Consider the following 71,527-nt stretch of genomic DNA (forward strand, 5'->3'; position numbering starts at 1 on the left):
TTGTCCTCAGGCGCTGACATGTCCTGTGAGGAGCTGGGCTGAATCTAAAATGCAATCAGCTATTTTGATACTACTCATGAGCTTTACCAGTTGCAATGTAATTTTTTTTCTTAAATGTGGACTGGGAGGCTTTATATGTCTGGGTGTCTTCCTAGACTTTGAGTGAATTATTTTTTAGAGTTGGATCAATATGACAAAAGAAAGGAAATTGTAGTTCAACCAATTCAGCTTATGAAAAAGAATGTTAGTTCCTTTTCTCTCCAAACTTTAATTAAGTTTAAATTATATATATAAAAAAAAGTCACTGTAGTAGATTTCTATTGGGCAGTCTTTCCAGCACCCTTTTCCTTTAAAAAAAAACTTATTAAATGTGAAACACGAGGTGATATATGATTACTGTGACCATTCAAATCATAAACTGATTAAGTAAAATTAATAGTTTATTTTTCTTTTATATTGTTTCTCTACTGTTAACAATTTGCCATCTAGCTTTTCATATTTTCCTTTGAATAACAGAAATATCCATATCTACATACACTTACAGTCTGTCAACATGGAATCACACATTGCAGATTAATCTGTCCCTGGCTCCTTTCCACTTCATTACATATTACTTGCAGCAGTTTTTTAGGAATTGTACTCTCCTCTGAGATGGTATGTACCTAACAGAAGCAGAAGATATTAAGAAGAGGTGGCAAGAATACACAGAAGAACTGTACAAAAAAGATCTTCACGACCCAGATAATCACAATGGTGTGATCACTGACCTAGAGCCAGACATCCTGGAATGTGAAGTCAAGTGGGCCTTAGAAAGCATCACTATGAACAAAGCTAGTGGAGGTGATGGAATTCCAGTGCAGCTATTTCAAATCCTGAAAGATGATGCTGTGAAAGTGCTGCACTCAATCTGCCAGCAAATTTGGAAAACTCAGCAGTGGCCACAGGACTGGAAAAGGTCAGTTTTCATTCCAATCCCAAAGAAAGGCAATGCCAAAGAATGCTCAAACTACCACACAATTGCACTCATCTCACATGCTAGTAAAGTAATGCTCAAAATTCTCCAAGCCAGGCTTCAGCAATATGTGAACCGTGAACTTCCTGATGTTCAAGCTGGTTTTAGAAAAGTCAGAAGAACCAGAGATCAAATTGCCAACATCCACTGGATCATTTAAAAAGCTAGAGAGTTCCAGAAAAACATCTATTTCTGCTTTATTGACTATGCCAAAGCCTTTGTGTGGATCACAATAAACTGTGGGAAATTCTGAAAGAGATGGGAATACCAGACCACCTGATCTGCCTCTTGAGAAATCTGTATGCAGGTCAGGAAGCAACAGAACTGGACATGGAACAACAGACTGGTTCCAAATAGGAAAAGGAGTACATCAAGGCTGTATATTGTCACCCTGCTTATTTAACTTCTATGCAGAGTACATCATGAGAAACGCTGGACTGGAAGAAACACAAGCTAGAATCAAGATTGCCAGGAGAAATATCAATAACCTCAGATATGCAGATGACACTACCCGTATGGCAGAAAGTGAAGAGGAACTAAAAAGCCTCTTGATGAAAGGGAAAGTGGAGAGTGAAAAAGGTGGCTTAAAGCTCAGCATTCAGAAAACAAAGATCATGGCATCCAGTCCCATCACTTCATGGGAAATAGATGGGGAAACAGTGGAAACAGTGTCAGACTTTATTTTTGGGGGCTCCCAAATCACTGCAGATGGTGACTGCAGCCATGAAATTAAAAGACGCTTACTCCTTGGAAGGAAAGTTATGTCCAACCTAGATAGCATATTCAAAAGCAGAGACATTACTTTGCCAACAAAGGTCCGTCTAGTCAAGGCTATGGTTTTTCCTGTGGTCATGTATGGATGTGAGAGTTGGACTGTGAAGAAAGCTGAGCACCGAAGAATTGATGCTTTTGAACTGTGGTGTTGGAGAAGACTCTTGAGAGTCCCTTGGACTGCAAGGAGATCCAACCAGTCCATTCTGAAGATCAGTCCTGGGTGTTCACTGGAAGGACTGATGTTGAAGCTGAAACTCCAATACTTTGGCCACCTCATGCGAAGAGTTGACTCATTGGAAAGACTCTGATGCTGGGAGGGATTAGGGGCAGGGGGAGAAGGGGACCACAGAGGATGAGGTGGCTGGATGGCATCACTGACTGGATGGATGTGAGTCTGAGTGAACTCCAGGAGTTGGTGATGGACAGGGAGGCCTGGTGTGCTGCGATTCATGGGGTCGCAAAGAGTCGGACACGACTGAGGGACTGAACTGAACTGAACTGAACTGGATCCTGCTCCAGATTTCCATGTACCTAGTTATGGGAATCATTCTGTGTGCACTACAAGGGGAGGACATGTGATCCCAGGGAGGGGTGGGCAGGGAATCAGTCTGTTCCCTGAGATTTGGGGGTACCCTCTGGGTGGATGGATCTGTTATGTGTACAATTTGGGAGTATCAGTTGCCATTGTCTATTATGTAAGCTTCAGAAAAAGCTGGATTGCAGTGAGCAAAAAATGGTGAAGTTGTGCCAAAGAGAGAGAGATGGAGATATAGATAGATGATAGATCTAGATATTTAATAGGAGATGATAGATAAATGGATAGATGATAGATAGACAGAGGAAAGGCAACATTCCGGGTCACCTGCAAGGCTTCACTACATTCCCGAGGTTCGCTTTTGCCCTTAGACTTGTGACGTAGAGTCTTTCCAGTAAATCCTCTTTGCCTCATTGGCCTCCCTTTCTTGGACCTAAGCATGGATCAAAATTTTCAAGATCCCTCTTAAAAAAAAACAACCCAATCAAAAGATGGGCAGAAGACTTAAATAGACATTTTTGCAAACAAGATAAGCAGATTCAGTTCAGTTGCTCAGTCGTGTCTGACTCTTTGCCACCCCACGAACCGCAGCATGCCAGGCCTCCCTGTCCATCACCAACTCCCAGAATTTACCCAAACTCATGTCCATTGAGTCAGTGATGCCATCCAGCCATCTCATCCTCTGTGGTCCCCTTTTCCTCCTGCCCCCAATCCTTCCCAGCATCAGAGTCTTTTCCAATGAGTCAACTCTTCGCATGAGGTGGCCAAAGTACTGGAGTTTCAGCTTTAGCATCATTCTTTCCATTGAACACCCAGGGCTGATCTCCTTCAGAATGGACTGGTTGGATCTCCTTGCAGTCCAAGGGACTCTCAAGAGTCTTCTCCAACACCACAGTTCAAAAGCATCAATTCTTCAGCGCTCAGCCTTCTTCACAGTCCAACTCTCACATCCATACATGACCACAGGAAAAACCATAGCCTTGACTAGACGGACCTTGGTTGGCATAGAAATGTCTCTGCTTTTGAATATGCTATCTAGGTTGGACATAACTTTCCTTCCAAGGAGTAAGCGTCTTTTAATTTCATGGCTGCAGTCACCATCTGCAGTGATTTTGGAGCCCAGAAAAATAAAGTCGGACACTGTTTCCACATTTTCCCCATCTATTTCCCGTGAAATGATGGGACCAGATGCCATGATCTTCATTTTCTGAATGTTGAACTTTAAGCCACCTTTTTCACTCTCCTCTTTCACTTTCATCAAGAGGCTCTTTAGTTCCTCTTCACTTTCTGCCATATGAGTGGTGTCATCTGCATATCTGAGGTTATTGATATTTCTCCCCGCAATCTTGATTCCAGCTTGTGCTTCCTCCAGCCCAGCATTTCTCATTATGTACTCTGCGTATAAGTTAAATCAGCAGGTTGACAATATACAGCCTTGACGTACTCCTTTCCCTATTTGGAACCAGTCTGTTGTTCCATGTCCAGTTCTAACTGTTGCTTCCTGACGTGCATACATGTTTCTCAAGAGGCAGGTCAAGTGGTTTGGTATTCCCATCTCTTTCAGAATTTTCCACAGTTTATTGTGATCCACACAGTCAAAGGCTTTGGCATAGTCAATAAAGCAGAAATAGATGTTTTTCTGGAACGCTCTTGCTTTTTCGATGATCCAGCGGATGTTGGCAATTTGATCTCTGGTTCCTCTGCCTTTTCTAAAACCAGCTTGAACAAAGATGTTGAACATCACTAATTATTAAAAGAAATAAAGTGATAGTCATTCAATTGTGTACAACTCTTTGAGACCCCGTGGACTGTGGCCCCCAGGCTCCTCTGTCCATGGAATTCTCCAGGCAAGAATACTGTGGTGGGTTGCCATGCCTTTCTCCAGGGGACCTTCCTGACCCAGGGATCGAACCAGGGTCTCCTGCATTGCAGGCAGACACTTTATTAGAGTGGATTTGATCCTGATAATTTATCGCTAATTATTAGAGAAATGCAAATCAAACTAAAATGAGGTATTACCTCACACCAGTCAGAATGGCCATCATCAAAACGTCTACAAATAATAAATGCTGGAAAGGGTGTGGAGAAAAAAAGGAACCCTCCTACACTGTTGCTGGGAAGGTAAAGTGGTGTAGCCACTATGGAGGATAGTATGGAGGCGACTTAAAAAACTAAAAACAGAGCTACCATATGACCCAGCAATCCTACTCCTGGATATATACCCAGAAAGTGGAAAACTCTAATTTGGAAAGATACCAGTATTTGGAAAGCACCCCAGTATTCAGAGTGGCACTATTCACACTAGCCAAGACATTGAAAGCAACCAGAATGTCCGTGAATAGATGGATGAACGGATAAAGAAGATGAGGTACATAAATATAATGGAATGTTACTGACCACAGGAGTATTACTCTCCTATGCAAGAATAGTTCAGGTTTTAATTTACTTCTAATAATTTACTTTACGATGTGCACAGATGCAGAGAAGTGAAATTGCTAAAGGTCTAGCAACAGAATTCTTAGCATCAAATGCAACCTGGGAATCTCAGAAAAGTGACACATTTGGATCAAAATCATAACTAAGATTTTTAATACTACATCTGCAACAAGAAAGAAAGAGAAATGAGGTAGGTAGAGAGGGAAGGAAGAAGGAAGGAAGGAAGAAGCAGATGTGTGTTGTGGCTGGAATGAAACTTGGGCTTGATCCTGTTTCTTTCCTCCTGGGGATGCTGGGGCTGGAGAAGGCTTGGGGAGCAGGTGATGCTTCTGTTCCCCAAATGTTAGGAAAACATGTCCCATAGGCAGGGGATTGGATTTGGTAATGTCTTTTGGCAGGAGTTGCATGGGCTTGTGTGGTATGATTTCTGGGATATAGTTCTACTGAGGATCCTGAATGCCGAGGAACAGTAGTAGGTTACTACAACCAGCTCAAGTGAAATGCATTTTATTACAAGGATGCAGGAGCCTCTCAAAAAACTCAAGGTTGCTGGACATCTTGTGAATAGGAGTTAAGAAACTGGAGATGGTTCACTCCCTCTCTCCTTCTATTTCTCAGCAGTGTGGAGAGTTGGCCTCTGTCCACCAGTGTGGTCACCCCTGTTTCTTCCAGCATACACACACACAGAAGTCGCTCAGTTGTATCCGACTCTTTGCGACCCCATGGATTGTAGCCCACCAGGCTCCTCGGTCCATGAGATTTTCCAGGCATGAATACTGGAGTGGGTTGCCGTTTCCTTCTCCATCTTCCAGCATAGTCGTCTGCTTAAACCCGTTGACGGCCAGTTCAGGAGACGACAGGCCTCTCCTCTGCACGACCCAGCGCTTACTAGAGACCATCTGTGTCCCACTCAGATCCCAGAGAAAAGCACCAGCCCCACTTTATCTGGTGGAATCAGGACACAGAAGCATAGGCTTCTGGTACCAAATGGGCTGACTTCCCTAGAACCCAGGGCCTCCCCTTGTTCAATCACCTGTGGTGGGAACGGGAGACAAGGCCCTGTGATTTACAATGCCAGATTGCTTCTCCAGTAGGAGCCAAAGGAAAATGCAGTGTCCGCATCTTTAGAACCCCCTCAATAGGGGACGCCTGTTAGTAAGGAACCAAGACTTTCATCTCCAATTACCTGGGAGGCATTGCATAAATCTTACTGAGAGAGATTCATTTAAGCCAGTTTATATCATAAAATGAATGACTGATACCGACCTTCTCTCTGGAGGAGTCAGTCATTTCACAATCAATTTCTGAGTCCCTAATATGGTCATCATGCTGGATTTGGGGGCTACAAAATGAGTACTTTGTAGAGAGGAAAAGAGGGAGGGAAGAAGTTTCTTTAAACCTGTGTTCTTGCAGGAAGAAAGATACCCAGGGAAGAAAAGGATGCTGGGAGAATATATTGGGGTTGGAGGGAAGACAACTTATCGACTATTTAACAATTTTGTAGTCAACAGAGCTTTTTTTCCTCCAAGTTCTTCCAGCCTGAAATTGAACAGCCCAGGCCTTAGTTACTGAAGAGCTGTTTTGGACCAGAAAGGCAGAGTGCTGCTACAGGAGGAAAGGGGCCAAATTAGGTCCAGTCCCTGCGCCCCAGAGGCAGCATCAAAGGAAAAGAAGCTGCAGCTGCTCTCCCAGCAGACTGTGCTGAAAACCAGGAGAGAGGTACAAAGTGCAGCCAGGGTTCAGGCGAAAAGCTCTGCTAGGCTTGGGGTGGATTAGTGACTCAACAGTTTTACAAATAGCACAGCACGTGGACCCACAATCAGAGCTGATACTGGCCTCACTGGAGCACACTCTGCAGGCCCCTTTGGCTCCAGGAACCTTAGTCGCAAGATTATATGGAGGTAGGGGTTGGGGAAATACCAACTGGAAGAAGCATTTCTGATTTTAACAATTGGAGCTGCAGTGCGATGCTTGTGGCTCAGCACACAGCCCTCTGGGAGGACCTGATGAGGGGACAAGCCTGGAGACGCAGGTCTGACTTCTGTCTGGAGCAGCTTGAATTCAGGCTCAGGAGGGTGGTGTTCTTTCAGGAAGGAGTAGGAAGCCATCCACCTGGGAGACATTGCTCAATAAACACCTTCTGTTTGATTAAAGACTTAGGGCCTGTCCTCTGGGACAGCTGGGCAGCTGGGAGTCTGAAAGGAATTTGGGAGGGGAGTGGTGACCCCAAAGCATCACAGAAGTGCAGGGCCCATGAGGCCTTGATTAGTGGAGCCCCTCCGTCTCAGAAAGGTGAGTAACTTGGTCAAGTTCACGCAGCGGGTCACCAGACAAGCCTTTCCCTCCCACCGGAGGCTGCAGAGGAGGCCGCTAAACCGTGCCAATCAGAGCCCAAGATGGCACTGAGCAGGCACAGGTCGAGGGCAGCACGGGGCGGGGAGTGCAGTGTTCTCCGGAGGGGTTGGCTGCTGGAGGGCTAAGGCTCCGGAGGACTGATTGTCGTTAACTCCCTTTCTCTCCTGGCCTTGCCTGGGGTGGACTGGCGGTGTGGGGGGAAGGCGCACCCAGAGGCGTGTGAGGCTCCCCTTCCCAGAGCAGGAGGCCTTGGGCGCCTGCTCCCAGCGGCTCCGGCTCACCCCAAGGCTCTCCGGAGGTCTCCGGGCCCTCGGGCTTGCCGACGCCCGCGCTGCGCTGGGCGCGGTCAGGCCCGTGGCGCGGGCCCCTGGGTCCCCAGCCGCGCGCCGCGCGAGGCCGCTGCCGCCCTTCGCTCCGCGGGCGGGGCTGGTAGCGCCGCGCTCCTCTGGGCGGCGGAGTCCCGGGCCGCCTCGGCCCCCTCTGCCAGCCCGCACCGAGCACGGGGCGAGCCGGCGCGGAAGCCGGGCCGGCGCGGGGCGCTGGGCGCCCGCCCCTCGCAGTCTGGGTGCCGCGCGCCCCCGGGGCTGGGGGGCCTCAGACCTCGGCGGCCAGCAGAGCCGTGCGCCTCGCGTGCCGGAGGTCTGTTCCAGGCCAGGCGGGAGCTGCTCAGCGAGGGTCCCGGGCCGCCTTTCCCTTCCCGGGGGGTCGGCGGGCTGAGCAGCGAGCCAAGCCCAGCCGGCGTGCGCTCCTATAAATAGCGCGCGTGTGCCCGCCACGCGCCCCCCGGCTGCGCGAGGACACGGAAAGTTGTGCGCGGGGGCTCGCGGCGCGCGGCGGCGGCGGGCTAGGGCTCCGGGGCCAGCTGCCCGGCGCCGTGCGGCGGATCCCGCGGATTTTTGCCTCCGTGCTGGGGACCCGGCTAGCCGCTGCCGCCCTGCCGCCTTCCGAGAGACGCCAAGCTCTGGGGAATTTTTGACCAAGCGAAATCGAGAGTCGCTAGAGACCTGGCCATGAACACAGCCGCGCGTTCTTCCCGCTCCGGGAAACACCTTCGGCTTCTGTAATCCGTCCCCGCCGCCAGCTGGAGACGAGCCGGGACGACCCTGGCCCCGACCGGCCCCCAGCATCCCGGGGCTTCTCCGAGCCCCCTGGGTTTTTCCTGCTGCTCGCTTCTCCTGGGGAAGCTTGGTTTGGGGTGAGGATTTCTGATCATTTTCCTCTTTGAGGGGTGAACGGGAGGGTTCGGCGACTTAGATGTCTAGGAACAAGGGTGGGTGCGGGGGTCCCAGGCAGGGCTGATCTCAGGCGGAGGAGGGCGGGGGAGGGGGTTCTGCATGAGCTCCTTAAAGGACGAAGGTAGCAGAGCCAGCGAGACAGCGCGAGGGGGAACTCTGACTTCAAACCACGGAGCTGCCGGAGGTGTGCGCGCCGCCGCCGGCCCCGCCGCGTGGTGCATCTAGCCACCCGCACCGTCCCCAGCACCGGGGTCCCGGGGAGGAGACCACGCGGGCACGCGGGAGCGCCGGCCAGCTGCGGCGGCCCCCAGCCTCGCTCGCCATGGGCCCCCGGCGCCGGGCGCCGGCCGCGCTGCCGGCCCTGCTGCTAGCCCTCGCCCTGCCGGGGCTGCGCGTCTGGGCGCAGAATGACACAGAGCCCATCGTGCTGGAGGGCAAGTGCCTCGTGGTGTGCGACTCGAACCCGGCCACGGACTCCAAGGGCTCCTCCTCCTCGCCCCTGGGGATCTCGGTCCGGGCAGCCAACTCCAAGGTCGCCTTCTCGGCTGTGCGCAGCACCAACCACGAGCCGTCCGAGATGAGCAACAAGACGCGCATCATTTACTTCGACCAGGTCAGAGCCCCGGGGGACGCGGGAGGCCAAGGCTCGGGCGGCGGGAGGGGCGACGTGCAGGCGGCTGAGCCCCGGGTCGTCTGCTCGGGCTGAGCCGCTCTGATTGCGGTGCAGGGAGCCGGGTCAGCACCGGGTTGGCGCTGGCGTCTCCGCGCGTCGGGATCTGAAACTTCTGAGGTCTCCCCCGCCCCAGCCCGCCCCCACTCCCTCCTGGCCTCCGGAGAGCTGCTGGGGCGATGGGAGAGGGGCTGGCAGCTCAGAGCCTCAGGGAGAACTCGAGACACGTTGAATAGCAACAGGTCTGCTGGAACCGGCGGGTCCTGGTCCCTGCACCTCGCCGTCTCTCTGCTCGAGCCTGGCGCCCGGCCTCCACTCTTCTGCCGGGGCCGCGGAGGCCGTCCTCCGGCAAGCAGGGGACTCTTTCCAGGGCAGAACAGATGATGTGTTCCTCCCGGATGGAGAAGCTTCTCCCTAGAGGGAGCCCTGGGCGGGGTGGGCTGGGAGGGGTCCACACTCTGCACAGACCCCGCAGGAGGCTGCGGAGGCGGCAGCGGGGGCCCCGGTCGGATCTCGCTCCCTGTTCGGTGCCAAGCGCGGCTGCAGCAGAAAGCCCTCCTCCGCTACTTGGAAAAGTTGAGAGGAGGAGAGAAGCAATGGGTAGAGGCGCTGAGCTCCTGTAGGGAAGCGCTGGGAAGCCTTTCTCCGTCCCTAGCTCCTGCCCTTTTCAGAGACCCGCGAAGCAGTGGGGAGAGAGGGCTGGGGGCTGAGGACAGGGGACTGGGAGCGACTGATGGCCACTGGAGCTTCATCTTAGCGATCGGAGCTCGTGGGTCTAGCGCTGAGAAACTCCAGGATATCAGCTGAGGAAGGAGTCTTAAAACTGAAAACAGACTCCAGGCTGATCATTTCAACCTCTGCTGCACCCGGAGTCTTTTAAATTCCAAAGTCGTGTGTGTGGTTCACAGTGGCATGCCACATGGGCACGAACACGGGTTAAGTGGTGCTGTGGGATGTGCCCGGGGAGCGATGAGGTGACATTTCTCTTCCTTACTTAATTGTTACTAAGTAATGTACTCTCCAGCTGGTCAAAGACAGAGAATGCCTCTCTGGGGCTTCCTATCGAATAGCCATCATTTTAAAAGAATTAAGCAACCCCTTTGGGTTTTAGTGCATATTTTTCATCTTGATGGAAATAAAGTCTAGCACGACCCCTGGTCTGTGTTTCAGTGCATTAATTAAATACTGTGGACACTGCACTGTCCTCTGTACAGTGCATTGTGTTCAGTGACCTTTCTGTCATTTAGAAGAGGAGAAGAGTTTGCTCTCCTGTTCTGGGTGCTCCTGCATCTTAGAGACAATAAGACACATTTGGTAATAAATCTCGAGGTGTCTGGGTGCTCTAATTACAATGTACAGTCAACATTCAGCCTTATGTGTAGTCAACACTAATCAGCTAGCTCCATTATTGCTAATGAATTATGCTACTTGTGTCTGATTCAGGGAGTCCCTGCTAAGTACCTCAAATTATTTTAAATGTGCTTAAACAAATCTTTGTAAAACCTCTGTTGGGAAGTATTGCATAGCTGGTGATTTGTTGCTGAAAGACCATCGATCATAGGGTCAGAGGAAGAAATCTGATGTTTACTTGGAAAAAGGAGTAATCTCAGAATAAAATGATACACACAGACGCATTTTAAGTTGGGGGTTGAGCCTGGTACATCTACCTGACCGGCACTATATTCCGATGCGTTGCTCACAGGTAATAGTATGTCTAGGGAATTATGCAAAGGGCTTATATTAGCCTGAATGTAGTGTTTAAAAGAAATAGTAGCAGATTGCCATTGATATGGGGGAAATGTACTTTTGTAAGGACATCTGGTTTTTCTGAATGCCGCTTCTAGATTTATTTCTTGGAGAGAAATGGAAGAAACCTTAGTTATATCCTGCCTGCTATCCCCATCCTCAATATGCACACACACACACACACACATTCTCTCTCTCTTTGTCACATGTGGCATTTAGTTTAAGAGGTCATCTATTGAAATGCAGAGCTAATTTCATAATCAGTAGAACTAAGCTGAACATCTCGGAATACAGAATGCACTGTTGTTTTCTTGGGAACGAGCACTTTGTTTCTCTTCCTTTTTGTCCCTTGAACTTTTAAACAAACGGCAGCAACTGTTGAGGGGACGGACACTGACTAACACCGGTGGGGGGGGGGGGGCGGGGGCAGAGATGCCACCTGTTTCACAGTCTCTATTCCTTGGCAGCCTGCAAAGGCTGAGTCATGGCCAAAATATTTATAGTTAAGACCTGGGTGGCATAGGAAGGGAACGCATGGCTGTGGATCTGAGCTGAGGCTTGGCGGGGGCTCAGAGGAGGGCCAGGCGTTCGCCTTACTCGGGCACCAACTGTTCGGTGTCATGGATCATGCTGCCCAGTGGAGGGAGCGTCCATACCTCTGTCCAGGAGGGCCTGCAGAGAGCCACGGACGCGATTGGCTGGCCCGGAACGCCACCTCTGGGCATGCAAGGCTCCAGAGGGTGGGTGTGTAGACGTGGGGCTGATGCCTTTTTCTGACTCTGAAGGTAGAGCCAGTGTTTATAAGCCCCACATGTTCAGAGCCAGCCGGCCTTGCTGGAAATCGAGGCATGAATACAAAGCTCTGACTTTATTTTTTTAGTCTAACATTAAAAAGATGAAGAACCTTCCAACATACAAATCCGTTTTTCAAGTCACTAAAGAAAAAGGGAATAGAACTCCATGTTTTATTTTCTGTGGTTTTTTAAAGCTAGGTTTCTTTGTTAAGAAAGAACATAGGAAGGAAAAGAAAAGGGAAGGAAGAACACTGACTTTACTTCCAGAGAGTATTGTAATAGTTGACTGTGTTTATCCTTTTTATTTGTAGATTCTAGTAAACGTGGGTAATTTTTTCACCCTGGAGTCTGTCTTTGTAGCACCCAGAAAAGGAATTTACAGTTTCAGCTTTCACGTAATTAAAGTGTACCAGAGCCAAACGATACAGGTATGTCTTCTGACCTGCTCTCTCTACCCCGGAATGACAGTGTTTATCTGTGGTGGGCCATGTATTTAAGTGTTTATGTGTTTTCATTGTAAAAATAGCCATCTTCATAGTAGTTTATTTTTAAAACATGTCATCTCCAATAACGCTTTCTATGAAGCATAGAAGCATATAGAAAAATATGTGACAAGCATATAGAAAAATACACAATTAAACTTATTACCTTAATAACAACCAGTCACTTAAAAAGCATAGTTTTTAAAGCTACTTTTTTCTGTTAAGAAAGAAAATAGGAAGGAAGGAAGGAAATAGTAAAAATTCAGTGGCACAAATCTCTTTATAAGACCTTGGCTGCTTTTAATGCATGTGCAAAAATTACCCGAATTTTTAACAACAACAACAACAAATAGTAAGACTATCAGAGTTTTACAAGTACCTACTAAATAAATAAAACAAATTTGCTGTCATTGTTAAAAATTATGAACTGCAGTTAACAACTAAGACCAAGAATAAATTGCTGAAGGAACAATTATTCAATATACTTTTAAAGAAAGGATATGCTACGCTTATCTTCTAAGTAGTTTATCCTTAGTTACTCTGAAATTAGTGAATTCTTACCAAATGCAGTTCCACAGTTAATATATTTTGTGCTGTGCTTTCTAAGGAACAGGCTTAAACTCACACTCAAGGACAATGATGGAGCTAATTCCTATAATATTCAAATATGCGGACACTCAGTAATACCAGTGCATGCCTATGGAATTCTAGGATACTTTTTTCATCATCTGTTCACTGTATGTATTGTATATTGGTGGTGGTGGTTTAGTTGCTAAGTTATGTATGAACTCTTGTGACCCCATGGACTTTAGTCCACCAGGCTCCTCTGTCCATGGGATTCTCCAGGCAAGAATACTGGAGCGGGTTGCCATTTCCTTCTCCAGGGGATCTTCCTGACCCAGGGATCGAACCCAAGTCTCCTGCATTGCAGGCAGATTCTTTACCACTGAGTCACATTGTGTCCAGATGAATGTTAGATTACACATCTACCACTTTTACATATCTTAGTGAATGGATAAATTGATCAGCCTCATACTTAATTTATTCAGTATTAATTTTTGACATAAAAGGAATGAATATCTAGTAAACAAATTTAGTCCCATGGAAAAGCTTTTCCCAAACGCCAATATTTAGAAACTTAGGTAATATTTGACACAGTATAATCAAAATTTTACTGTGGAGGGAAGGTAATAAATTTGTTGCTAATTATCCATCATTAAAACATTTAGTGGTAGTAGTGATAATTATTTTTAATGCACATTTCTTATCAGGGAAAACACTAGAAGAAATCACAGTGGACAGTCATATTCTACAATTTCAGCTGATGTTTATTTAGCATATGCATGTCTCAGCTGTACAGTAAACCTGCAGAGATATTAGTAGAGCCTTGCGGTCCCTGAGTTTCTCTGAGCAAAGGGCATGGGGTTATTTTTACTAATGTATTGGGAAGCCACAGGCATGTGGCCTAACTGAAAACGTGCTGTTGCATATGGGAGATAAATAAAGTAGTAGGCCTAACTTATGTCCTGAAGGGGAGTCAGACTTCACATGGCTGGATTTTTCTCCATGGATGGTGATCTTCTGTGAGTATTTAAGGAAATTTTTGTGGGAGAAATTAATTTTTTTTTCAAGTTAAAAAGATCAGCTCAGTAAGATCATACTAAGCCTAGCCACCCCAGTTAGCTAATTTGAAAGGAAAGGGATGTATTTACTGGACATCAGATACTTTACCAGGATGATCATATTAGACATTATTCCCGCCCCCCAACCCTTGACCCTTGTAGATGTTTTGTAGAAAGATGCTTTCTTTCTTCCTTCCTTCTCTCCCACTCCCCCCTCCCTTCTTTTCCTTGTTTCTTTCTTTGTATTGCAGAATAGTTGATTCGCAATATTGTTAGTTTCAGGTGAACAACATAGCAATTCAATATTTTTGTAGATTACAGTCCATTTAAAGTGATTATAAAATAATGGCTGTGTCTCCCTGTGCTGTACACATATATCCTTGGAGCCTATTCATTTGCTACGTGGTCAGTGTTACCTCCTAATCCCCTCCCCCTGTCTTCCCTTCCCCTTCCCTCCCCTCATTGGTAACCCCAGTTGGTTCTCTATAATCGTGAATCTGTTTCTGTTTCATTCATTCATTTGACTTTAGAGAGAGCTCTTCGGTGTCTTGTTTTGTTTTGTTCCTTATAGGTTAACCTGATGTTAAACGGAAAACCAGTCATATCTGCCTTCGCTGGGGATAAAGACGTGACACGCGAGGCCGCCACGAACGGGGTCCTGCTCTACCTGGATAAGGAGGATAAGGTTTACCTAAAACTGGAGAAAGGTAACTTGGTCGGAGGCTGGCAGTACTCCACGTTCTCTGGCTTCCTGGTGTTCCCCCTATAGGATCCGAGGTCTCCGTGATGCTCGTCTGGGGAGGGGCGGCCCGCCCTGACTTCCTGAGGATCACTTCCGCTTCACCGGATTGATGTCTTCACGGGTTTCTTGTGGGCGAATATGTGTTCTCTGTAAGGATGCTAAGCTGTCTGAACCAGCATCGAACTCCACAGATGATTTTTGTGTGCATTTCAGTGTACTCGGATTGGGACTCAACAGTTGATACCCATCTATGCTTAAGTGTAACAATTCAAAGCTGTCTGCAAGGTTTATTCTGAATTTAATTTCCTGAAATCACTGAATTTGTTGCAGATGTGGCATTTTATTTATTTAGTTTTCAAAGACCGACAACCGGGTCTGAGAATTAGAGAACTCTATATGTAAAGTTCTGACTTCAATCAACGATTCGTGTGATCCTGCCAAAGAATTGTGTGCTGTGTCCATATACCGGTTACACTTGTTTTTATTCCTTTGGGATTAGTTTGTTCAGTTCTCTTAAGGTAATTTCTGACTTTGTGTCTTCTCAACAAATAGGGTAATGGCTTGCCCGCAAATTTACTCTATGAGATCACCCACACGACTTCCCTTAAAAAAAGAAAGAATGCTTCATAGTTGTATTTTAATTATATATGTGAAAGAGTCATATTTTCCAAATTATATTTTCTAATAGGAAGAATAGATCATAAATCTAACACAGAAAAAGTTGCATATCCGAATTCTTCAGTGCTCAATCCTCAAACCTGCGCAAAACAGCTCTCCTCCATGGGAAATCTTATACTTTATTGCTCATTTTAATTAACATGATTGATAATAGCCACTTTATTAGAAACCTAAGGGATTTTTTTTTCCTTAGACATGACTACTTTATTAACTGGAGATGGGATGCCCTCGTTTTTAATTATACCTATTTTTCAAACCTTCTGTTGTGTTTGAAGTAGCATCTGGTTTTGCCTTAACTCCTAAAATTGTTTAGATTTCTCTGTTCAGCTAATAGTAAATCCAAATATTCCATATCTGAACTTAGTACAATATCTTATTTTGTCTTTTGTACAGGTCATAGGAATTCATAAAATTATTTATGTCTCTGTTACAGAATAAAGATTAATATATGTTAGCTGAATCGTTTGGTCCTTTCAGTTTTGGAAATATGGATCTTACATGATTTATTCCCTTTCTCTTACCAACCCTCTCTCCCTCCCTCCCTCACCCCTGTCCTTTCTTCCTTTCTCTCATTTCTTGGTCTTGGAGCTGAAGAAAAGCTTTCTGGATTTCTAGAGAATGTCCCTCAACTGGCATAGGAAATCTTTACCATGTTTAATTTGTCCAGATTCAGGAGTTGTGAGCTTGGCAAAAGAGGATCAATGAACTTAGTAAAGTCTCCTTTCAGAATAACTTACTGTTAGGAAGTTAAGTTTTAAAAGATCCACTGAAGCATCGTGAAGGGCTCAGTGAATGAATGAGTGGTGATGCAAATAAAGATCAATATTTTCAAACAAAAGACTTGAGGAAGAGTTCTGCCCTTTACTCAGCACTAACGGGCAAGCACAAGCCCCATTTCTTTTCAGGAGGAACTATAATGACAGATGTCTCCTCTGGAGATTTGGCTCAATTTCCTGGTCGGTTGTCAATTAAAACAAATCTGGGTGCCCCCTTTTGTAGTCTGTGGCATTGGGGGGCTCTTGTAGGATTCTGTGGGAGGAAACATGCAGGCAGCCCCCCAGTATAATTGTGATTAATTATCACGTCAAAATATCCGTTCATCACAGGAAGATTCTCTTCCCAAGAAGAACTATCTGGAGATGCTGGCAGTGGACCTGCAATGTTTTGCTTGGCAACTTATCCCCCGGCTGGCACCCTGTCAGAGATCTTCCCTCCTCTGTGACTGTGTAACGTGGGAAACAGCCTTGCACACGGGGCTTTCATCTAAACTGCATCCTCTGCGAATGTGCCTGGTCTCACGTGACCTTCCCCACAGCTCTCTGTGTGCAGGGTTTGTGTCTGTACATTGCAAAAGAGTGAACTGTACTTGAATAAATATGCTATTAGTCATTGTTTTGGCAAAATGGCTTAAGAGTATTGCGAATTTCCAAGAGATAAGACAGAGAAAGTTTGGTGCTTAACAAAGTAGACTGATGTAGAGTATCTATTATAAACAGACTTATGGCCAAGCTTTGGGGCTTGCCCTTATTTTTCTGAACATAGAAGAACACTGGCAAAGAGCTTGACTTTAATTCCTAAGGGCTTCAGGTGGCTCAGATGGTTAAGAATCCACCTGCAATGCAGGAGACCCGGGTTTGATCCCTGGGTTGGGAAGATCCCCTGGAGGAGGGCATGGCAACCCACTCCAGTATTCTTGCCTGGAGAATCCCATGAACAGAGGAGCCTGGCAGGCTACAGTCCATGGGGTCGCAAAGAGTCCGACACACTGCAGTGACTTAGCTTGCAGCAGGCACACAGGCCAAGCAGGGCAGTAGGGAGGGTATTAAGATTGGAAGAGTAAAAGGAAGAGGATTGAGTCTGAGTGGGCCAGGTGAAAATCAGGAGGCAGTGGCGTCAGAGTATTTCCATAAATGGAGCCAGATAGATGCTCCTTACATGTTCTATGGCTTGAAAATACTTTTCAGAAATTGCTCAGTCCACAGAAATGGTAATTGAGCACAGTGTTCACATTGGCCTGTCTGTATTCATTAATGCCAGTGCACTCCCTTCCTAGATGTTCCTTATCTCATTTGACTGTTCCTTGATCTATTGATCAGCAAAAGCAAGCAGTTTTCTGTAGCAAGCATTTTCCCAAGATAGAATCCCAAGAAAATGAAACTGAAGGAAAGAAGGAGCTTGTGCATAGGATCTCCTTGATTCCACATGCTTTTGGGGTCTCCTTGTGGTCTTGGATTCTGTTAGAGCCTGGTTATCTTGTTAAATTTTTGTTTTAATTCTTTCTTGTTTTCCATTTTTGGATTTACAGCTGTTTTCCCCATTCTTTTTGGTTTCTAGATACCTGGATAGCTGAGTGTCTTTTTTTTCTTTAGCAAGTTACTGCTTTTATTCTTGGAATAAATATCTTCCACCAACATTGTTTAAACTATCCTTACAATGTGTTACATGCTTTGCTAGGTACTGAGTTTATAGAAGTGGTGACAGCTGCTCTTTTTAGAGCTCCTTAGACAGTAAACGCAGCTAGAAACCTCACCAGGAGCAAGAGAGGTCTAAAAGTGTGGTTTCTACCTTGTCTTCTGACTGAGGGTCGTAGGCTTTACCAGGCCGCCTTCACTGCTTAAACCCTCTGTCTTCAGACTGCAGGGAATGCTGCTCAGTGTTATGCAGCAGCCTGGAGGGAGAGCAGTTTGGAGGAGAAGGGATACATGTATATGCATGGCTGAGTCCCTTCTCTGTTCACGTGAAACTATCACAATACTGATAATCAGCTATATCCCAGTACAAAATAAAAAGCTAAAAAACAAGTGTATTTCTATGGACCAACAGTGCCCTTACCAAGGAGGCGTCTTAGAAACCCAGGGAGGCTTTAGGCTCCCCAGATGTGCTGAATCAGCATCTGCATCTTTAACAAGGTCTTCTGCCCCTCCCACCGCATGGTTCACGGACACAGTAGAGTTTACGAGGTTGTATCTTCACAGAAAACCCAAAGACCACCTGCCGCAGAACAGCGTCCGGGCTTCAGACAGTTGAACCAGATCCCCAGGTGATGCTTACAGCGTCAGCCCATCAGGTGCGGGTGTTTTCTTTGCAGTGACCCTCGAGTCCAGGCACTTTTACGATCCTCCCTGTTCTAACGCGAGGAGCCCGGGACAGTGAGCACGAGGCCTGCGCGCAGTCAGCCCGAGGCTCCGCACTGTGCCGAGAAGGCCGGAGCCGGAGCGCCGCGGGCTGGGCCGTGCGGACTCCGCGCTGTGCCGAGAAGGCCGTGGAAGCGCTGCCGGAGGACCACACCTCGAGGAGCGGGGGGAGACCCGGCCTGAGACGGAGGTGAGTCACCACGAAGGCGGCGCCTTGTGGGAAAGAAAAGCCTCGGTGACAGGCCTCATTTCGTCAGCGTTCCTCCTGAAATAAAGGTGTAGGCACAGCTTGCTTTTCTTTATGGCTGAAGCGACCCTTCTCCTGTGACTGTAGGCCCTGTGTCTAAGGGTACTTGGCATTTGGCTTCAGAAGACATTGTTCAGCTTAATAAAGTGTGTGTGTGTGTGTGTGTGAGAGAGAGAGAGAGAGAGAGAGAATGGGGGAATATATTCAGAAGGATCCAAGATGTGAGCAATTTCCAGGAGGCTGGAAAGTACGTTTAAAATTCATCCAAGGGCAGAAGGCTTTCTCAACAATTTTTGGGTCCAATTGTTGATATGTATTTAATGGAGGAAATGTATCATCATAGGCACTGAGCTAAGGAAGTCTTCATTTCCCACGGGGTTACCTTGAGACCACAGATTTTGACCCTCTGACTTTCCAGGGGCTGGGGTTTTTGCGGAAACCTCCGAGGGTTTCGGTCTGCTAGTCCTGGGGGGACGAGGGACTCTGACAAGCAACTGTCGTGCCTGAGAGCTGAGGGCGGTGTCTCTCTGCTTAGCACTAGTTGTTGTTTTTTCCTGCTTTCGTGTGTTGTGTCTCATGTTTCAGCTTGGATGTCACAGTACGATCAATAGGGGAAGAAAATGCAGGGTGATGAATGCCGGTGGTCGCTATTTTTGCATTCCTTCTTTTCCTTCGGGACAAGAGGAAAACATGGCTTGAAATGATCTGTTGAGTGGGTTTCTTTCCTAGCCTTCCAGAGGGAAGGGAATGATGCAAGCAAGAGCAGGCCTGCCGCCATTTCTGGAAGTCGGGGGAGTCCACTGACCTGTGCGTTCAGCAAGGCTGCTGCTCATCAAACTGGAAACGGGTTCTGGTGTCTGTGTGTGGAAATGGCCATCCCCTGGCAAAGATATGGCTTTATCATCCAGGATAGGGTGTTCAAATCAGATCAGTTGCTCAGTCATGTCTGACTGTTTGTGACTCCATGAATCGCAGCACGCCAGGCCTCCCTGTCCATCACCAGCTCCCGGAATTCACTCAGACTCACGTCCATCGAGTCAGTGATACCATCCAGCCATCTCATCCTATGTCGTCCCCTTCTCCTCCTGCCCTCAATCCCTCCCAGCATCAGAGTCTTTTCCAATGAGTCAACTCTTTGCATAAGGTGGCCAAAGTACTGGAGTTTCAGCTTTAGCATCATTCCTTCCAAAGAAATCCCAGGGCTGATCTCCTTCAGAATGGACTGGTTGGATCTCCTTGCAGTCCAAGGGACTCTCAAGAGTCTTCTCCAACACCACAGTTCAAAAGCATCAATTCTTCAGCGCTCAGCCTTCTTCACAGTCCAACTCTCACATCCATACATGACCACAGGAAAAACCATAGCCTTGACTAGACGAACCTTTGTTGCTAAAGTAATGTCTCTGCTTTTGAACATGCTATCTAGGTTGGTCATAACTTTCCTTCCAAGGAGTAAGCATCTTTTAATTTCATGGCCGTAGTCACCATCTGTAGTGATTTTGGAGCCCAGAAAAATAAAGTCTGACACTGTTTCCACTGTTTCCCCATCTATTTCCCATGAAGTGATAGGACCAGATGCCATGATCTTCTTTTTCTGAATATTGAGCTTTAAGCCAACTTCTTCACTCTCCACTTTCACTTTCATCAAGAGGCTTTTTAGTTCCTCTTCACTTTCTGCCATAAGGGTGGTGTCATCTGCATATCTGACGTTATTGATATTTCTCCTGGCAATCTTGATTGCAGTTTGTGTTTCTTCCAGTCCAGCATTTCTCATGATGTATTCTGCATATAAGTTAAATAAACAGGGCAACAATATACAGCCTTGACGAACTCCTTTTCCTATTTGGAACCAGTCTGTTCTTCCATGTCCAGTTCTAACTGTTGCTTCCTGACCTGCATACAGGTTTCTCAAGAGGCAGATCAGGTGGTCTGGTATTCCCATCTCTTTCAGAATTTTCCACAGTTTTTTGTGATCCACACAGTCAAATGTTTTGGCATAGTCAATAAAGCAGAAATAGATGTTTTTCTAGAATGCTCTTGCTTTTTCTATGATCCAGTGGATGTTGGCAATTTGATCTCCTGTTCCTCTGCCTTTTCTAAAACCAGCTTGAACATCAGGAAGTTCACGGTTCACGTATTGCTGAATCCTGGCTTGGAGAATTTTGAGCATTACTTTACCAGTGTGTGAGATGAGTGCAATTGTGCAGTAGTTTGACCATTCTTTGGCATTGCCTTTCTTTGGGACTGGAATGAAAACTGACCTTTTCCAGTCCTGTGGCCACTGCTGAGTTTTCCAAATTTGCGGGCATATTGAGTGCAGCACTTTCACAGCATCATCTTTCAGGATTTGGAATAGCTCAACTGGAAATCTATCACCTCCACTAGCTTTGCTCGTAGTGATGCTTTCTAAGGCCCACTTGACTTCACATTCCAGGATGTCTGGCTCTAGGTCAGTGATCACACCATCGTGATTATCTGGGTCGTGAAGATCTTTTTTGTACAGTTCTGTGTATTCTTGCCATCTCTTCTTAATATCTTCTGTTTCTGTTAGGTCCATACCATTTCTGTCCTTTATCGAGCTCATCTTTGCATGAAATGTTCCTTTGGTATCTCTGATTTTCTTGAAGAGATCCCTAGTCTTTCCCATTCTGTTGTTTTCCTCTATTTCTTTGCATTGATCGCTGAAGAAGGCTTTCTTATCTCTTCTTGCTATTCTTTGGAACTCTGCATTCAGATGTTTATATCTTTCCTTTTCTCCTTTGCTTTTCGCTTCTTTTTTCACAGCTATTTGTAAGGCCTCCCCAGACAGCCATTTTGCTTTTTTGCATTTCTTTTCCATGGGGATGGTCTTGATCCCTGTCTCCTGTACAATGTTATGAACTTCATTCCATAGTTCATCAGGCACTCTATCAGATCTAGGCCCTTAAATCTATTTCTCACTTCCACTGTATAATCATAAGGGATTCGATTTAGGTCATACCTGAATGGCCTAGTGGTTTTCCCTCCTTTCTTCAATTTAAGTCTGAATTTGGCAATAAGGAGTTCATGGTCTGAGCCACAGTCAGCTCCTGGTCTTGTTTTTGCTGACTGTATAGAGCTTCTCCATCTTTGGCTGCAAAGAATATAATCAATCTGATTTCGGTGTTGACCATCTGGTGATGTCCACGTGTAGAGTCTTCTCTTGTGTTGTTGGAAGAGAGTGTTTGCTATGACCAGTGCATTTTCTTGGCAAAACTCTATTAGTCTTTGCCCTGCTTCATTCTGTATTCCAAGGCCAAATTTGCCTGTTACTCCAGGTGTTTCTTGACTTCCTACTTTTGCATTCCAGTCCCCTATAATGAAAAGGACATCTTTTTGGGGTGTTAGTTCTAAAAGGTCTTGTAGGTCTTCATAGAACCGTTCAACTTCAGCTTCTTCAGCGTTACTGGTTGGGGCATAGACTTGGATTACTGTGATATTGAATGGTTTGCCTTGGAAACAAACAGAGATCATTCTGTGGTTTTTGAGATTGCGTCCAAGTACTGCATTTCGGACTCTTTTGTTGACCATGATGGCCACTCCATTTCTTCTAAGGGATTCCTGCCCACAGTAGTAGATATAATGGTCATCTGAGTTAAATTCACCCATTCCAGTCCATTTCAGTTCGCTGATTCCTAGAATGTCGACATTCACTCTTGCCATCCCTTGTTTGACCACTTCCAATTTGCCTTGATTCATGGACCTGACATTCCAGGTTCCTATGCAATATTGCTCTTCACAGCATCGGACCTTGCTTCTATCACCAGTCACATCCACAGCTGGGTATTGTTTTTGCTTTGGCTCCATCCCTTCATTCTTTCTGGAGTTATTTCTCCACTGATCTCCAGTAGCATATTGGGCACCTACTGACCTGGGGAGTTTTTCTTTCAGTATCCTATCATTTTGCCTGTTCATACTGTTCATGGGGTTCTCAAGGCAAGAATACTGAAGTGGTTTGCCATTCCCTTCTCCAGTGGACCACATTCTGTCAAATCTCTCCACCATGACCCGCCCACCTTGGGTTGCCCCACGGGCATGGCTTAGTTTCTTTGAGTTAGACAAGGCTGTGGTCCTAGTGTGATTAGATTGACTAGTTTTCTGTGAGTATGGTTTCAGTGTGTTTGCCCTCTGATGCCCTCTTGCAACACCTACCATCTTACTTGGGTTTCTCTTACCTTGGGCGTGGGGTATCTCTTCACGGCTGCTCCAGCAAAGCGCAGCCATTGCTCCTTACCTTGGACGAGGGGTATCTCCTCACCGCCGCCCTTCCTGACCTTCAATGTGGGATAGCTCCTTTAGGCCCTCCTGCGCCCATGCAGCCACGGCTCCTTGGACGTGGGGTTGGTCCTCTCGTCCACTGCCCCTGGCCTCGGTCGTGTGGTTGCTCCTCCCCGCTGCCGCCCTTGGGCTTAGGGGCGTGGGGTATCTCCTCCCGACCGCCGCCCCTGACCTTGGACGCGGGGTAACTCCTCTCATCGCTGCCCCTGGCCTCGGGTGTGGGTTGCTCCTCCCGGCCACCGCCCCTGGCCTCGGTGTGGGGGTGTGGGGTAGCTCCTCCCGGCCACCGATCGTGACCTCGGATACTGGGTATCTCCTCTCCCTGTTCCTGCGCCATCGCAGTCAGGTACTCTCGGCTGCTGCCCCTGCCTTGGACATGGGGTAACTCCTCTTGGCCGCCGCCCTCTTTCCTGTGTTGGGCTGTTTCCTTTGGCCACGGAATTTAAGGACTGCATCTCCACTAAGTCCTCAGGTCAGGAGGTACCTTTAGGCGCCGAGTGATACGACAAAGTTTCCCTCATTTTGTACTCAGCAGCCCGTGGTTCTGACTGGACGGTTATCCTGTTTCCAACAGCGATAGCCAGCCTGCTTGATTCTGCGCTCGGGCTGGGGTCAGGGGGCTTTGATCCTGTTCTAAGTTTACGCGAATGGACCCAGCTTCCTTTGTGAGTTGTGTACGGCTCTTTTCTTCTCAGTGCCTTCGCTATTTAGAAACACATGCGGTCATGAGTGTTTCATTTAAAAATAGCTTGGCTTTCACTTTGAGTGTGAGCATTTTTTTTTAACACTGCAGTGAAAAGGTATCATGTTTTTTCTCTCACCCAACCCCAGCCACGGTAAAAAAAAAAAAAAAAAAAAAACATCAACTCCAGGCATAAGAAGCGTTTGGTCAAAGAAGTAATGCACAAGGATAAAAACAAATTCAACCCAAACCCAAGAAAAAGCAAATGGTAGAATCTCTTTGCTATCTGACATGACAAGTAGGAAGGAGGGAAATCCATCCTGGTTTCTGTTCAAGTGTTGTGTTTTTTCTCCTCTCTCTCTGGTGTCGAGGCCAGTTCTCTGCAAGTCAAAGGATTCTGTTGTGAAGATCCCAGCCCCTTTACATCAGCGTGACTTTCTGAACCACGGGCGGCGTCAGAACGTGCACTGAGTTCTGCCCTTCTGTTTCTCCGTTAGCTTGATTGGGAGAGAAATGCTGCTGGAATAGTCTGGTGCCCTCTCTCTGGGGAGAGGAGAAGCCCGCATTTCGGTAACTCACGGGCACTGTGTCCAGACTTAGAAGGAAGTCACATCCAGCTCCCTCTGCCCAAGGAGTCAGCCTCAGAACCGGAGGCCCTGGGGGGCTTTGGCCTTTAGGAGCAACTTCAGAAGCACTGGGGCTCATCTCTGGCGAGCTGGGACTTTGTCCTTTTACCCACTTGTGAGAAGATGAGACAGTATTTTATGAGCATCCGTAAAGGGAACTATGGGATCCGTTTGCTGTTCAGTCACTCTGTCATGTCTGACTCTTTGCGAACCCATGAACTGCAGCACACCAGGCCTCCCTGTCCTTCACCATCTCCTGGAGCTTGCTCAAACTCATGTCCATTGAGTTGGTGATGCCATCCAAACATCTCATCCTCTGTCGCCCCCTTCTCCTCCTGCCCTCAATCTTTCCCAGTACCAGGGTCTTTTCCAGTGAGTTGACTCTTCGTGTCAGGTGGCGAAAGTATTAGAGCTTCAGGTTATGGAATCTGTTCAGTTCAGTTCAATTGCTCAGTCATGTCCAACTCTTAGTGACCCCATGAATCACAGCACATCAGGCCTCCCTGTCCATCACCAGCTCCCGGAGTTCACTCAGACTCACGTCCATCCAGTCAGTGATGCCATCCAGCCATCTCATCCTCTGTCATCCCCTTCACCTCCTGCCCCCAATCCCTCCCAGCATCAGAGTCTTTTCCAATGAGTCAACTCTTCCCATGAGGTGGCCAAAGTACTGGAGTTTCAGCTTTAGCATCATTCCTTCCAAAGAAATCCCAGGGCTGATCTCCTTCAAAATGGACTGGTTGGATCTCCTTGCAGTCCAAGGGACTCTCAAGAGTCTTCTCCAACACCACAGTTCAAAAGCATCAATTCTTTGGTGCTCAGCTTTCTTCACAGTCCAACTCGCACATCCACACATGACCACTGGAATCTGTTAGAGCCATTAAAAAGTCCTAGTTTGCAAAATTGCCTTTTCTTTGATTGAACTGGTTTTTAAAAATGAAAAAATACCAGATCCTCCCTTACTACTAGAAATTGGCACAATGCCACGTGTTGACGTTGGGGAGAATCACAAAAGTCATCCATGATTTTCTGAGAAAGGCCACGTTTGTTAGAAAATAAGGCAGGAGCCTTCTCTTGGGGTTTGGGCACATCCATTTTCTACTGAATAAACAGTCACACCTTCTTGTACACCTGCTGCATGACCTGTATACTGTAAATTCTGAATCTGCCTTTCATCATTGCTACAAGTTGCAGACCTCTTTGTGAATGCTGCTTCACTTTCCGGGTGGAAATCCTGCAGTCTGAAGAGCAGAGTGTGGGCTTAGTGTCTGCTGAGCCCAACAATCTAAGAGCTTTGAAACAGCAACCTGCTGTACGTGACCTCCTCGTTGCTTTCACTACAGTATCCTTTCGAGGTCAAGTGCCGTTAAAATCATGAAGAATGATACAGGGCTGCCCATGTACAGTTGTGGGGGTTGTACACTGCACTATTCCAGGAGTGTGCCACATCTGTCATAGACATCATAGAATTACTTTGTATTTCCATAATTTTCTAGCAGAAGACAGTAAACTGTCATATTCTAACAAGTGTATTATGACAACCTTCTGATGGAAGTATCTTTGGTTAAAAAAGAATCCCCTTTCCTTTAAAAATAGATATGGGCAGAAATAAATTAGGAGCTTGGAATTAACATAATACAATGCTATGTATAAAACAGAAAACCAACAAGGGCAGAATGTATAGCACAAGGAACTATATTCAGAATTTTGTGTTAGCTTATAAGGGTTAGGGTTAAGAATCTGAAAAAGAATGGGTTCAGGTATGTGTACAGCGGAATCACTTGGCTGCATACCTGAACCTAACAACACTGTAAATCAACTATAGTACAATTTAACATTTTTGTTTGATTTTTTTAAAAAATGAGAATAAAAATAGATATCAACAACAAAAAAGCGAGATTTAAAAACAAAATTCCTTTGCCTACTTTGCAGAAAAGTGCCTCACAGGTTAGTGGTAGAAGAGAGAGACTTCCTTTCCTAAATCCTCTCTGTCATTTCTTATTTCTAAAGAATGTCTTGTCCCAATTCTGGGAAAGACTGAAGGCAAAAGAAGCGGGTGGCAGAGGATGGGATGGCTAGATAGCATCACCAACTCCATGGACAGAATTTGAGCAAACTCTGGGAGACAGCAAAGGACGGAAGCCTGGTGTGCTGCAGTCCATAGGATGGCAAAGAGCTGGACACAGCTGAACAACAACAAAGTCATCACAAAGAGGAGACATTCCTAAACTTTCTTTTTGCCGGAAAAGTAAATATTTTAAGCTGTTTGTTTTAAGGAACAACATAGAAAAGATTTGTATTTCTTTTGGAACTTTATTTTGGTTAAAATAAGCAGGTCATCTGTTGAGGCTTAGATATCTTGTTATAAAGAGATTTAAGTGTTTAATGATAAACTGATTATTGTAATTATGTATTACAGTAGCAGCAATTCCTCCAAACTCTATTTTTCCTCAAAATGTGAATTTAACTGCTGTATTTAAAATGGATAGCCAACAAGGCCCTACTGTATAGCACAGGAAACTCTTCTCTGAGTTATGTGGTGGCCTGAGTAGGGGATTTGGGGGCGGATGGATACATGTATATCACTCTGCTGTGTACCTGAAACCGTCACAACATTGTTATTGTTATACTCCATCCAATATAAAATAAGTTTTTAAAATAAATGTCCCCTCAAAATAAAGAATGTCTGCTTATGGGAAGTTGGGGCCTGAGGCCTGTGTGCCCGTGGGTCAGTGTCAGATGATTCAGCGCCCTTCAGAGCTCACCTGTTCGGAGCTCAGGTGTCTGGTCCGATCCAGTTTGTGAAAAGTCCCCAGTGACCCTAGAGTTGGAAGGTGAAGCAAACGTTCTCCACGAGCGCCAGCCCGCTTCTTGTGAACTAGCGCACAGCTTCCTGAAAAGCTTAGCAGGTTAGCTATGAATTTATACATGTAGGTTTTCGAGGACAACTCTTCTTCAAAAACCTATAGCTCCACTATGTTTCTGCCTCTAAGACCCACACCCACCCCCAATTTGGGCTGGCTGGTGGAAAATGTCTCCCTCCGCGGGTCAGGACAGTAGTTCTGAGGTCTGATAAACTGGGTGGGGAGAGCCGCCTCGGTCACAGCTTCAAGTCGGTGGTGGCTGAGGTCCTGCAAGTTGACAGGTGATTTCTTTTCTTTGTATTTATTTTTAATTGGAGTGTAATTGGGGGAGGGAAGCTGGAGCATTGTATTTTGTTCGAATATTCATCCGCTGCCCTGGCTCTTGAGCACCTGGGCAGCCGCGAGCCTGGTGCAGGCGGTCCCGGCCGCGGTTCAGGTGACTAAGCGCCTGTGTTCCTGCTCGCCTGCCCCATTCCTAAGCTTTGAGACTTGCCACCATGCTTCCTGCCACGTGCATGCACATCTCATCTTCCTGTTGAGTCTGAACTCCCGTAACTGACCTCATGAGGGGTTTAGTCACCATGGAGAACCCACGTCCAGAAAACATTCCCCATGGTACATCTGAAAAGACTTCCTCATAGTCCAAGGCGAGTGCAATTTCTGGAAGAATCTGGCTCATGCTGTGTTGGGGGGAAAGAGCTTCCTGATCGTTTGTCTTCCTCATCAGATGCTTAGCCTCTGTCACTTGGAAGAAGCTTCTGGGTGAGCTCGGGAAACTTTACAGGACATGATTCCAGCAAACTCCTGGGCAGTTGTGCCACCCTGTCGTTTTGCAGGTTCTTGGAAAGTGGGGAAGGGTGAAGGATCTTCCGGTTCACCCCATGTGACCTTGGGCAAGTCAGTGGTCCTATTTGCCTTGCCTGCGAAGGGTCAGTATGCTCTCCAGTTGTTCTTGAATTTCCTTCTGCACAAGAATCTCTTGGGATGCACGTTAAAAATGTTCTAATATTGCCCCCATCCCCAGAATTTCTGGTTCCATAAGCCTGGAGGCGGGGCCCAGGAAATCTGGATTTTTGATCAGTATCACTGGGAATTCTGATGCTAGTTGTTTCTGTACTACCTGTTGAGCATTATTATTTAAATAAAAATGCACCATTCATCACATGCTTAGTCATGTCTGAATCTTTGTGATCCCATGGACTGTAGCCCATCAGGCTCCTCTGTCCCTGGGATTTCCCAGGCAAGAATACTGCAGTGGGTTGCCATTTCCTCCTCCAGGGGATCTTCTCTACCCAGGGATGGAACTTGTATCTCCTATGTCTCCTGCGTTGCAGGCAGATTCCTTACCACTTGAGCCATTGTAAACAATAAAGTGCCTTGCTCATGTGAAGATTGTTCCTGATACTAAAATTAGGAATTACTAACCTTGCATTGTCCACTGTCTTTTCAAGGCAGCCAAATAGATGAGTTTCAGAGTGTGAGATTGCTCTTTAAATTCCCCACCTGAATAGGCAAATCTGTTGGAATAATTTTCATGATGGTTTATTTTTTCTTCCTTGTGTTTTCTGAATTACCAAGTGAATGCATGTTTGCTTAAAAAAATTGCAAAAGATGCTGCCGTGTGTAGGGTGAAAAAAGAAGGGTCATTTCACTCTCCCTGCCAATGCCTGTAGCATCTCTGACTTACTGGGTGATGGGCCCAATAAGGCCCATGAGATGGGCTTTAGAGCTGAGAAATCTGTCTTCTTTTTCAGGTTCCCCAGGTGACTGCAATAATCAGCTAGATATTAGAGATGCTCTGAAGTGACTTTTCAAATATTGTCATCATTCAGTCCCAAACAAGAAGTTGACTTTAACCCATCTTTCTATTTAAAATTCATGAAAATATCTGCCCCAGATTCGATAGGACTCATTAAATCTCGTCACAGTGCTGTCAGTGGAGGCCGCATGGTGCTGACTGTGGAGGGAAGCTTCATTCTGCAGCTTTGGGGGAGCAGCCGGACGCCTCTCTCCCCAGCGCCCCTCCAGGTGTGAGTGAGGGGGGAGAGGGCAGCTTGTTAACAGTCCTGGCTTCAGCCCTGGGGAACAGAATGAACAGAGGGAGGGAGCACCCCTCCTGACTTCCCATGCACTGGAGACCCGAGTTGAATACGTGCAGGTCTTAAATTGCTCTGAGAGTCACCAAGAGGGCTGTCCTGGGAAACCAGTGGTTGATGCCGGCAGTATACAGCACCTCTGGTTGTGCGGGTGAGCGTCAAAGGGGCTTATCCTGGTGGGATTATGGAGAGAGGGTCTGCGCAACAGACAAGGTTAGACAAACCTCCGGGGTTGCGGAGCCCCCCTGTCTCTTGGTTGCTGTGTCCTACTTTGCTGCCTGTGTGAAGCCTTGAGCTCTGCAAAGCTGGGGCTGAAGAACCAAGATACTGGGAGAACCCAAAAGAGCACTGGGAACGATCAAGCCAGTCAACTCTTTTCCAACACTTCCTCAGCACAAAAGGAATATGTTCTCCTGGTAGTGAATTTCAGATGATTTGAAGAAACAATAGCAACAAAAATTCAAGACTCAGTCTTTCCATCTGGAGATGGTCACCATCAATATTGTAGGCTTGTGTGTGTGCTTGCATTTTTTAAATTTTATTTTAAATTGAGGTATAGTAGGACAGGGAAGTCTGGTATGCTGCAGTCCATGGGGCTGCAAAGAGTCGGACATGACTTAATGACTGAACAATAACAAACAGTTGATTTATGCTGCATTCCTTTTTTAAAAAAACAAAATTGGTCATTTTCTTCTTTGGGAAAAATATCTTCATCTCCTCTTTCCAGTTCTTCATTGGGTTGTTTGTTTTTGCTGTTGTTGTTGTTGAGTTGTACAAAATCTTTATGTATTCTGGACATTCGGTTCAGTTCAGTCGCTAGGTCGTGTCCAGCTCTTTGCGACCCCATGAATTGCAGCACACCAAGCCTCCCTGTCCATCACCAACTCCTGGAGTTCACTCAAACTCATGTCCATTGAGTCCATGATGCCATCCAGCCATCTCATCCTCTGTCGTCCCCTTCTCCTCCTGCCCTCAATCCCTCCCAGCATCAGAGTCTTTTCCAATAAGTCAATTCTTAGCATGATGTGGCCAAAGTATTGGAGTTTCAGCTTCAACATCAGTCCTTCCAGTGAACACCCAGGACTGATCTCCTTTAGAATGGACTGGTTGGATCTCCTTGCAGTCCAAGGGACTCTCAAGAATCCTCTCCAACACCACAGTTCAAAAGCATCAATTCTTTGGCGCTCAGCTTTCTTCACAGTCCAACTCTCACATCCATACATGACCACTGGAAAAACCATAGCCTTGACTAGACAGACCTTTGTTGGCAAAGTAATATCTCTGCTTTTGAATATGCTATCTAGGTTGGTCATAACTTTCCTTCCAAGGAGTAAGCATCTTTTAATTTCGTGGCTGCAGTCACCATCTGTAGTGATTTTGGAGCCCAGAAAAATAAAGTCTGACACTGTTTCCACTGTTTCCCCATCTATTTCCCATGAAGTGACGGGACCAGATGCCATGATCTTCTTTTTCTGAATGTTGAGCTTTAAGCCAACATTTTCACTCTCCTCTTTCACTTTCATCAAGAGGCTTTTTAGTTCCTCTTCATTTTCTGGCATAAGGGTGGTGTCATCTGCATATCTGAGGTTATTGATATTTCTCCTGGCAATCTTGATTCCAGCTTGTTCTTCTTCCAGTCCAGCGTTTCTCATGATGTACTCTGCATATAAGTTAAATAAACAGAGTGACAATATACAGCCTTGATGTACTCCTTTCCCTATTTGGAACCAGTCTGTTGGGCCATGTCCAGTTCTAACTGTTGCTTCCTGACGTGCTTACAGATTTCTCAAGAGGCAGATCAGGTGGTCTGGTACTCCCATCTCTCAGAATTTTCCACAGTTTATTGTGATCCACACAGTCAAAGGCTTTGGCATAATCAATAAAGCAGAAATAGATGTTTTTCTGGAACTCTCTCGCTTTTTTTATGATCCAGCAGATGTTGGCAATTTGATCTCTGGTTCCTCTGCCTTTTCTAAATCCAGCTTGAATATGTGGAAGTTCATGGTTCATGTATTGCTGAAGCCTGGCTTGGAGAATTTTGAGCATTACTTTACCAGCGTGTGAGATGAGTGCAATTGTGCGGTAGTTTGAGCATTCTTTGGCATTGCCTTTCTTTGGGATTGGAATGAAAACTGACCTTTTCCAGTCCTGTGGCCACTGCTGAGTTTTCCAAATTTGCGGGCATATTGAGTGCAGCACTTTCACAGCATCATCTTTCAGGATTTGAAATAGCTCAACTGGAATTCCATCACCTCCACTAGCTTTGTTCATAGTGATTTTTGGACATTAACCTACCCCTTATCAGATATGTGATTTGCAAATATCTTCTACATACTGTATGACTGCACTCATATATGAAATATAAAAAATGAATGAACAAATGAACATACAGAACCATTCAAAAACAAATGGGTAGGCACTTCCCTGGTGATCCAGTGATTTTGAATCTACCTTCCAATGCAGGGGACACCAGTTCAACCCCTGCCTGGGGAGCAAGATCTCACATGCTGCAGGGTGACTAAGCACTTGCGTCCCATCTAGAAAGAAGTCTACAAGCCCAGCAGAAGAGCCTGCATGCTGCCAACTAAGACTGGATGTGGCCAGACTTTTTTTAATAAGTAAATATTAATAATAAAAAAGATGGGGAGGTAAAGAGAGCAGAGTGCTGGTTACCAAAGAGGAAGGGGTTGTGTATATTCATGCTCAGCCGCTCAGTCGTGTCCAACTCTTTGCGACCCCATGGACTGTAGCCCATCTGGTTCCTCCATCCATGGGATTTTCTAGGCAAGAACACTGGAGTGGGTGCCATTTCCTTTTCCAGGGGATCTTCCTGGCCCAGGGATCCAACCTATATCTCCTGCATTGACCGGCAAATTCCTTCCCAGTAGTGCCACCTGGAAAGAGAAGAGTGGAATGGAGGAATGGAGGCATGTAAAACGGATAAAGGGGATCCACTCTATGATGATGAAAACGAAATTTCTGGTGGTGGACTTGCTACAGGACACAGATGTAAGAATATAATGTACACGTGATGCTTACATAACATTAGAGACCGTTGTTAGAAACTCAATAAAAATAAACTTTAAAAAATTGGAGTCCAACCACTCAGGTCTGTAACTTTCTTATTCTTAGTGTATTAATATATTTTCATTCCTTTTAGTGTAACTTTGCATTTTGGGGGTCATTTTGAGACAATAAAAATTTGTAACATTTACACATATAGGACTGAAGTCTTTTTTCTGGAACCATTTGAGGATAAGTGTGTCTGCTCACCCCCCAGATACTATGGTATGTATTTCTTACAAACGAGGAAGCAATTCTACATAATCATCATACAACCACATGTTTGGTGCTAAGTTGCTTTAGTCGTGTTCAGCTGTTTTCAGCCCCATGGACTGTAGCTCACCAGGCTCCTCTGTCTTTGGAATTCTCCAACCCATACTAGACAGGGTTGTCATTCCCTCCTCCAGGGGATCTTCCCAACCCAGGAATCAAATCTGCATCTCTTATGTCTCCTGCGTTGGCAGGCAGGTTCTTTACCACTTTCGCCACCTGGGAAGCCCATTTATGATTCTCAGATTCTGTTCAAGTTGCACCGGTTGGCCCAACGATGTCTTTCATAGTGAAAGCTTCCAGGTCAAAATCACACGTTGCTTTTGGTGGTCTTGCCCCTTCAAGTGCCTTGAGTCCAGGATGTGGCCTCGGTCTGTGACCGACTCCTGTGACCTGCACGCTTCTGAGAATGGCAAGGCGGTGTTTAGTTTGTTCCATGTCCCTCGCTTTGGGTTTGTCTGATGTCTCCCCCAATCAGATCCAGGTTGAGCGTCTTCACCAGGGGTATTCCAGAAGTGAAGCTGCCTTGAAATTTAACTCTGTCCCATCACTGGTAATGTTCCCTCTGATTGTTAGATTATGGTGGGGTCTACCAGTCTTGTCCTCTGTATTTACTCTTCTCCTCATTGGAATTAAGATATTTCATAGGGAGGAGTTTTGAGACTGTGTAAACATCCCATTTATCACTGGACTATTTGCCTGCCTGCCTGTATGGACTCCTGGTTTCCTACTTTATTCATTGGATTATAATCCATTACTGTTATTATTGATTTAAATACTCAAATTGTCCTCAGTGCGGTGGTGCAGTTGGTAAAGAATCCATCTGCAGTGCTGGAGACTCAAGAGACAAGGGTTCAATCTCTGGGTTGAGATGATCCCCTGGAGCAGTAAATGGCCACCCACTCAGTATTCTTGCCTGGAGAATCCCATGGACAGGGCAGCCTGGTGGGCTGCAGTCCAAGGGGTTGCAAAGAGTTGGACATGATTTAGCATACACATGTGTGGTCTGAGGGAGCCCTCTCAGTTTGGCTTCAGTTTTTTGAAAACATGTTTCTATCATTTTTCAAGCACATTCTTACACAAAAAGATGTTCCAGGCTCTTGTACTTTTTCTTCCCCAGCACAGGAAGCAGCCCTTTCTCTGAATCTCTCGTTTCTTGTTGTGGATATCGGTACATAGGAGCCAAGATCTGGGAGCTAGGTTTGCTGCATGGCAGGCAGTTTCTTTTCCATAATTGCTTTACAATCTTGTGTTGGTTTCTACTGTACAATGAAGTGAGTTAGCTGTGTGTGTGTGTGTGTGTGTGTGTGTGTGTATCTCCGCTCTTGAGCCCCCTGCCCCGTCACATACCCTCACCCCACCCCTCCAGGTCATCACAGAGCACCGAGCTGAGCTCCCTGTGTACACAGCAGCTTCCCACTAGCTAATCTGTTTCACACATGGCCGTGTATATGTCAATCCTAATCTCCCAATTCACCCCACCCTTCCTCCCTGCCCTGCATCCACATATCCGTTCCATGCGTCTGAGTCTCGATTCATGCCCTGCAAATAGGTTCAACAGTGCCAGCTTTCTAGATTCTGTGAGTGAGTGTGTTAATATACAATTTTTTTTTCTTTCTGACTTCACTCTGTGTGACAGACTGTGGGTCCATCCACATCACTACAAATGACCCAGTTTTGTTCCTTCTTATGGCCGAGGAATACTCCATGCATGTGTGTGTGTGTGTGTGTGTGTGTGTATATGCCACATCTTATGGCCAAGGAATACTCCATGCATGTGTGAGTGTGAGTGTGTACATATATGCCACATCTTTTTTATCCATTCCTCTGTTAGTGGGTGTTTAGGTTGTTGCTTCATAACATTTTCATTGCATGGTTTGTTTACTGACTTATGTTTTTTGCCTTTATTTTTTGAAACATAGCTATTATCTTTGAGTGACTCTTGTCACTGCAACTCAGGACTCAATAAATATGACTGACGTACATGAAAGCCATTTTCCAAACTCCACAGAATCTTGTTCTTTCCATCACATGGCCGTAGAGATTGAGGCTGACCATTGAGCATCTGTGGTAGATTTCCTTCTTGTGGCAGTCATTCTTGCTGCCCCAGAATACTCCTGGTTCTTCTCCCTTCCAGGCACATGGGTGGGCCACACAGTGAGTCTGTGGTCAAGCAACCTGCCAGCAAAACAAGATAGAGGCGATGTGTGTCACTTCCATGAAGACACTCCCAAAGCCCATGTGCAATCTACTTTCTTCTCAGCTCTTCCTGTGGTGAATGTAGAAGAACAGACGGAAATATCTTCATTGGTGATAAGATCTCAGTCATGATGAACAAGTCTCCCTACTGACCTGTGCTGGGCATGTAGCGTGAACGCAAAATACACATCTGATCAGTTTCAAGATTTATATTTTGTTGTTGCTGTTGCATTCTCCAGACTATCCTGATGAAACATTGCTTAAATAGAATAAAATAGATTATGACATCTTAGTGCTAACACTTCACTTCTGTTTGCAAGAAGCAGCTGCTGATGAAAAGAGAATTTGGACGATGACCTTTTAGACAAGAGAAGCAAAGGAGCAAGTGTGAACTGACCCCTAATTTTCTCTAGGCACGAAAATCATTTCAGCCAGGAATGTTGTGAAACCCTCCAAAATATACCCACTAGAGACCCGTGCAGTGCAGACCACTGATGAACTGGACGGGCTGCCAGGCCTCTCATTTCCTCCTCTAATTTCAGTGATTATCAAAATGATGAAGTGTGGCCAGTTCATTAAAATCTCTCTTTGAAGGCTGACCCAAGGCTCCTCGCACGTCTGTGTCTCCATCTGTGTCTAAGTGATAAATGCCTACAGCATCCTTCACAAGGCCTGGCTCAGAGGCCAGTTGGTCACATCTCATACTGTTGCCTTCTCTGGCCAGCCCTCTGGTGACTCAGGCAGTAAAGAATCTGCCTGCAATACAGGAGACCTGGGTTCGATCCCTGGGTTGGGAAGATTCCCTGGAGAAGGGAATGGCAACCCACTCCAGTGTTCTTGCCTGGAGAAGCCCATGGACAGAGGAGCCTGGTGGGCTACAGCCCAGGAGGTGCAAAGAGTCGGACACGACCAAGCAGCTAAGCTCAGTGTGGTGGGGCAGGAAAGCAGTGGCTGGACGAAGAGACTGCCAGTGCTGCTGTGTTCTGTCTCTGAGTATCATCCCTTTTCCCAGAAATGAAAAACTCCCATTTTCTAATCAGTAGGCTCCGTTCTCTTCCTTGAGCTTTTTCATCCGATGTCACATGCAGGCTCAGTCAGCAAGTCTGGGTCTTCACCCTTTCTCTAGGCTCAGGCATGTACGAAGGCTGAAGGTAGACACCAAACAGCACAGCCCTGCTTCTCGACTTTGATGTGGTCTTGTTAGGATTCAGATGCCTGCCCAGTCAGTCTAGGGTGGGACCTGAGATTCCACCTCACTACTGTGGTCCGCTAACTGGTTCTGATGTTGCTGATTCTTGGACTGCACTTTGTGTATAACAAATCAGAGGAGGAAATTCCCTGGCAGTCAAGTGGTTAGGGCTCTGTGCTTTCACTGCAGAGGGCCCAACTTCAATCCCTGGTTGGGGAACTAGGATCCTGAAAGCCATGTGGTGCAACCAAAAAAAAAAAAAAAACAAGCAAAAATAAAAAAAGAGGAATAGTCCCTGTTCTGATGGATGCCAGCATCTTGAGGAGGAGATGAAGAGCCACAGTACTGGAGATAGAAGCACACACGTGGAAATAGTAATGGAAGTAAACATGGTTTTAGGCATTTTTGCACACTGTCCTAGGAGTCGCATTTTAAGCAGGGCCTCCTTAGTGGCGACATCACAAGTTGGGTTCCCCAGGAAGCAGATGCTGGGAAAATCTGAGGTGTAAAGTATTTATGAGAGACCAACATGTGGGAAGGAAGGGAGAGGAAGCAGGAAGGGCGGAAGGAAAGGACAGAGATGCAGGCCAGCAGAGCTCAGTTTACCCCAGGGAGGAGCTAATGTTACTAACAGAGTGTCCAGCACTGAGTAGGCGTCTGCACACCCACCCCACTGTGCCCAGCTCCGGGGAAGGGCATGGCCTCCACCAGGCAGGCAGACCCCGGAGGCACTGCAGCTGGAGTCTGGGGCCACTGCCTCCATGCAGCCTCGTGCTTTCGGGAGGCGGGGTCTGGGTGCTGTGTTTCTGTGTCCACCACACTGGTATTGGGAGAGCTAGGGCAGAACTCTGCTCCCATGATTAGAAACCCAACTATCTAGTGGGCAGTTTTGTGTGACTTCCCACAGCTGGTAAATAGAGCCATGGATCAATCAATTTCCAAAGTGGGATTTTCCCACAAGATGCAACTCCTCAATTGTGTAGACTTTGGAGGGGATGAAGGCTCCCATTAAATGGTAAAAAGTAGAGGAGAAATCCAGGCAGGCAGACCCCTCAGGGAATGAGACACCCATGCCCCCTCCCGGGGGCTTACCCCAGCCGAAGAGGCAGTGGCCAGCATGTGGCTATAGCATGTTAGCTAGGAAAGGCTAGGGGCTTAAACAAAATCCAGAGAAGTGAGAGTGTACATAAGGTCTTCACAAACAGATAATTCAGAGACTATTGATCCTGGTTTCCTGGAGTTTTTTTAGACTTCAGTAAGATAGCAGGCCTGGTGAGTGGTAACTGGTGATTCGTTTCATGCAGTTCAGCTTCCATGTGTCTGTTCAGAATTGCTCAGCACCTCCCATTAGGCCACACACCAGCCAACACAGGTGATGAACGCTTCACAGGGATCTTAGTTTCTAGGTGTATCAGTCACTGTTGGCACATAACAAATTGCCCCAAACTTAGTGGCTTAAGATAACACATTTTTTAAAAGACTTTTTTTTTCATGTGGACCATTTTTTAAGTCTTTATTAGATTTGTTACAATACTGCTTCTGCTTTGTCTTGTTTTCATGGCCGCGAGGCAGGTGGGATCTTTATCTCCCCCCATCCAGCCAGCCAGGGATCCAGCCAGCACCTCCTGCCTTAGAAGGCTACGTCTCAACCAGTCAACCACCAGGGAAGTCCACGGTCCCAACACGAGCAGGTGATTAGGAATCTGAGCACAGCCTAGCTTGAGGTCTCCAGCCCAGAGTCTCTCAAGGGGACAGTCGAGGTGTCAGCTGAGTCTGATGTCTCATATGAAGGCTACACTGGAGAAGAACCCACTTCGAAGCCCACTTAGGTGGTGGTTGGAAGAATTCATTTCCTTGAGGGAAAGGCCTCGCCAACAAGGCAGCTTGCTTCATAAAGCTGCTGAGATGGCAGTGGAGACACAGGCCGGCATGATGAGAGTCAAGGTTTTTACAGCCTGAAATGACATCCCATCTTTTTTGCCACATTCTACTTATTAAGAGGGCTTCCCTGGGAGCTCAGTGTTATTAAAGAATCTGCCTGCCAATGCAGGAGACTTGAGTTCAATCTCTGGGTCAGAAAGATCCCCTGGAGAAGGAAATGGCACTCCAGTATACTAGCCTGGGAAAACCCATGGACAGAGAAGCCTGGCAGGCCACAGTCCATAGGGTGGAAAAAGAGTCAGATGTGACTTAGCGACCAAGCAACAACTAATTAAGAACAAGATCCCAAGATTCAGCCTGTCCTCAATGAATGGGGCTACACAAGAGAATACTAGTAGGTGGAGATTATTGGAGGGTTTTAATAAATTAAAAAATTGATTCACGAAAAAATAACAGATTTTAGGAAACTGTCAACATTCAAGGTGAACCATTGAAAAAGAATTCTGATGAATTCATGGGGTAACTGGCATAATAAACGTGGTCCTCAAGGACACTCCCTGGTGGTCCACAGCTAAGCCTCCACGCTCCTGATGCTGGGAGCCCAGGTTCGAACCTGCTAGGGAACTAGGTCCCACCCGCTGCAGCTGAGACCTTGCACAGCCCAGAGCAAAAAGTGGTCCTGAGGGTTAACCAGGTCTGAGACTCCAGGGCAACAAAGGCATCCTCACTCTTTGGGGATGCTGAGTTTGGACATTAAAACTTAGAAGTTTTCAACTGATAACTTCATTTAATTTACCAGAACCTCACTCAGTGACAGAACTTGGAATGTTTGAAAGAAATACTTTGATCAGCCATTAGCGCCGGTGATTAAACTCTGGGCACCCGTGGCTTGTGAACTCCCTTATGGGTCCTTGCTTCTGTGGGTGACTTTGGTTTTGATCAAGGCTAGAGGACATGTGTCAGAGAAAGCAATGGCACCCCACTCCAGTACTCTTGCCTGGAAAATCCCATGGACGGAGGAGCCTGGTAGGCTGAAGTCCATGGGGTTGCTAAGAGTCGGACACAACTGAGCGACTTCACTTTCACTTTTCACTTTCATGCATTGGAGAAGGAAATGGCGACCCACTCCAGTGTTCCTGCCTGGAGAATCCCAGGGATGGGGGAGCCTGGTGGGCTGCCATCTATGGGGTTGCACAGAGTCAGACATGACTGAAGCGACTTAGCAGCAGCAGCAGAGGACATGTGTGGGTGCAGAGTGGAATTGTTCAGGGTCACACAGTGCAGGGAGGGAGTGGAGCTGCTTGCTGGCAGGGAAAACCACCTGAAGAGGCGCTGTGTGGTGGAGAAGGCCAGAGGAGCCATTAAACGTCTCTCTTTACTTTAGAAAACCATGGGGAAGGTTCTCAATTATTCACCAGTGCTTTGTGGAAAAGGAACCCTCTGGGAGATGTAGAGAGAAGAATGAGAGGGAAGCTTTGGAGCCATGTGGAAGCTCCTAAGATGGAAAGTAGGGGAAACGGAGTGTCTTGCCTCCCGTCTTTTCACTTACCTTTCTCAAACAAATTTAACATTTTTCACCAGCTCCCTGTGTGCTGGGGATGCAGAGACAGAGAAGACCGATATCGTTGCCGCTTTTTTAAAAGAGATTTATATGTTTCTTTCTTTTTTTTTTAATGTGAACCTTTTTAAAGTCTACTGACGTTGTTAATATCACTTCTGTTTTATATTTTGGTATTTCAGCCACTTGGCACATGGGATTTTAACTCCGGACCAGGGATCAGAAATGCATCCCCTGCCTTGAAAGGCTGTCTCAACCACAGCACCAGCAGGGAAGTCCCGCTGCTCAGGGTTAACAGAAGTGTCAACAGACTAAAGGAGGTGAGGAAATGTCCCCAGGCTGACTGATGAGTCATGAGCTGAGGCAGACACGTGTGGCTGAGGAGAATACCTTCAAGGCCAGGCCTGCCCACGCGGGTGCACGCGCATTTGTACGCATACGTCGGTGCGTCTAAGGGACGAGACCAGCTCTTTGTGCCGAAAAAGGCTTTATCGAGCTCCCGAAGTGGCCTTTCCTGAAGCCCTAGTCGGGCCCAGATGAATGCGTGAGGGCCCTGGAAGTCTCCTCTGGACCTGCCGCGTCTCCGCAGGATTACTGGGCGTTGTTCCCGGACCTCGGCTGGCAGGTGAGGTGATGAGAGGCCTCTGTTCACCGCCGCTGCTCCAAGTGTTTGCACAAGCCAGCGCTGACTTTCGCCTCCTCCGGAAGACCGAAGTCATGCATTTTTAATTGGGGTTTTTCAGCCAAAGAACAGACTGGCCTCCTGCCCGATTTGTGGGTGAGGATGTCGAGAGCGAGAACGCACCTCTGCCCTGCTGGCAGCAGATGGAAAGAAACCTCTTTCTTCCCTCCTCCACAGGCGGACTCTGTTTAAAGCACTGACTCCGGCCCGGGTTGAAGCCAACGGGCAGAAACTGTCTGGCTGGGCCTTGTCTTTCTCTGGCAGTTTAGGCTGGGACTGCTTTCCTCTCTGCTATTTCTCATCAACACTCTCTGGCAGATTCAGCGTAAAACTTTGTTATTCTAATTGTGTGTGTGTGTGTGTGTGTTGGGAGGATCTAAGGCTCCCCCAGAGCAATGTCAGCATCGTTTAAAACCATAGGTGATAACATTAATTTCTAATTCTTTGAAGTCTTTAAAAGAAAATAAAGCCTACAGCCTACACAGCACCCCCACAGGGACAATCTTCATTTGGCTCCGACTGGTAATTCAATTGTGATAGGTAAAGTTGTGCAGTCCTAGCAAAAGAGGAGAAAAAAAAGCAAAAGCGAGGGAGGAAAGGCGCCTGCCAGCAGCTGTCATCTATCTTGTGAAGAGTAAAAAGTGCTTACCCGTGTCCAGATAGTAAATCCTACCTGCTTTATTAAATAAATGTAGTATTTCACTCAGGAAAGGAGACCTTTGGAATATCTGGAAAATCTTGCAGGCTTTGAAATGGAATAAAGATTGATTTATATGGAGGTTCTCTAGTGTGTGTGTTTTTCTTTCCCCTGACACAAAGAATGGTAACTGAGACACGAGATTCATTTTAAAAGACCAAGAGAAGGAATTGGGTATTGGGCATTTCGATGCTTTATTTTTCTTTCTTAGAAGAAGAAGGACCATGGTGCTTATTGGAGAAGCTCTCATGGCTCAGGCGTCACAGTGAATGTGAAGGGTCCGTCTGAGCCTGTCACATAGCAGGCATTCAGAATGGCAGTTGTTTTGGGAATGAAGGGTTTGCGCCCAGGTATTTAAAAAATGCTCATGTTTTATTTATTTTTATTTTCGGCTGTGCTGGGTCTTTGTTGCTGTGCGGGCTTTTCTCTAGTTTCAGAGAACAAGGTCTAGTCTTTAGTTGTGGCGTGTGGGCTTCTTACTGCGGGGGCTTCTCTTGTGGACTGTGGGCTCTAGGACATGAGGGATTCAGTAGTTACAGCCCCCAGGCTACAGAGCACAGGCCTGATAGTTGTGGCATATAGGTTGATTTGCTCTGAGGCATGTGGGATATTCCCGAATCAGGTGTTGAACCCATGTGCCCTGCATTGGCAGGCAGATTCTTTACCACTGAGCAACCCTGGAAGCCCCTGCATCCGTGGTTTAATCCGTTGAATTAGTTTTGTTTTCCTTGCCTTGAACCAAAGGTAATTTAAGTCTTCCCTATTATTCAGGATTATTTCAACTGCAAATGATAGAAACCCAAATAAAACTGGTTTAATTAAAAAAAACAACAGTTGGCTTGAGAAAGTGTAAAGTTCATAGGGTAATGAATGGCTTCAGGTATGGCTGGATCCAGGTTCTTAAGTAGTAGCAACGGGATTCTTTCTCCATCTCTTAGCTCTAACTGAGTATTATTGGCTTGATTCTAGTAGGCTTCTCGTGGTGGCCCCAAACAATTTCAGGTTCCTCCAGCTTTGTACCTTCACTGGTTCATCCCCAGCCAGTGAAGGAGAGTTTCTCCTTAAGGAGTTTAGGGATCCACTTGAGTTGGATTAGCAGAGCTCATAAACACAGCCTGAACAATCATTATGGCTAGTGGGATAGGATTATGCTGACTGACACTGTTGCCCTCCTCCCAGCTATAGAGGCAGTCAACCCTGCTCAGCTTCATAGATGGAGAGTGGGGAAAGGGGCTCCTCAAGAAAAATGCAGGTGTGGCTAACCCAACAGGGACAGAAGCAATGGAGACCACCTTTAGTGGTTGAAACAAGTTCTGGGAACTTACCGTCATCTCTCTCCTTCTTTTGCCACTGTCCACCTTTTCTTTAGAACTGGACATGCAACAACAGACTGGTTCCAAATAGGAAGAGGAGTACGTCAAGGCTGTATATTGTCACCCTGCTTATTTAACTTATATGCAGAGTACATCATGAGAAATGCTGGGCTGGAAGAAACACAAGCTGGAATCAAGATTGCAGGGAGAAATATCAATAACCTCAGATATGCAGATGACACCACCCTTATGGCAGAAAGTGAAGAGGAACTAAAAAGCCTCTTGATGAAAGTGAAAGTGGAGAGTGAAAAAGTTGCCTTAAAGCTCAACATTCAGAAAACGAAGATCATGGCATACGGTCCCACCACTTCATGGGAAATAGATGGGGAAACAGTGGAAACAGTGTCAGACTTTATTTTGGGGTGGCTCCAAAATCACTACAGATGGTGACTGTGGCCATGAAATTAAAAGACGCTTACTCCTTGGAAGGAAAGTTATGTCCAACCTAGATAGCATATTCAAAAGCAGAGACATTACTTTGCCAACAAAGGTCCGTCTAGTCAAGGCTATGGTTTTTCCTGTGGTCATGTATGGATGTGAGCGTTGGACTGTGAAGAAGGCTGAGCGCCGAAGAATTGATGCTTTTGCACTGTGGTGTTGGAGAAGACTCTTGAGAGTCCCTTGGACTGCAAGGAGATCCAACCAGTTCATTCTGAAGGAGATCAGCCCTGGGCTTTCTTTGGAAGGAATGATGCTAAAGCTGAAACTCCAGTACTTTGGCCACCTCATGCGAAGAGTTGACTCATTGGAAAAGACTGTGATGCTGGGAGGGATTGGGGGCAGAAGGAGAAGGGGACGACAGAGGATGAGATGGCTGGATGGCATCACTGACTCAATGGACGTGAGTCTGAGTGAATTCTGGGAGTTGGTGATGGACAGGGAGGCCTGGTGTGCTGCTATTCATGGGGTCGCAAAGAGCTGGACATGACTGAGCGACTGAACTGAACTGAACCTTTTCTTTTCCTTTTCTCTTTCTTCATTTATTTAATAACTATTTGAAGGCCTTCCATATGTTAGTCCCCATGTCTGTAGCAGAAGTACAACAGGCTGTTTCAGAAACTGACATCCACATTTAGTGAGTACTTGCTATACCTACACTTTCAGTGCTCCCACCTTTGGGCTGAGCCCAATATTAGGCCCAAGAAACTTGGAAAATTCTTAAAGAAATGGGAATCTCTCACGTGCCTTCTGAGAAACTTGTATGCAGGTCAAGAAGCAACAGTTAGAACCGGACATGGAACAACAAACCTTTTCAAAATTGGAAAAGGAGTAAGTCAAGGCTGTATATTGTCACCCTGCTTACTTAACTTACATGCATCTTAGAGTACATCAAGTACATCAAGTGAAATGCCAGGCTGGATGATGCACAAGCTGGAATCAAGATTGAAGGGAGAAATATCAGCAACCTCAGATATGTAGATGACACCACCGTAGTGACATAAAGCAAAGAGGAACCAAAGAGCCTCTTGATGAAGGTGAAAGAGGAGAGTAAAAAACCTGGCTTGAAACTCAACACTCAAAAAACTAAGATGATGGCATCCGGTCCCATCACTTCATGGCAAATAGATGGGAAAACAATGACAGATTTTATTTTCTTGGCCTCCAAAATCACTGTGGATGGTGACCACGTGAAATTAAAAGACGCTTGATCCCTGGAAGAAAAGCTATGACAAACCTAGACAGTGTGTTGAAAAGTAGAGACATCGCTTTGCTGACAAAGGCCCATCTAGTCAAAGCTGTGATTTATCCAGTAGTCATGTATGGATATGACAGTTGGACCATAAAGAAGGCTGAGCACCGAAGAATTGATTCTTTTGAACTTTGGGGTTGGAGAAGACACTTGAGAATCACTTGGACTGCAAGGAGATCAAAACAGTCAATCCTAAAGAAATCAACCCTGAATATTCATTGGAAAGACTGATGCTGAAGCTCTGATACTTTGGTCACTGGATGCGAAGAGCTGACTCATTGGAAAAGACTGATGCTGGGAAAGGTTGAGGGCAGATAGAGAAGGAGGCAACAGAGGATAAGATGCGTGGACGGCATCGTCGACTCGATGGATGTGAGTTTGAGAAAACTCGGGGAGATAGTGAAGGACAGGGAAGCCTGGTGAGCTACAGTCCATGGGGTTGCAAAGAGTCGGACACGACTTACTGACTGAACAATGACAATATTAGGCACAGGTGGAAGAGAGGAAGGGGGAAGGAATGACTTGAACTTTGCCCCTGGAAAGGAAGCAGCGGTCATGTGCTGCTAACATTGCTGTGCCTACTGGGTATCGGACCTGTGCTAAGCATGTGTGTGTCTATTGTCACAGAGCCCTGGGGAGTGGGCACTGTGGTGCCCGGCTTTCAGATGAAGAGGCTGAGGCTCACAGAGTGTGAGTTACGTGTATGAATTTACCCAGATGGTAACTATAGCTTAGAGTTCCTACTACCCCAACCACCACTCTGTACTATTTTGATGTTAGGGTCACATCATGTGACCTCAATATTACAGCACTGATTCCCCCCACCCCTCTTCCCCAGAACAGACTGAGGCCAACATAGGCCAGGCTGGTGACATGAAGATGGCGGAAGGCTAGTCACCAGAAACGCAGGAATGTCTTAACCTCTTTCATTGTCTCCCTGCCCTCTCCCCTACTGGGGGCATGATCGTGGAGAAATATTTCTCACTGCAGCAGAAACAGCAGAACAAGCACCATGATAAATGGAAGTGAACCTTTGACTTTGGTTAGTGATGGAGAGACATTAGGGACTGCTAGGGACTGGGGCAAACTTGGCCTTCAGGCCATCTCAGCAGAGCAGCTGCCATGTATGAAGGTGAGGTTTCTGTTGTCAGAACATCTGATCTTTTTTTTTTTTTTTTTGAGGAATACTATAAATACTAAAAATATTTTTTGATGAAACCTGTTGATTTGTAAATGTTGGTAATCCAAAAGATCTCAAACCTTTTGTGGGACAAATGAAACACATCTGTGACGCTGCCATTTTAAGGATTTCTGGGCCAGAAACTTCTTAAAGACAGAGTTCCAAGGCCACATAAATTAGAGACACCATAGATGCTGCACCTTGCCTTGCAGATTTATGAAAGTCACCAGCATGTGCAATGATCTGAGGTGTCCTGAATAAACACACCTTCAACTTGATGGGACTTTGTCTTGCTTGAACACGTTAAAATTCCACAAATTCCTCCCTGGCCCATCTGGACCTCCACAGCATCTCAGGGACTCATGTTGTCTGGACCAATGTCCTGACATGGTGGTGGGCACATCTCAGGCTCTAGACGGGCACCGTTCAGACACGGCCTCTCATCCCCAAGTCTGATTCCCCCATCCTGCTGGCTGGCAAGGGGTCTCCTTGGTCCTACAGTTGTCCTGAGTGCGTTTGGGGGAGATGGCCTCCTGGAGTTCTGACACGAGCTCTGGCCAGAGGGCTTTTCAGGGCGAAGGGCCTCCTGGTTGGGTGTCAGTGGGCTTCCTGGGGATGTGGTGGTGGAAGCTGCCTCTGGTGGGGTGCTCGCTGGCCAGATCCCCAAGTGTCTCCCGCATTTCCTGGGTGATGGCTCCACCCCTGGACCCGGCCTCCTGGCTTCTTCTGAATCTTCTCTCTGCTTGCATCACCCCCTCAACCCGTCACATCAGAGAGCCCTGCGTCTCAGGACTGGAGGCAAGTGACTGGGTGTCTCAGGCACATACATGAGGGGGCTCCTTCCAGAGCTGAGGAGGGGAGCACCTCCTTCAGTTCCCATGCCCATGCTGCTCCGCCCTGCCTCCCTCTCCTCCCCCCGGGTCCTCAGTCTCCTCCCCCTCCCCCTGCTCCCCCTCCCCTTGCTCCTCCTCACTCCCCTCCCCCTCCTCCCCCTGCTCCTCCTCACTCTCCTCTCCCTGCTCCCCCTCCCCTTCCTTCCTCTCCTTCCCCTCCTTCCCCTCCTCCCCCTGCTCCCTCTCCTCCCTCTGCTCCCCCTTCTCCCCCACTCCTCCTCACTCCCCTCCCCCTCCTCCCCCTGCTCCTCCTCACTCTCCTTCCCCTCCCCCTGCTCCCCCTCCCTTGCTCCTCCCCTCCTCCCCCTCCTCCCCCTGCTCTCTCTCCTCCCTCTGCTCCCCCTCCTCCCCTGGTTCCTCCTCACTCTCCTCCCCCTCCCCCTGCTCCCCGTCCTCCCCCTGCTCCTCCTCACTTTCCTCCCCCTCCTCACCTCACCCAGATCCTGCATCTTTCTTTCCCCTCATATTGGCACTGCAGAGTCTCTCAGGAAGGGCTTTGATTACCTGGGAAACCTGGACTTCCAGTCATTAACAGTAAGTGGGGCTTTCCAGGTCGCACTCATGGTAAAGAATCCACCTGCCAGTGCAGGACCACAGATTCGAGTCTGATCTCTGCATCCAGAAGAGCCCTGGGGTAGGAAATGGCAGCCCACTCCAGTGTTCTTGCCTGGAGAATCCCAGGGACAGAGGAGCCTGGTGGGCCACACTGTAGGGGCTGCAAAGAGTCGGACACGACTGAGCGACTAGCACTCACACAACTGAGCAACTGAGCACCGTTTTTCTGGAGGGGAGGCAGAGTTGTCTGAAGAAGATTCCATGTCTGATGGGTCTCTTCCCTTCAGTTTTCATTCTGTCCTGGAGAAGGAAAGCACCGTGGGCTAAAATTCTTTACTGCAGTTAAAAGCGGTTAGTTTTCTTTAAATCAAATCATGCCACGCATTCATAGCCTCCTGTACTTGCATTGTGAATCACTGTTGAAATGGCTGAAAATGTCGGATTTGAAGTCACAGGCTTGATTATAATCATGGCCTAGCCAATTATTGGCAACATAACTTTGACAAATTAATTGAACCCCTGACTGTCGATTGCTCAGTCTGACTGGTTATATCACTTTATAGAATTGTCCAGGGGGGTCAGATGGAACTCAGTGATGTTCGTAAAGAACCTGGGATAATGTAGCCCTTCCAACACAAAGTACCAGTAAGCAGTCGTTCGATGCCACATGGATTTGCCGTGAATCCACACTGGGAAGGCTTTACTCTCCGCTCTGGTGTCTTAGCTGTTGCAAGTGTACGTCGGGTGTCCACCCTGGAGCCTCTTACAGTCTGGCGAGGGAAAAGGAGACTAAACTAGCAAGACTAGAGGTGACTAAGTGTCCTGTAAGGAAAAACACTAATGTCCTGGTGGCATAAGGTGGGGTCCTCCACCAAACCTGGGGAACTGGGGACAGCTTGCTGTTTCATCTGATTCCCAAGGTCTCAGCCAAGGCTTCCCGGGTGGTTCAGTCAGTAAAGAATCTCCCTGCAGTGCAGGAGACCTGGGTTTGATTCCTGGGTGGGAAGATCTCCTGGAGAAGGAAATGCAGGTCACTCCAGTATTCCTTCCTGGAGAATCCTATGGAGAGGAGCCCAGCGGGCTACAGTCCATGGGTCGCAAGAGTCAGACATGACTCAGCAACTAAACCACCACCACTGAGGTCTCAGCCAGGATAGGGGCACTGGGGGAGAAAGACGGGGAATGGTCCCGACGGAGGGGAGAGGCTGTGGTGAGAATCCAGGGACGGCCCTTGTGGGTTTTGCCGCTTGAATCTGTAGGGACAGAACCTGTTCCTTTTAGTTTCGCTTTAAATAAAGCTGCTAATCACGGGTGATTTCCACGTGTATCTTCTATTAGGGCCTTTTCAATGGCACTGTTTGACATGAGGTTTTTCAAGAGATGGAGTGACATTAGCATATCTAAGAGAAATTCCTTTGGGGGTGAGTTTGGAAAAGTCATTAATATAACAGAGAGGAAGTAAAAGGCATTTCTGAGCAATTTCCAATTTCAGATCCACTTTTCTGCTAGCAGGATTTTGACCTTTCTGTTCTATTTATTTAAAAAATTAAATTTTCAACAGAATTCAGTCCTCCACAATGGGGAACTCTATTATTGCTGACCCGAGTCAAAGCACAGTTCAGTCTTTGGTCTCTTGTTCTCTGCAAGCTGACATGACAGAAATGCATGGCCTGGGTCCACAGCTTCTGTACGTTCTCCAAAGATGCGCCCACCTGCTTCCAGACTCCCAAGTTCACACTGGAATTCTCTATTCGTAATTGGTGATTCTCCCCGCTTTGAAGTAGCTGTAGTGGTAATAACACAAGCTACCGTTTGTTGAGTTGATGACTGCCCTTTGCTTCCAGTGTCTTCTAGTCAATCCTCCACTCAGTACGGGGTAAATTTCACAACATCTCACCTTTGCTCATATGATCTCCACACGTAAAACTCCGTATTTCTCCAGCAGCCAAGATAGCGAGCATATAAATTCCTTGATATGCAAAAAAGCCTCCTGAAGACAACTTTCCTGCCTTGACTCACACTGATCATCGTGTCCAGCCATACTTGCCCTCTTGTCTTTTCTAAAATGGGACTGCTCCCGTCTGCCTCAGGGCCTTTGCACATACAATTCACCTGACCTTGGGTGACCAACTGTTTCAGTTTCCCGGGACTGAAGAACTTCCCTCACTGTGGGATTTCCAGTGCTAAAACCAGGAAAGTCTGGACAAAGCAGAACAAAATGACCACCCCACCTGCAAGGGGAACTCTTCCCCTGCTTTCCTGTCTCTTCACTTGGCTAACACTTGCTCTTCTATTAGCTCCCAGCTCAAGTGTCACTTCCTCCAGGAAGCCTTTCCTGACAACTTGGACTAGATTGGAAGATGCAGCCTGCCAGAATACTATTATTTTTCTCCAAAGCATTTATTTGAGTTTTTAATCTCAAGGTCACACAAATCCAACCACTAATCTGCTTTCTGTCTCTATGGATCTACTTATTCTAAATATTTTATTTCATATCAGTGGGAGGGGTAAGATGCTTGATGGGTACGAGCTTTCATATTGGGGTGATGAAACTTTTTTAAGATCTATTTACTATTTCCACTCTCTTTGCTGCTGCGTGCAGGCTACAGTTGCGGGGGTCAGGGGCTCCTCTTCATTGCGGTGTGTGGGCTGTACTGCGCCCACGTGTGTTGATTTTAAATGCTGTGAAGGAAATAGACAGGATGATGTGATAGACGAGGGCTGGGAGGAGTGGCCATGAAGGCAACCAGGCTGTGTTGTCACGTGAGAAGAGCCGAGGGGAGAAGAGGATGTCTGTGTGTTTCCATCTGTAGCACATTTGTGCACAGCTGACACATTACTGGACAAATAGAAACCACAGCGGTTGTTTTGAGGGAAGGGAAACAAGGATCTGACCTGGAGTCAGAGGAGGAAAGTTTACTTTTTATTTCTGTGGGTTTCTTTATTTTCAGAGAATTGTTTATTATGGACAAATACAAACACGCACACAGATAGCAGTGTCATGAGTCGTGAGGTAGCGGTTGCTCAGCGCGGGCAGTATTCACTCGTTGCCAATCTTGTTTCATCTATGTTCCCACTGAATCATTTTGAGGCAAACCCCATTTTATTTATGCATATTCTAGTTTGTCTCTCAAACACATGGATTTGTTTTAAAAATTTAATATTTTAGGTGTGATAATAGTGTGGCTAAGAATAATAGTGTTACTTTTTATTATATGTTTGCAGTTTGACTATTTGATTAAAATTATCTTTTAACATTTCTTTGTTTTAAAAGAAAGCTAGGAGCTTTTTTGTTTCCTTGGCTCTTTTTTTCCCAAATGTGGTCTGCTGAGGGGCTGAATGAAGTGACTGCATGACCCACGGACAGCTCAGCCCTGTGAACTGGAACGCACGGCTTGGCCTTAGATAATGCCGGGCTCAAACCTCACGTTTCCTGCTTGTTCTCTGTCTGACTTGGACAAAGTCCTTAGCCTCTTGGAGTTGTCCTTTCCTCATGAAAAGTAAAGTAACTGAAATGAGTATCTGGCTCACTGTGAGAGTTATATGAAATTTTGCAAGAAAGGATGATAGCCCTTAGCACGGTGGTGAGACACAGCACGCGTTCTCTAAGACACCGTGCCCTGTAGCTGGCTGTCCTTCACGTTTTGGTTACAAGTATGGATTCTGGAGCCTGTATCCCTTTCTGCTAGCTGGCTAACTTTTAAAATTTAATTTAATTTTTATTATTATTCTTTTAACATTTATTGTTACCCTGACAGATGCTCAGACAGTATGTTCTTAGTGTTCAACAAATACTATTGTTTTTAGGCCCCCCAGCCTTGGGGTTTAGTTCCCCAATCAGGTATCGAACCACCGGTGCCCTCTTCAGAGGGAGCCGAGTCCTAACCACTGGACCCCCAGGGAAGTACCTGGGTGACTTTTTATAAGGGGTTAAAAGGTACGTATAATATGTTCCACCAAAACATGGTAGTTAGCATTGCTAGCACTGTTACTTTATACTTGTTGTTGTTTAATCACTAAGTTGTATCTGACTTGTTTGTGATCCCATGGATGGTAGCCCACCAGGCTCCTCTGTCCATGGGATTTCCCAGGCAAGAATGCTGGACTGGGTTGCCATTCTCTTCTTTAGGGGATCTTCCCGACCCAGGGATCGAACCTGCGTCTCCTGCATTGGCGGAAGGATTCTTTACCATGGAGCCACCAGGAAGCTCCACTGTACCTACACCTACACATAAACATTTTATATCACAAAATCAGCTGCACCGTGGTTCAGGATGGAAGAGCATAAGGTTCCCCAAAGACGTTGAGGCTCAGTTCTCACAAGTAGCACTGTCAGACTGAAAAATAAGCGTGCACATTCGCTCTCGACTGGAGCCCGTGCCTACTGGCAGTGACAGAATAGGAGAGGGGTCAGGTCAGCTCCCGCAGCGGCCCAGCCAGCGCCCCTCTCCCCTGGGGGAAGGGTCGGCTAGTGCAGTACAATGGAAGGACCTTTTTTCTGTAGCTTTGCTAAGCAAAGAGTGGGAAAATGCAATAAGGGCTAAACTTCCGGAATTCTGTTCAACTGTGAACTTCAGAAAAAAGTTTACCATCTTCCTTTCTTCAAGTATCATCCCTTTTACATCCAGGCATGGCTTCCCGGGCAGCTCAGAGGTAAAGAATCCACCTGCCAGTGCAGGAGGCTCAAGAGATGGGAGTTCAGTCCCTGGCTCCGGAAGATCCCCTGGAGAAGGAAATGGCGACCCACTCCAGGACTCTTGCCTGGGAATCCCACGGACAGAGGAGCCTGGCAGGCTACAGTCTGTGGGGTCCCAAAGAGTTGCGCATGACTGAGCACATACACATATGGGGATTGCTTGTCTGAGAGGCACATCTTTATGTGAAAATATATGCCAAAGCCTTTAGCTCTGACGCAGAGTACTCCCGCAGAAAGCAAGTTTCGTTGTTATAGTTGTCATTGTGATCAAGATATGTGCACAGATAACCGTGACACAAGGCAGACACCAAGGAGCATCTTAGGAAAGTACGAGGGAGACTGGAATGGAAGCTTAGAGAAGAAAGGATTCGCCTCCAGCTTGAAGGTGGATGGCAAGAGTCTTGAGAAAAGGAATTGACAATGATGCTAAGAGGGAGGGGAATTTCAAATGACCCTTGAATGATGGGAAGTGTTTGGACATGTGGAGATGAGGGGAATGTGGAAGAAGCTGGCGTGAGCAGAGATCTTATGGGACGTGTATAAGAAGTTTGGCTTCTCTAGAGTGTGGATTCCATGAAGAGGGAACTGTGAGAATTCAAGTGGAAATTACAGATCCTGACCGAGTCATGGAAGGCCTTGAACTCAAGGCTGAGGGACAGAGAATCTAATCTCTGGGTCAGTGGCTCATAAACTTCTGTCCTGACACACCCGATGGATGGTGTTCATATACGTGGCTCTCCCTTACGGGGAGAGCCAGGGTTTTGCACAATCCAATGTAATTCCCTTGCTTCCTCTTCTGTTTAAGAGAATGTATCAGAAGGCAAGTGAGTGAGAATGACATTTTCAGAGAGATGGACCCCACTGATTCACTTTGAACAAATTGATCATTATCAAACTTTGTCAAATTTAGAAGCAGTAGATTATACGGTGGTTAAAAAATGGGGCCAGGTTGCTTGGGTTTGACCCCCAGGTCTTCTGCTTACTGCCTGGATGACCTCGGGCATGACACTGAACCCCTCAGTGCCTTTATGTCCTCGTTTGTCAACTGGGGGAAAGAGAGTGCCTACATCACAGGGCTGTTGGGAGGACTAAATGAAGTATTGCGTGTGACATGCTTGGCATAGAGTAAGTGCCCTGAAAGGGTTAGGTATTACAGTTTGTAAGTCACTGAAGACTCCTGGGTGGTGGACACTGTGGCTCTCAACTGTGGGGTTTTGAGCAGAATGACGGCAGGGTCAAAGATGCAGAATGACCGAGCAGCACAGAATGGAGTGAGGGGGTGGGCTCTGAGGTCCGCCTGTGTTTGAGCCCGGCGTCACCGTCTACACGGCCTTGAGTCAGAAGAATAAAGTCTCTGAGCTTCAGGCTCCCTTCTCTTCTGTAAGATGAATGTGATGTATCACAGCCTGGTTGGGAGGCGTCAGCGAGACGAGGCTTGTGAAGCCCGTTGTGGGCCCTGGTGCGTCTGTCAGCGTCTGCTGCTGTGTGACGAAGGGCCGCAGCTTTGCCCTTAAAGCAGCTCACAGTTGTCACCTCACAGTGTCTGTGAGTGTCTCCTCCTAGGGTCTCCACAGGCTGCAAGCCAAGGTGTCAGCAAGGGCCGGGTTTTCATCCGAAGACTGGAGAAAGATACACCTCCACATTTGCGTGACTGTTGGTAGAATTTGTTTCTCGCTGGCTGGCAGCTGGAGACCACCTTCAGCTCCTGCCTATTCATAACTGTTGATCTGAGGCCGCCCTCAGTACCGTGGCCCCTGGACCTCCCTTGAGATGACCACGTGCTTCACCAAAGGGAGACAGTCTCTTCCAAAGTGGGCATTGGATTCTTATTTAATGTAATTGCATACATGTAATCACATCATTCTGTCACCACTGCCATTTCTATTGGTTAAAAGCAATTCACAAGCTTTCCTGCTGTCTCAGTGTTAAAGAATCTACCTGCCAAGCAGGAGACATAGGTGTGATCCCTGGGTTGGGAAGATCCCCTGGAGAAGGAAATGGCAACCCACTCCAGTATTCTTGCCTGGGAAATCCCATGGATGGAGGAGCCTGGCAGACTTCAGTCCACAGGGTCTCAAAGAGTTGGACACGGCTGAAATGACTTAGCATGTGTGCTTGAACCCACCCTAGAGGGCGAGGCGGTGTCAAGTATCATGCTCTCAAGGGGCAGAGAGTCAGGTGTATTTGGAGACAGGCATTGTTGACAGCCCCAGGTGGACAGTGAACAGAGAAATCAGAGTAGTGCTTCTAACTACTCAGAGGTTTGCCTAAGGGGCCTGGACACCCTCTGACTCCACACCAGTTCTCCCCTTATCCTCGGTTCTATGCCCCTGGGTGATGACCTTCCCAGAATGCATCACCTAGATTCACGCTAATACCTCTGGTTTCTGGTCAGATTCAGCCAAAGCGGTGGCTGTAGGAGTTTGGAGGATGAAAGAGAGATATTTAGGTAATTTATCTTCCTGTTTTCCCTATCCTCCATCTCCGTCCACAGCTCACCTTAGGCAGCCCCCTCCCACAACTGGAGCTTTCCGCGGGCTCCACTAAGAGCTCTGTTCATTCAGCATTTCTCTCCCGTGCCTGTGGGGGGGTGTGTGTGTGTGTGTGTGGGGTGTGTGTGTGTGTGTATGTGCGTGTGCGTGTGCGTGTGTGTGTGGGGGGGGTGTGTGTGTGCGTGTGTGTGTGCGCGTGTGCGTGTGTGTGCGTGCGCGCGTGTGTAAGTAATGAAAACTGTGCTTTACTTCTTTTTCTCAGTGTTTTTTTTTTTTAACTTTTTACTTTGTATTGGAGTGTAGCCAGCTAACCGTTGCGATAGTTTAGGTGAAGGGCAGTGGGACTCAACCGTATATATACGTGTATCCATCCTCCCCCAAACTCACCTCCCTTCCAGCCTGCCGCTTAGCCCTGAGCAGAGTTCCTTGTGTCATACAGCAGGTCCTTGTTGGTTATGCAATTTAGATAGAGCCATGTGTACCTGTCCATCCCAAACTCCCTAACCATCCCTTCTCCCCTCCCCGCCCCCAGCAGCCGTAAGTTCATTCTCCAGGTCTGTGCGTCCCTTTCTGTTTTGCACGTTCATTTGTATCATTTCTCTTTAGAGTCCTCCTTTAGGAATGTCATGCGCCCTGTCTCCTTCTCTATCTGAAGCACTTCACTGACTGTGACTCTCTCTGGGTCCATCTCTGTTCCTGCAACTGGCATAATTCCGTTCTTTTCTGTGGCTGGGTAGTGTTCTGGTGTGTGTGTGCACCACATCTTCTCTATGGACTCCTCTGTCTGTGGACACTTAGGTTGTTTCCCTGTCTTGTCTATTGTAAATACCACCGCAATGAACATGGGGGTGCATGTATCTCTTCAAATTATAGCTTGTCCTGATATATGCCCAGGAGTGGGATTGCTAGATCATATGGCTACTCTATTTTAATTTTTTAAGGAATCTCTTTACTGTTCTCCATACTGAGTACGTGTTAATCACTTCAGTTTTGTCCAACTGTTTGCAGCCCTATGGACGGCAGCACACGAGGCTCCTCTGTCCACAGGGATTCTCCAGGCAAGAATACTGGAGCAGGTTGCCATTTCCTTCTCCAGGGGATCTTTCCAACCCAGGGATCGAGCATGCATCTCTCACATCTCCTGCATTGGAAGCAGCTTCTTTACCACTAGCGCCACCTGGGAAGTTCTTCACAGCAGCTGCCCCAGTGTACGTTCCCAGCAACGCCACTTTCCTCCTAAGACCGCACTGTTCTCCTCGCCTCCCTGGTGCGAAGGTGACTCCCTATCCTTTGATGCCTCTGGGAACTCTGCCCACAGCCTTGAGAGTAAACTCCGCTGATCTCTCTTACGTTACCCCTTGCAATGGGCTGTCCTCACTAGGATCCTGACTGATAAATCTGACATGTCGCCTTTTGACCTCAGTGGAATGATGTAAACATGTCTTTCCTGTGGTTGACTTTTAGGCCTGTAAATTCCTGTAGAGTTATATGCAAGCCACTTGAGAATGATTAAGTTAAAGAAAATACTTTGGCTGGAAGCTATGTCAGTGTCAGTTCTAAATTTTGGTGGGGCGGGGAAGATCCTGTTGAAAATCTCCAAACTCCTAGCTTATTTGATCGCTTTTATGATGCACCTTTTCTCTGGACAGTAAACTCAGTTTCTAGTATCTGGATTATATGTCTGGCTTTTCTGAGCTTGAAGTCAATTGGAAAGAATTCGGAAGGTTGGAGAGGTGTGTTAGCTGTGCACACGCCCCCGTGCTTCGTGTCCCCTGCAGCCTCATGCCCTGTGCAGCCTCTTTGCAAGTTATTTTCCCTAAGGGACTCGAATGTGTCTTCCTGTCCCAGACCTTGGCTCTGTCTGTGTGATTTGCTTTGGCAAACAACGTTAGTGGCCGTACTGCAAAGTCCTGAAAGATGCTTATGAGATTGCACTGGCCCCCTTGCCCCTCAGCCTGCACCATGAGGACAACATAGCTGGGCTGCGCTGGGGGAGGAAGAGGGCGGACGGAAGGCTCGTGGAACAGACAGTCCCCAGCAGAGTCAGTGGAGTCACGTGGCAGGGCCAGGACCCACGCGGCTGGGAGGGTGCGTAGTTAGGGGCTTGTTGTGCAGAATTACTGCGGCTGTAACTCATCCACGTGGAGATGAGAAGCCAACTATTTCACAGCTTATTCTTCTGGTAGTTCCGCTCACAGGACTAAGAATCTGCTTCACGGAAGGCCCTGGGGGGCAGTCATGAGTGAGCCAGATGGGGTCCCCAGCCTCGGGTCCTCCCTCAGCTCAGTCATTGCCACTCAAGTGTCAAGGATCCCCGCAGCCATGGATGAGACACTTCATATCATCCTGCACTTGCTCCTTGCGGCTGTGTTTCTTCAGGGTCTTTTGATTGTAAGTGATAGAAACTCAATCAAACTGACTTCAGCATAAAAAGGAAAAGGACATATTGACTCCTGTAACTGAGAAGGTTAGGGAGGATGACTCAAGGCACAGCTGGATTCACTGTGGTGAAGACTTGACCCATGTCCCTCTGGTTCCTATCTTAGCCAAGAAAACAGTTGAAGTATAATAATGATGCTTGAATCATTATATATATATATATATATATATATAATCATTATATGTATAATGATGCTTAAATCATTAATGATCCTTGAATGCTTACTATATGCCACTCCTTGGAAGAAAAGTTATGACCAACCTAGACAGCATATTTGGAGAAGGCAATGGCACCCCACTCCAGTACTCTTGCCTGGAAAATCGGTGGACGGAGGAGCCTGGTAGGTAGGCTGCAGTCCCTGGGGTTGCTAAGGGTCAGACATGACTGAGTGACTTCACTTTCACTTTTCACTTTCATACATTGGAGAAGGAAATGGCAACCCACTCCAGTGTTCTTGCCTGGAGAATCCCAGGGATGGGGGAGCCTGGTGGGCTGCTGTCTATGGGGTCACACAGAGTCAAACACGACTGAAGTGACTTAGCAGCAGCAGAAGACAGCATATTAAAAAGCAGAGGCATTACTTTGCCAACAAAGGTCCATCTAGTCAAGGCTATGGTTTTTCCAGTGGTCATGTATGGATGTGAGAGTTGGGACTGTGAATAAAGCTGAGCATTGACAAATGGATGCTTTTAAACTGTGGTGTTGGAGAAGACTCTTGAGAGTCCCTTGGACTGCAAGGAAATCCAACCAGTCTATCCCAAAGGAAATCAGTCCTGAATATTCATTGGAAGGGCTAATGTTGAAGCTGAAACTCCAATACTTTGGCTGCCTGATGCGAAGAACTGACTCATTTGAAAAGACCCTGATGCTGGGAAAGATTGAAGACAGGAGGAGAAGGGGACGACAGAGGATGAGATGGTTGGATGGCGTCACCGACTCAATGGACATGAGCTTGGGTGGGCTCCGGGAATTGGTGATGGACAGGGAGGCCTGGTGTGCTACAGTCCATGGGGTCACAAAGAGTTGGACATGACTAAGAGACTGAACTGAATATGCCAGAAACTACGGAGTGTTTTTAATGTAGATTCTTACAACCTCAGGAGACAGGTACAGTGTGTCACACCGCACTGTGTTCTCAGATCACCTCCCAGAATCCCGCTGCCTGCACTCCACGGGGTAGAACAATGTAAGATGTATAGCTGACACTGCTTGCCATTCTAAGGAACGCATCTCTGTTGGAATAAGCATATAGTAAACGAAATTCATTTCCCTAACTCTTTGTCCATTTTATCATCTTCAAGTATCTCATACAATCATTCTAGGACATGCCGATTCTTATATTTCATATGTCATGCCCAGTAAATGTTAAGTGGTGACTTTATCTGGAGCTCTGGTAAAGAAACAGGAGCTTATTCCTACTCTGGAGGGAAGATCTACATTGGACTTGGTGAGACGTGTAGGGGGATCATTTGATTTTTTTCATCCAAACAAAGACACTTTTGATAGTAAAAGGAGATGCTTTTAAGAGTTATGTAGGGACAAAAGGCATTGAGTGGTACTGCTCCAAGCAGAAGGGGACGGCTCCTCTCTGCTCTCCTCCACATGAGGATGTGATGGGGAGGGGATCCTCAGACTAGGAAGAGGGTCTTTACCAAATCTTCTGGCACCTTGATCTTGGACTTCTCGGCCTCCAGAACTGTGAGAAACAAATGCTTGCTTTAGCCCTTGGGTTTGCCATCTTATTTCTCCTTATTTAGTTTAGGTTTTATTGGCAGTTCAACTGCTCAACCCTGGAGACCAGTTCACCAGGCCTCTGGGAATTATTTGCTACATTACAGTTTTCATCCCACTTCACTTTCATTTAGAGATACGAGAATTGGCTGCTGCTTTTTTTTTTTCTCCAGTTCTTTTTCAAGGTTCCTCTTTTTCCCAGCATCAGATTTAATGAAAACCTGAATAATTGGATGAAAATACTGCCAGGTTATATTATGAAGGCGTAAGCAACATAAAAGACTCATACCTCCATATAACTAAGATAAACCTGAAATTCCATCTTGATGGTTCCCCTAAAAAATCATTTCTTCTGTGAGGCTTCCTGGAGGCTTTCTCTTACACATAAGTTTGCCAGGAGCATCACGTCTTGAGAATAAATATTTCCCAAGCAGCTTTGGTTGACTTTTCCAAATCTGCACTACTCTTACAAAACCAAATTCTTTGAATAAGTCTTTATACACCATTTTAAGCTTGGCATTAACATTTTTGTTTTTGCATAATTTACAGCAATTCATGTGTTTAAATAGCCCAGTGTACACCTATCTTGGGAATCAGGTGCCCCTTTAATTATCGAGAATCAGCCTCCCTGAGACTGATAAAACTATTGAGACCAAAATTCAGTGCCAGCCTGGAATGATGCTACTAAAATTTGAAAGATAATTCCCTAGCCTGTCAGCCTTACTGTCACTACTAAATTTCCTCCCAATGAAAAAATGAAAAAGGTGTAATTCTCCAATCCAGCTGCCTGGAGACTAATGACTGCCTTGCAAATCCAGATCTGGAGCCCATGGGGCCCCAATCCCCCTAAACTGATTACCTTGGTGTCTTTTAAGGTTCTGACACTAATTTAATTGACTGCTGTGTGCAACCCCAGGAAAAGGGGGTAAAAATCCGTTCACATCCTCACTGTTAAAAAAAAAAACCCTCCAGGAAATTACTGGCAACTGAGGGGCTTGCAGAGGAAGGATCACCAGCAGAGACCTCATTCAAAGCAGTTGCATCCCATTCCCTTGATAAAACGAGTACTTTGTTAGCTTCCCCACCAGGTAGCCTGGTTATCGCGTTTGGCCGTAAAACACACACAGTCATTTTTATATGTTCTATTTCAAAACCATGTTTTGCAGCAGTCAGATCTGTGATGTGTTCATATGTGGCTGCCTCTTTTGGACTCAGTCAATGCCATTGATTTCCCTTTAAATGCGAAGATTGCACAGTTCAGTTTTAATTGAGGATCCAGTTGCAAGGGCTGTCTCGCGCCAGGCGGTTTGTTTTTCCCCTAATCAATCACCGTTCACTGATGAACCTGGTTGGGTTGGACCTGCTGTGGTTAGCAATTCCCCCTTAATGGCAGGCACGGAGGTCTGTGAACTTGCAAGGGAGAAGCACACGCAAGTGGTTGACTGAGGAAGATATTTTCACAAAACCCTTAATATCTAGGTTGCTGCTATTGCTGCTGCTAAGTCGCTTCAGTCGTGTCCGACTCTGTGCGACCCCATAGACGGCAGCCCACCAGGCCCCCCGGTCCCTGGGGTTCTCTAGGCAAGAACACTGGAGTGGGTCGCCATTTCCTTCTCCAATGCAGGAAAGTGAAAAGTGAAAGTGAAGTCACTCAGTCATGTCCGACTCCTAGCGACCCCATGGACTGCAGCCTACCAGGCTCCTCCGTCCATGGAATTTTCCTGGCAAGAGTACTGGAGTGGGGTGCCATTGCCTTCTCTATTGCCTTCTCTATCTAGGTTAGGTGTTGTTGTTTATGTCTTAATAAAGGAGTTGAAGCTAAGGTTAAGCTAAAGTGCCCTGGGGAATCATTTTAGAAGGATGTGACTGTGCTTGAGTTGGTTACGTAAGACCACTTGCCTTAAGGGAAGGGATACCGCAGTGTCATTGATGTTTTCAGCTCATTGATAGAGACCCTCTTCCACCTCAGGGCTGTCTCTCCAAGTTTACCAGGCGCTGCTTCGTATCATGCATGCTCAGTCAGGTCCGACTCTCTGTGACCCCGTGGACAGTAGCCAGCCAGGCTCCTCTGTCTGTGGACTTCCCCAGATGAAGATACTGGAGTGGGTTGCCATTTCCTCCTCCAGGGGATCTCCCCAGTCCAGAGAATGAACCCACATCTCCTGGATTGGCAGGTGGGTTCTTTATCACTGAGTCATGGGGGAGGCTTCATTGCTTGATTTGGTCTGTTTGCTCTCTGACTTACTGATTCATTGACCTAAAGCCAAAACTAAGTGAGTGAAGTGCTGACTTGTTAGCTGTGTGACCTTGGGCAAGTCTTCCTATCTGTATTCCTCATGAATCAATTAAGAATAACCCTAAGTATTAATACTGGAGCTTTCCAGGGTTAACTAAAAGAAGGCATATAAAAGGCTTGGATTGATGCCTCCTGATAGGGAGGTCATATAAATATTGTTGTTGTCCCTAAGGTGTTTGACTCTTTGGCAACTCCATGGACTGGAGCCCAAGAGGCTCTTCTGTTCATGGGATTTCCTAGGCAAGAATACTGGAGTGGGTTGCCATTTCTTTCTCCAAGGGATCTTCCTGACCTAGGGGATCAAACCTGCATTTTCTGCATTGGCATGCGGCTCCTTCAGCGTTGAGCCATCAGGGAAGCCCACAGATCTTAGCTGTTATTGTCACAGAGTACCAGGGAAAGGGGAGAAGTGACCTCTGTAACTTCCGTTCCTGAGTAGCCATGCTTAGTGGATCCTGTGTCTCAGGCACAAGCCTATGTGTTTTACAAACAAGCATCCCTTTAACTCTCAGACCAAGCCCGCAAGGGAGGCACAGTTATTGTCCCATTTTATGGATAATGAACCCGAAGAGAATATTGTCTACAAGGGTACAGAGCTGGGCACCATCCTAGGTGACCTCCTGGGGGAGGGTGTCCCAGGAGAGGGAAGGTCAGGGGTGCAGGAGTAAAGGGTGTGTGATGGCAGGTGAAGTCAGAGGAAAGCCAGCTGTGAATCGGGGTCTAGGAACATGGTTCATCCTGTAAGGCATCAGAGACCTTCAGGAAAGAAGGATATGGCTGTGCTATTCAGGAAAATAACTCAGGCAGTGAGGCTGCTGGAAGGAAAGCTAGGATTTACCAGAAGTCAGTAAACTTCTGTGAAGGGTCAGGCAGTAAATATTTCAGGTTTTGTGAGCCATCCAGGCTCTGTCTCCACGACTTACTTCTGTGGAGGCACAAAAGCAACCACCGACAGTGATGAATGAACGGGTGTGCTGGTGTCCCAGTAAAACTTTATCTATAAAAACAAGCAGTGGGCTGGACTGGGTCAGTGTGCCGTAGTTTGCCAACCCTTGGTATTCCAGTGGAATATTTAAGCATGATAATTAATTATGGTGATTAGTTTGGTCTCAAATTTAAGAAAAATGAAACAAAAGATTTAAAGTTGTTCTTTATTCTTTACTCTGAGCAGAGATACGTTCACAAACTAAATCTTGGAATCTCTCAACTCTGAATTAAATAATAATATTTGACAGGGCTGACTCTTGACAAAGTTGCCAAGATGTTGGAATGATCTCTATCATTTTTCTCTTTCTGCACCAGCTCTTCTGATTTCTAGGTCTTCAGCACTCTGGAGCCTCCCCAGGTGCGTGGTGGCTGAGTTTCACAGGGCGGTGGGTCTCTGAGTTTCTTCGGAGGAGAGAAGGAGAAGGAAGAGGACTTGAGAGAACTTATTCTGAAGCCATTTCCATATAGCAAGCATGTTATTTTATTTATAGTATAAGTGTGAGGAGACTTCAGAGGGCCTTTTGATAAAGATTCTGAGTGATAAAAGAATATTAATGAAACAGTTTGGTATCATTTCAGGGGTTCCAAAGAGCTCCAGTACCTTAGTCCTTTATGTCTCCACACAGAAAAGAGTTCAGCGCAAGGCAAAGTGGTAGATGAGAAGTGACTTATTAGAATAGGACTTGTGAGCCAGGCAAGGGGCTGCTGTGCCCTGAAAACTTACTGGGCCACGGTTTTGCAGCCAGAGGAAGAGTCGGCAGGGGGCACGTTTTCGTCTCTCTTGAGCAGACCTCATGCTTCCATCAGCAGCTCCTCCTCCAGCTTGGGCAGGGGGTTTCTGTCCCTACGTGGTCAGGCCAGGTCCACAGATGATTGTTTCTGCGTGAACAGGCAGCATGTCCTAGGGATCATTAACTCCCTGAGTTCACTGGGCAGGATGTGGGGCTCATGCCACCCTCGTTTTACTGTTTGGGGGCCTGTCTCGTGCTCTGTATGTTTTTGTTGCTAAGCAAGCCTGCTTGGCTTTGTGGTTAAGCCAGCCTGCTTTCTTGAGCGATCATCACCTTCCTGTGGCCCCCATATTTTTCCTACTTACAATTCCCTGGTGGGATTGACTCTTAATCACCTATTTGTCTCTTTCCTCTGTCCCTGTCATTAATTATATGGCAGATGTCAGAGATGCCCTCTTCTTGCAGGCTAACAAATGGCCTGCCATGGTTTTCTGGCTGTTGTTGAGGACACAAGACTTGGGTCAGAGACAAAGGGCAGCTGGGCACACACGGCCACGGTGTCAGCATTTGCACTGTCTCCTGGAGCTCTGATTCCCACAGGGTAAGACAAACAGGGCTGGCAATGCCTGCACAGGTGTCCTATTGCGGGCTGTGCTCTGGAGAGGGACCCAAATTTGAGAAGCCCCAAATCTTTCATACTGGGCAGTATCTGCCCTCTTCCTCAGAGGGAGGTGTTATCTTTACACTGTGGATGGTAAACAGACCCTGCCATTGCTCTGTGTCAGGAGACAACCCGTCTATCTCCCAAGGCTGTTTGCTGTGCAAAATTCTTGAACAAATAGCCTGTTGCAAAGGCAGGCAGTGCCTCTGCTCACAAGCCAGGAAGAAATGCAAGAGACTCCTGGAGAGCCATCTCCCAACAGCAGGGTTCAGAGCTTGCATTTTAATTAGGCTCAGAACAGAAAGCAGAAGGAACTCTGCTGTAGCGACAGCATTTTCAGCGGAGATGAGCAAGCCGGTGATGTGCTCCTCTGAAGAGCCAGCACTTCCCCCGAGCCCTGCGCGAGCCCTTCACGTCTACGGCTGACAGTGTAGAGCCTGTCTGCTTGTTTTGGTGGTTAGAATTATTTTTATCGAGTTAAGGGCTGTTTTCACACATCTGAGTTTGGAGAAAGACCTTTGTTGTAAACAGTCTTGATGAATGATCCCCTAACATGCCAAAGAGTTCCCACCAAGAATGAATCACTTTTGAAGAATGCTGCTGCAACATGTTTCGGGAAAATAGCCTTTCTTTCCAGACCTGGGTGTTAAAGCATTACAGAGTTATCATGAGTTATGGGGACCTTTGACTGGACATGAGGTAGAGGGACTGTTGTGTGGTCAGCGTGATTTCTACAGTCCCAGTGACACGGGCTGTACACTTTTATCACAAGCCATTAACAAATCATGATTTCTGGGTGAATATAAAAGATAGAACTCAATGAAATCAGTTTGTTTGTTTGTTTGTTTTTTCCTTTTGGAAAGGTGAGATTCTCTTCAAGTCAGGGGAGTTCTCTCTTGAAATTTTGATTCCTGAGTTAGAAATAGGTTTGGAATATTTGAAAGCATAGAATTAATTTAGTTATTTATTTTTATATCTTTATGGTCTATGCCAGGCATGGGCATATTTCTTGGTATATGAAAGGTGCTCAGTAACTTATTGCTACAGTAGATGGATTCCTGTTTGGCAGTAAACAAGCGTGTTAAGTTCCTACCAAGAGCAAGTCCCCAGGAGCCTGGGGTTTGGGAACTCGCTTTGCACGTGCATTCATGGTATCTGTTTGTCTAACCAAGGAGTTTAGATCCATCGATCCTATTGATCTTTCTCACTCTGGCTCTGGCAGTGCACCCTGTACTTCCGATTGTATGAGCTCCTGTAATCCTCCTAGGAACCCAGAGAGGTGGCTCTACCAGCGTGGAGATTTTACAGGTGGAAAATGGGTCAGCAGTTAACTGCCGACCAAGCTGCCACTGCTTGGTAGAGGTACAAGGTGGATTTAAACTACACAGGCTGCTTCTGCAGTTATTCTGCATGCGTGTGTGCATGCTAAGGGCTTCAGTCCTGGCGGATTCTTTGTGACCCTATGGACTGAAGCCCGCCAGGCTTCTCTGTGCAGGGCGTTCTCCAGGCAAGAACACTGGAGTGGGCTGCTGTGCCCTCTTCTTCCCAACCCAGGGGTCGAACCTGCATCTCTTGTCTCTTGCATTGGCTGGCAGGTTCTTTACCACTGGGGCCACTGTCCTGCTTCACTGTATCTCAGGTTTTTCCTTTAGCGCTAAAACGTGGGGTGTGAACAGTGATGTTTTCTCTCCCTTGAAAATGGAATAATAGTGAAAGAAGTAGATTTTATCATAACAGATTCCGACAGTGTCCAGCTTATCGGGATTGTCCCAGGTATGGTGGCTGAAAGCATACACTTCATGAGAGTCTTGGGTTTGTTTGTTTTTAATTTTTCAATTCTTTTTTTTCGTTTTTTTAAACTGGAAGATAATTGCTTTACAATGTTGTGTTGATTTCTGCCATACAAAAGCATGAATAAGCCATAAATATATATCCCCTCTCATAAAGGAAGGACTTTCAGAGGATGGGTATGAAAAAAAATGACAAATGTCTACTACGCAACAGCCGAATTCAATGACTCTCTGCCCGTCAGCTCTCTTTGTTGAGCTGTGTTCTGTTTACAACCAGTGATGCTGTTTCTTCACTTACAGTAGTGCTACTTTGTAAATTAAATTTATTTAGGTGAAAAAATCTACGGTTGATGAACAAGGGGATGAGAAATTAATGGCAGGTATCGGCTATATCGCTGTGGATGGACATCATAAACACAGGAGACAAACGTCCAGGATCCAGGCTGAATCCAGGAGTGGTTTCAGACCTTGCAGTTTTTTGCATTCATAGTTATTTGTTTGGAAAGACTTAGGTATCAAGAGTCTTGGGCAATATACATCTATAATTCAGGGCATCACAAAGAACTGCTGCTGCCTCCAAGTCGCTTCAGTCGTGTCCGACTCTGTGCGACCCCATGGACTGCAGCCCACCAGGCTTCTCCGTCCATGGGATTCTCCAGGCAAGAACACTGGAGTGGGTTGCCATTTCCTTCTCCAACGCAAAGAACTAAGAATAGACAATTCATAAGCTTCAGAGATTTTAGCAAAGCACTAAAGTTCCTGTGTGTTTCAGGTGAGTTTTCTAGCCTGTGCTGTTTTAACACACTCTTTGGACCTGGCTCCTATATCTCTAATAACCTACTGGGCATTTTCAACTATGCATCCCACTGGTACCTTACGCTTAGCAGGTAGAGAAACAAATTCATCATTATGTTCCCCCACCCCAGCCTGTGTCTCCTCTTGACTTCCCTGATGTGTACCCTTGACTTCCCAGCTGACGCACACCTGCCGTGCCTGCAGCCTTGGGGATATCAGGTGTGCACATCTCCATCACCTCCTAGTCACTGCATCTTAGTGACTTTTCCCCTGGAGAGTGTCTTGTATCTCTCTTTCCTTCCCACCGTTACCATTGTTTTCTAGGCTTTTACCTGCTCTTGTCCACAAGCTGGAGTCTCCAACCCTCCATTCCCATTATTCATGTACATCTTTAGCTTGATTACAGCTGTCTCTTGTCTCTTCATCATGGATCATGCCAATAAATGGCATGCATGGAATTTAGCCCCTTTGGTAATTTCCAATAGTCCTGTAAACCTAAGGAAGCAAAAATGGTCTGAGTCACAAGAGTGCGCTTGCTTTATAGACACAGTTTCAGCCCAGTTCTCTTGTTCAGCCTTCCAAACAAACTGCCACGCTCCTGTTTTACCTGTATGGATCCAACTTGGCCCTGTATTGTCCTTTAAGCAGGTCACACTTATGACTTTCTCTCTTAATCCAAATTTCCTCCTCCTCTTCATTCCCTTAACTTCTTGATCTATACTCTTACCTCTTACTAATCACCAGAAGGTATAGTATGAAAAGAACATTAGCCTCAGGACTTCCCTGGTGGATGACTGGTTAAGACTTCACCTTCCAATGCAGGGATGCAGGTTCGATCCCTGGTCAGGGAGCTAGGATTCCACGTACCTCGTGGCCAAAAAGCAAAAGCTAAAACAGAAGCAATATTGCAACAAATTCAATACAGACTTTAAAAATGGCCCACATTAAAAAAAAAAATTAGCTGTGAACTCAAAATTGATAGGCAATGTTCAAACTTTTCTCCTTCCCCTGTGAGTCCCTGGAGTGTGTCATTAAAACATAAAAATTTGAGTAGCTAAAAATTTGCATTTCTTATTTATTTTCCCCCATCCCTTCCAAGTTCATTTAAATTAGGATACATCTGTTAAGCAAATATGCCCAGGACCTGGACCAGTTACAGCCCTAGGTGAGCTAGGTAGGAACAGTGAGGAGCATCTGTTTGCCCCGAGCTAGAAAGACCTCTGAGGTTTAGTGCGGGCACCAGCTGTCTTGCAAAGTCCTGGTTTGTCACCGACTATGGAAAAATGATAACGGTCCAAAAATGACTAGAGCTGTCAGGACAAGGCGGGAGAGGAAGGCCCTGTGGACAGGGGCAGAGACGGTACCAGCCTGTTTCTCAGGAAAGTTTCCCTCCCATATCCCCCTTCCCCATCTCCTTCCAATTCTGGGCCGACCTGGGAAATTGCCAGAACTCCTTGGTACAGGTGGCAGTAGAGAGATAATAAAACGTCCTCCTATTTGACAACAAACGGGCTCTTTAATTTTTGCGTTACTTCAGGACCAGAGGCCACCGTTCCGGGTAGTTTTGAGTAGTTTTACCTGATTCTGACCCGTCTTAGGTTATGCATCCATTATCCTCCATAGGGCTGTTTCGGGATGTTCCAGACCTTGTCAGGTCTCATGTCTCCAACTTCTGTAACTTTACCCCTTTCATCTATAAGCAAACCATTTGTTTGGCCTGTCCCACTGGAAGTTCTTTGGTCAACTCAGCATGATCAAAAGCATACTATTCAATACTTAAATGGAATCTTTACATTCCACAGATTCTGTCTCTTCAAATGGAATGCACCATCCTTAATGGCAAAGATTATGGCATTTAATCCCATGTTTCTAATAAAGTACTCCGTCTTCCCGTGAACTCAAAGTGCTGGACACGTAGCACAGGATTCCATAAGTGTGTTTCTGATTGATTTATTCTACAAAAAAGGTTTTGTGTCTCAACTGTGTGTCAGACCTTGAGGTTGGCGGTGGGTCTACAACTGTAAACAAGCTAGAGACGATTCCTGCCCTCGTGGGAGAGGTGGGTGACGGCAAGTAAACACGTGGGTGGTGCAGTTAAAGCTTGGGATTGTGCTATGAGGGAAGAAAGGTTGTTGCTCCAGCAGTCTGGAGAGGTGGTCAAGGAAGGTTCTGCGTGGAGGGGATACTGAAACCAAGACCCGAAAAGAAGAAGGAGTCACAGATGCAAAAATGCAGAAGAGGAAATGGGAGGGAAAGAGGTTATTTTCTGGGAGACTCTAGCGGTCGGTCCCTAGCTGACTGCGGGGCAGGAGTGTATGTAAGGTCGGAGCTACACAGGCTGCAGCTGCGCTTCCCAGGTGGCCCTCCTGGTAGAGAACCTGCCTGCTGTGCAGGAGACACAGGTTCGGTCCCTGGGTCGGGAAGGTCCACTTCAGTGGCAGCCCACTCCAGTGTTCCTGCCTGGGGAGCCCCACGGACAGAGGGGCCTGGGATCTACAGTCCCCGGGGTCGCACAGAGTCGAACACGACTGAAGCGACTCAGCACACACACACGCACAGGTTCTGGCCCTGCTAATGTGAGGAGCTGGGGTTTTGATCTAAGGGTAGTGGGGGCCGCGGACTAAAAGCGGGAGAGCGACACTGTGAAAAACAGAGCAGTGAGGATGAGACGGGGGCAGGTGAGGGAGGCTCTGCCCTGGACCAGGTGAGAGGGGGTCGTGGCTCCTATATGGTGATGGTGCAGATGAAGGGAAATGGGTGGACTGGGGAGAAACTTTGGAGGTCACACCAATAGGTCAGTGAAGGATGATGTGGAGGGGACAAGGAGGAGCCGGGTTGAAGCCCACCTTGCTGCCTTCTGAAGGGTGGGGTCACTCACTAAGAAGATTTAGGAGAGAGACATGGGTCTTCATTTTGGACATGTTAAGTTGAAGCTGCAGATGAGTCGACAAAGGAAAGATGTTGAAGGGGATGTTGGTTTTCTGATTCTAGAGCTCAGAAAAAAGAGATCTAGACTAAAGAAATGAATTTGTGTTGCCAAGAGGTGGTATCTGAAAGCCATGAGAATGGGCAGAAGTCAGCCAAGGGGACAGGATGAGCTGCTGTGTGGGCTGGGGTGATGGAGGAGGCTGGGGCGATGGAGGAGCCTGCAGCTATCCATGTGGGGTGAGTCCAGCAAAACCATATTTTGGATGCAGTGCTCCAACTCCTAAGGCTATTTCCACCATTAATATCACATTTCAAGGACCTGATGCAGACTACGGATTGAAAGGGTTAAGGTATTGGATAAAAAAAACAACGGAACTCATCAGTGTCATTGTGAAAAATTTTTTTGAAGAGAAAGGAAAGTTGATGATAATTTCCCAGCAATATGCAACGATTGTGCCAAACTTGTTTTTCATGTGGCAAGATCATTCAACTGAGTGATGACATGAAGGAAGATAATTGCACTGTGTATATGGGACACGGCTAGTTAAAAGCAAAATAAATAAATAGGTAAAAGTTTTACAGGGATGGGGGGGAGAAAGGAGAAATTCAATCAGCTTGTTTATCGCCCTTTTGTTATACCTCCGGAAGTGGGTGAAGATTCTTTTCCCGGTTTATTCCCGTTTGTTTTAGCACCGAGCAGATCAAGCAGGTTACTCGATTGCCTTCAGTGTTTCCTTACTGTTAATTTGTAATCACATCAGTAATTCATGACCAGCTTTTCATTGTTAGAAATGAAAACGTCATAGATATGGCTAGTTTCTTTCCTGACCTCTGCACTCAATTCAGCACTTGACCTGTGGGTTTCATGTGCCCTTTGGCCTTTTTTTCAAGAGCGTTCCCATGTGTCTTCTTTGGAAGGAGACACATGTATCTTTGGAAATATATACTGGTTTCTTCTTTTTTTTTAGACACTTTTACTTTTAATGTGGACCATTTTCAAAGGCCTTGTTGAATTTGTTACAGTAGGGCTACTGTGTTCGTTATTTTGGCCACGAGGGATCTTAGCCCCCAACCAGGGGTCGAACCTGTGCCCCTGCATTGGAACGTGAACTCTCAACCACAGGAGCACCAGGGAACTTCCCCTGGCTTATTCTTTTACACATATCATTGTCACATTTTTTTTTTCTGCCCAAAATATATCTTATGTTCCTTGCTGTGTCAGGGCATAATGAGTTGCATGGCATTTTTAAAATAGTTAAGTAGAATTCTGTGTTGTGGGATGCACTTTCCTCTGCCACGCCTGTCTACTGGCAGATCTTCAGACTGTATCTGACTCTGTTCATACAGACAGGCTGCTGGGAGCATCCTTGACATGCCTTGTGATCTGCACAAGTCTTCCAGGAAGAACTTTCCAGTCAACGCTGTTCCTGGGAAGAGTGTGATTTGTGCCTGCATATTCAGACTTAGCAAGCATTTGCCAGACTCTTCCTTTGTTCTGGGCTTAGAGGTAGTGTGTTAGGTATACCCACTGTCTCGTCTAAATCTCCAGTCATTAGTGAAATGGGGTCTGTAGTCAAGTTTATGTCAGGGTTGAGGGAGAGGAGAATTCTCAGGTAAACAGCTGTCTCAAGGGGCACAGTGAACAGTACTTGAAGCCAGGTATCAGAGCTGACCTGCTGAACCTCCATGATGGTCTGAGACAACTGCTTAAAGTTATGGAGAGGAAGGGCCTCGGGGGCATACTCCCTAGGTCCTGATTTCAGATCCCTGCTGTTTCCTGGAGGACGGGCCACGGCACCTTCTTGTGTCACGTCATGTCTTACAGCTCCGGCTTCCTTACCTGGAAAGCAGAGCTCCAAATAATTCCCTGATCAGATGGCATGTGAGCTGTGGTTATCATGGATCCAACATCATGAATGAGCTTCAAAAGGTAAGAATACCAAATATACAAAACGTTATCCTGTGATGGTATGAAAAACAGTCCCTGACCTCAAGGGGATTAGGTTGTCTACCAGTAACTATTAAGGATAGAGTGGCCTCCAGGTCTCCACGTATCTGACCAAAGGCCAAAATGCTTTGTTTCTTTTTATCCCTCAGCCCTAAACCTGCTCAGAACTGCTACTGCTTTAAACATCTCTGGACCTTTCTGTTTGTTCGAAGAGATCTAAATCAGAAACTATTTTTTAAAATTTTGGACAGAAACTAGGAAATGGACCCCCCCTTTCCATGAATTTCTGGTGATCTGGAAAAGAAACATGGCTTGAGAAGAGAGATGTGTGTGGAGACTTCCAACATAATGAGTAGCTTTTAAGTGCCTTCTGCGCATCACAAAGTATATTAAAGCTTTACTTAAGGTACTACAACTCTAGGTTGCAAGATCCAAAAGACTTGCCTAAACTTTTCAAGAGCAAAAAGAGAACTTATTGGCTCATAAAATAAATCGTTCCAGGATAGTTCAGCTTCAGGCATGACTGGGTCAAGGGGCTTCAGCAGTGTCATCAGGCCCGTCTTCCTCCCTGGAGCGTTTGGGTGTGTGTGCCTCTGGCTGCCTGCTTCTTCATTAGGTTTGCTTCTTGGGGTAGAGACATGGCTGCCGCGTGTTCTGAGTTGATGTCCTGTTCTTTTAGTAACTTAAACTGGTGAGCATCCCTCATTTCCTGAAAAGTAAAATAACTGGAGTTGAGCCTTATTTGACCTGATTTCTCTGCATCAGGTAATGTGTCCATCCTTAAACTGGTTGACTGTTGTCAAGAGATGGGTTATTTCGATTAGCCAGACCAAGGTCAAGCGTCTGTCCTTGAAGTCGGAGACGGGTAGTCAGGACCCAGTCTAATCGCTTGGACTGAGAGGGGGAAGGCCTGAGAGAAGATCAGGAGGCGTGGGAACGGGTCTTGGACTTGCAAAACTGTCAGATGCCTCATGTGAGTATCACATTTAGTTTGCACAATAATTCTGTAGAGTGGTCCTTGGTTAGATGAAGACACAGATGTTTTGAGTGGATAATTCACTTGTTCAAGGCCACTCAGCTAGCAGTTGGAGAAGCTGGGTTTCAAGTCTTGATTGGATTGCATTTTTAGTGGTTTAACTGTCCACATTTTAGCATTACCATTCCACCCCTTTTCTCCACTCCTACACTGTTCCTTGCCCCAAAACAGAGGGTGACCATGCTAACAGCCTCTGTTCAAATCCCTTAGCTTTGGTAGAGCCCGGTGTTCCTGAACGGTGCACAGCACAGGCCAACACACAGTCATATCAGGAAATCTTACTAAACCAGTGCGTTACTATCGGTCTCTTCAACTTCTCAGCAAGTGACCTGCGCTCAAGGGTAAAGCCAGGAGCTTTAAATCACAGGAAAGCTTCCCCTTGACAGGTTTCCACGCAGGGATGTGAAGCCAAGTGCTGTTTATTTTGTGTAACTCTACAATTAGTAAAAATCAAAATGTCTATGCATGCGTTCACTGTAGTAAGTTATTAAGTAATTGACCTTAGTGCCCCTGCTCTGAATCACTAGCTTACTTGGGCTCTGCAGCTGCTGAGACTCTTCTCAGGCGTCATCATATTTCATTGCTCAGCAGCTTCACGTTGAGTGCAGCCAAGTTTGAACAGAGTGGAAGGGATGCAGGATGGATCCACTCCAAAAGACGGAGGGAGGGCTCGGTGTACCCTGAAGGAACACTACAGACTTGTGATAGGAATGCAGAGTGGGGAGCAGAGGGGTTCTCTTAGC

At 46.7% G+C, this 71,527-nt stretch overlaps 1 protein-coding gene across 1 annotated transcript; it reads left to right on the top strand.

Moving 5' to 3' along the window:
• The first annotated feature begins 8,098 nt into the window (after window positions 1-8,098).
• On the top strand, window positions 8,099-15,535 carry CBLN4 (cerebellin 4 precursor). The gene is made up of 3 exons (XM_027558216.1): window positions 8,099-8,960; window positions 11,869-11,985; window positions 14,233-15,535. Exons 1-3 carry the CDS (start codon window positions 8,670-8,672, stop codon window positions 14,428-14,430), a joined length of 606 nt encoding a protein of 201 aa, XP_027414017.1. The 5' UTR covers window positions 8,099-8,669; the 3' UTR covers window positions 14,431-15,535.
• The last annotated feature ends 55,992 nt before the right edge of the window (window positions 15,536-71,527 follow it).

The sequence above is a fragment of the Bos indicus x Bos taurus genome, chromosome 13 (genome assembly GCF_003369695.1).
Source record: "Bos indicus x Bos taurus breed Angus x Brahman F1 hybrid chromosome 13, Bos_hybrid_MaternalHap_v2.0, whole genome shotgun sequence".
NCBI classification, from domain to species: domain Eukaryota; kingdom Metazoa; phylum Chordata; class Mammalia; order Artiodactyla; family Bovidae; genus Bos; species Bos indicus x Bos taurus.

Excerpts from the sequence above, each read along its gene's own strand:
- CBLN4 (XM_027558216.1), top strand. The coding sequence starts at position 8,670 with ATGGGCCCCCGGCGCCGGGCGCCGGCCGCGCTGCCGGCCCTGCTGCTA. Across the intron at positions 8,961-11,868 it reads GCATCATTTACTTCGACCAG|ATTCTAGTAAACGTGGGTAA; the intron begins GTCAGAGCCCCG and ends TTTTATTTGTAG. Across the intron at positions 11,986-14,232 it reads ACCAGAGCCAAACGATACAG|GTTAACCTGATGTTAAACGG; the intron begins GTATGTCTTCTG and ends TGTTCCTTATAG.